Raw genomic sequence first — 72,089 nt, forward strand, 5'->3', positions numbered from 1 at the left:
GATCTGTCATGAAAACACGGTGGCTGATGTATGTAGATAGTTTCCTGTAAGTGGCTATGGAGAAAATCATTTTTCACATCCAGTTGGTGAACCGGCCAGTGGTGTGAAATAGCCAAGCCAAGGACTATCCGGATAGGGGCCGGTTTGACAACCGAGTTGAACATGCCTTATACCAAGTTAGAGAACCATCTGCATTATGTTTCTTTTTAAATAGCCAAATGCAATTAACAACATTTGCAGTTGGGGGCTGAGGTACAAGCACCCAAGTCCCATTAGAAATAAGAGCATTAAATTCTTCAGTCATAACATTATACCAATTTGGATCCTGAAAGGCTTGAGAATAGTTTTTGGGAAGAGGGGATGGAGATGAATTGACGTGAAGGTTTAACTTTTGGATAGGCTTGTGAATGCCATGACTAGCACGAGTGGTAATAGGATGAGTTCGAGAGATGGTGGGAACTATGGGATGAGTATTTGATGGAGAGGAAGAAGTCGGCATGGAATTAGAAGACGAGGGAGGGGTGTTAGAGGCATCAATAGTATCGAAATGGCTGTCGGAGGGGCTGGAAGTGTGATCAGAAGAGTTGTCAACGGTGTTGTTGTGTTGTTGGACATTGGTAGTGTCGAGGGTTGTATTATGCTGAGGATGTGGAATGGAGGGTTGAGAGGGAATGGTTGGATCATTAAAGCAGTTTCGTTGATCTTCAATGTTAAGGAGATCATAATTAGGAGATCGATGATGTATCATGGAACTGAAAGGAAAGACAGATTCATTGCATACAACATGACGGGAAATGATTATTTCTTTATTGTGGTGGTTGAGACACTGATACCCTTTGTGATTGGAAAGGTAGTCGAGGAAGATACATGTAACAGATCAGGGTTGAAGTTCGATGAGGTGTCATGGAACTGAAAGGAAAGACAAATTTATTGAATATAACATGATAGGAAATAATTATTTGTTTAGTGTGGAGGTTGAGACACTGATACCCCTTGTGATTGGAAAGGTAGCCGAGGAAGATGCACGGAACAGATCGGGGTTGAAGTTTATTGGTGTTAACCAAAAACACGAAGGTGAGAGTATGATGGGTGTTTGAGGAAGCGTTTGTGAAAGGGGGTGTCATGTTGGAAAGTAGAAGATGGGATAATATTTAAGAGGTGAGCGGCCATGTGTAGGGCTTCCACCTAATAAGTAGGTTGAAGGTGAGCTTGAAACAAAAGAGTTCGAATGGTGTTGTTTAGAGTCCGAATTATACGTTCAGATTTACCATTTTGTTGGGACGTGTATGGGCAAGAGAAACAGATGTGAATACCATTAGTGTCACAAAGATGATGAAATTGTTTGTTATCGAATTCTTTGCCATTATCGCATTGGAAAATTTGGATATCGGATTTGAATTGGTTATGAACATAAGCACGAAAATGGTGAAATTTAGAAAAAATATCAGATTAATTTCGCAACGGATATACCCACACAAAATGAGAATATTGATCTAGAAAGATAACATAATATTTTATTCCACTATGGCTTATGATTGGTGATGTCAAAACATCAGAATGAATGACATGAAAAGGAAAAGTAGCAGCAGTTCCAGACAAGTTAAATGACAAACGGACATGCTTGCCTAGTTGACATGCATGCCATAAGATACTAGGATATTTTTTTTTACACGAGATAAATTTTTTGGATAGTAAATGATGGAGGACTTGAGAGCCTGGGTGACCAAGACGTTGATGCCATGTGGATGAACTAACACTCATAAATGCTTGAGGGAGTTGTTTTGTGAAGGGATAGAGCTCGCCCATGTTGTCACATCGGATGAGAGTTTGTTTGGTGAGGTAGTCCTTCACAGAAAAACCAAATTCGTCAAAATCAATAGAACATTTATTGTCACGAGTGACTTTTCGAACGGAAATAAGATTTATAATAATTTGAGGGGTAATAAGGACATTTTTAAGACATAAGGGACGAAAAGGTGTTGAGAAATAGAAGTGTTACTAACATGAGAAACCGGAATACGAGATTCATCACCTACTAAGACTGAAAAATTATTGAAATTATTTTTAATGGAATTTAGAATACCTGAGTCGGCATGAAATTGAGCAGTTGCCCCGGTATCCATGTACCAATCTGCAATGTCGGGGTCCTGAAGATTCATAGTGCTGAAAGCTTGAGGAAGAGTTGTGGGTTGATCCGCATAAAATTGGGCATATTGCCAATTAAAAGGCCGAAATTGTTGAGGTCCAACAAGAAACGACTGATGGGATAACTGCTGATTGGGCCAAGTTGGTTGCTGGCGAGAAGGGGGATGAGGAGTATTGGGCCATCGCATCTGATTTGGAGGAGGAAGCAGCCCAACAACTTCTTTATCGGTTGGGATAAAAACCCAGCGACCACTAGGGTTGTTTGCTGTCGGCGAGAAGGAAGACACGCCACCATTATTTCGGTGGCTATTTCGCCCTCTGCCACTGTTTCGCCCCCTGCCACCTCCCCGATTCCGAGCACCACGATGGCTGCCATGGGAATTTCCAGAAAAAGAAGATTGAGGCTGATGATGAACATTCAGAACTTGATGAGAAGAGGAAGAATCTGTGTGAGAGGCTTGAGGTACACGGTGCTGTTGAGTTTGCAATGTTTGTTCTTCTATCGAGAGCATAGAACACATCTCTAGGAGAGTAGGAAACGAAGTTTTGAGGAGAATTATAGTAGCAAAGTGATCAAACTTTGATGACAGACCATTGAGGGCGTAGGTGACTAGCGTGCGTTCCGGAACTTTGGAGCCAATATTGGCTAGAATATCTGATATGGTTTTCATACGAGTGTAGTATTCCATGACAGTGGAATCACCGATAGTAATGTTTCTGAGTTGATTTTCGAGTTCAATTGCGTTGGCTTCTTTGTTGTCACGGAACAGATCTTTGATGGCTTTCCACAGTTGAGCGGCTGTTGCATCAGGTATCAAAATGGTTTGAATGAGAGGTTAGGAGAGAGTGCCGAAAAACCATTGTTTGACGATTGAATTAGCAGTACACCAATCCTGATCAGTTGGTTTGTGATCTGTGCCATCAAGGTGACCGAAGACCTTATATGCAATACAGTGGTTCTTGAAAAATTCACGCCAAGCATCATAGTTTAGCCTGTCAAGATCCAAAATTAGCGGAACATAGGATTTGATGTTGGTGATTCCGTACATTTTATCAAGTGAAGTGGCCATTGAAGAGAAGAATTAAGAGAGAAAGTAAGAGATGAGAAGAAGATGTCGACACAGAGAAGTCTACTGTAAAAGAGGGGATCGATAATAGGGAGAAAGAGACGGCAAGGGTAGGTTATTGGCCTGATACCATGTTGACAAATAATTTTTCCCGTAACATTCAATATAGCATTCCACCAATATATAATACAAACTATGGTAAGAGCTATGATTGTGGGCAAAATATGGAAGGGCCAGACAAATACCAAAAATACAAAGATAATTACAATCACAAATAAATATACAGCTAACACTCTCGATCTTATAGAGTGAAGACACATATCATGTTAGGCCACATGGTTTCTAGTTAATTAATGAAAAATATTACATATTATGTATTATAATATTTAATCATTTTTCTAATATCCGTTTATATGATATTATATTTTGAAGCTAGTTCAGATAGCTTTTACTCGATATCATTTTTTACTGGTTAGTTTTTTCTCATAAGCTAACTTTTTCGCAAGTTTGTTAAATATAAGTTAGACAACTACATAAAGATTTTTATTGTCCACACTTGAAGTGTTGAAAATTAAAAACCCTATAATATTCCAACTTATTCACATGTATAAGTGTAAAAGGTTCGGTCAACACTTTTATGTAGGGATGGATATTTGACCACGTGGAGCGGAAAATACCGTTTTTTCAGTTTTCCGTTCGACGCGGTTCGGTTCTGGCCCGATGCTCTTCCTTAGTTTCATGTATGGCGATTTAGTTAACTAGTGGTTTGAAATTTGCAAACGTAAGTGCTGAAATCCTAAGTCGAGTAGGACTTGGTGACCAAGTAAACTTGGAGCTTAAGCAAGTTGGTTTAAGTTTCCTAATCTTATTCGAAAAGTTGGTAGTCTAGGAATATATATATATATATATATATATATATATATATATATATATATATATATATATATATATATATATATATATATATATATATATATAGGGGCTAGGTTATAGTATGGATGGTAAGTATTGTCTGGATGTAGGAATGAATATAGACCAAGAGTTTAAAATACATATTCTAATAGAATACATATTCTGATTGAATACAAATTCTGACAGAATACATATTCTGATTGAATGAACATTTTGAAGAATAACAAATTTTTGAACCATAAGTTGAAGAATAACAACATTCTTAAAGAATAATCATCAATTATTAACATTAATGAAGAATCTAAGGTCCAAAAAAAAAAACAAAAAAAAAACAACTTTTACTGTCACATTCTACAAAAATACAATGTTATTTTTTGAATTATTTCCACATTCTATTAGAATACAAGCTTTATAGTGAGTCATTCTTGAAAAAAATCTTCATTCTATAAGAATACAGTGTCATTCATGAAAGAATCTTCATTCTCATTTTTGTTTCATGTTGTTATATTTTGACATTTTGGTGTGGTGAATCTCAATTGTCAGGAAATTGTCTCTTAATTCCCATCCACTATTGTTGTTCCAAACAACTTTGCTACATTCTGAGTGGCCCTGAAACAAAACACATACAAAAAATAAAGTTCAAGAATATAAATACATACAACTTGTGGCCTCATGGACCAATTGTCCATTTATTCAAATACTTTGTATATTGAAAATTGGAAGAGTTTAGCAATTTACTTGTTTAGGTGATTTAGTTATATGATTTTGTAATTGCATCATCCGTGAAAACACAACAAAAAGTGACCAAATATTGTAAAATTATCTATAATAAACCTAAACCCAATATGATTTTGTACTAAACCACTAAACAATAAGTAAAATTAAGAACATTGTAAAATTATTTATACTAAACCTAAACCCAATTGATAGTTTCATTTTATTTACTTATTTTTATAGTTTATTTTAGCATATTTCATTCATAATTTAGTTAATTTCCATGCATATTTTCCTTTTTTTTCTGCTATTTCGGGTACTTTCTAGTTTCGTGAGCATAATTGCAGATTTTAAGGAGACTAGCGGAGCGGGATCTTTCGGAAGCAATTGGACTTGGAGGAAGAAAAGAATTTCGGTCTTGGTGATAATGGAGTTAATGCTTGGAGTGGGCTTGCTTATTAGTTGAAGGCTTGGAAGAAATAAACTTTAAAATTGCAAGATGCGAGAGAATAATCGAGCATGCGGAGATTGATGATTGGGAGAATACGGAAGCTATGCATCATTTGGAGAAGCCAAATTGGGCTTAAAATGAAGTGAACTTAAAGAAAAATGGGCTAGAAGTTGTTTGGACTCGAACTGGGCCAAGTGGGCTAAGCTGTGGAGGCCCAATACTCAAAGAGCCCACTATGTGATACAACCCACGCAACACACCCGGGCAAGGCTGCGCGGCCACGCATGACACAACCAGGGTAGTTTCAGAATTTCAGTTAGAAGGCTATATGGGGAAGGTTGGTGTGCATATTTTTCACACTCTGGCACATCCAAAAATACAACAATTCTCTAAAGAATTTGGAGCACTTGGAAGACCAAGAACACCTCTAGAACTTCATCTTTTTGCTCTTGATTCTTGATAATGTTTGGTACAATCTTTTCTAACTTTGTTCTCGTGTGTTTAGCCATGTTAGGCTAAACCAAATTTGGTTGATTTTGGGGAAATCCTTTGACTAGTTGTTGAATGTTGAAGAATCCATGAACTTGTTCTTTAATCTTTATGGGAATATTTTATGTTTTAACATATTATCACTACTTGTATGTTTTTATTCATGAGTTTAAATGTGTTTGTGGTGATTAGTTGGCTAATTTCTTGATTAAGTAAAAGATCTTCAAATGAGCATGCAACAAATGATTTTTGTGTTAGTTTTGTATCATACAATCATAAAAACATTTTCTCCAACATGGTAGTGAAAGCATTTAACTCCTTTTGGATTTGGTGACTTTTTGGTTCTTAATGCTAGTTGACTTTCATTAATTACATGCTTAATGAAAATTGTGACTTTGACTAAGGAAATTGTTATGAGCTTCTCTAACCATTTTAATAACTAAGAAAAGTCTAGGTAATCTGAAGCTTCTTGGATTACTATGGCCAATCTAAGGATTTAAAACAAGTATTGCACCATTGGATTCTAATGATATGTTCATCAAAAGTCAAAGTGAGGAAACCTTAAGTCAACCATCCTTCCCTTATTGATTTTACATCAAACTCTTGTTTTTTTGAAATTGTCTATTTAAATATTAGTTTAATTCTAGTTTATTTCAAGTATTTCAAAAGACCAAACTCCCCCCCCCCCCCCCATTTTTAATTTATTGTCATTTCACAAGTATTTTTACAAAGAGATTTTTATAGTTATAAAATTGAACCAATCTCCGTGGATACGACCCCTTTACCACTATACACTATTTTAGTGTGTAATATTTAGGGTATTTATTTTGTTGGCCTCGACAACCACCACCAATATAAATTATGTTTAATAGTCAGATGGACGAAAATCACATGACTGTAACGTTCTTAAAAATTACCTGAGAAAGCCTCAAAACCGTAACATATGATGAATATGAACTTGCCGTTTGACAAACCAATTAAAGTCTCGATTCTTTAAAAGCATCAAACCGAAAGATAACAATGAATTCTATACAGATCGGAGGTCGACGATGTTCTTGATTTCAAGATGGTGGTACTTGGAAGCAAAGAGCCTCACACAAATAGTAAAGAATAACAAGCATTTGAGAAGATTAATTTCTGATTTAAGTAAAGAATAACAAGCACTTTCAATTTGATTGAATATTAAACATAAATAGATTTAGAGTAACCTTGTTACCAAGATGATTGTTACTAGGATGACTAGAGTTGAGCTCTTCGCCATATGTGAAGGATGATATGGTGGGGAAACCGCCTTTTCCTTCACCTCTCCAAGTTCTGAGAAGATATGACGGAGGTTCGATTGCTGGATGCACCACCCTTTGACTCTTCCCCGCTCAGTCATCTATCTTCCACATTTTCCACTCATATATACATTCGACAGTCATTCTCAACAAACAAACATTGTGAACGGTCAGTTTTTCGATGGAAGCAAAGAGCCAGCACCAGTTTGCAACTGATCGCGAGAGATAAGAGATAATATGGTGGTGGCGTGCGGTCGTCTGATGGGGCCGCAGGTCGATAGAGGTGGGATGTATATGGTTTTGTGGGTGTCGATGGAAGAGGCAATAGGATTTTAAATAAAGTAATTTGCCTTAATTAGAGGGTAGATGATTTAATTACTTATTTATTAAAATTAAATAATACTTCGTCCATATTAATCCCTACATCCACATAATATTTGTTCATCCACATTTGAACCTATCTATCTCTCTCTGTGTGTGTGTGTGTGTATATATATATATATATATATATATATATATATATATATATATATACACACACACACCAAGGCATGAGACTATGTAGAAAACGTTATTGAGTTTTGAGTTATATTTTCTCAATAAAATTGGAGACTTATTCCACTTCGTTTTGTGTTATCTTATTAGAATTGGTATCATAGATTTGCTTTGAAATCAAAAAGAAACTTAACTGTTAAACAGAGGTGGTCGACATGGCAGGAGGTGAAGGGGCTTCAGGCGGTACTTCGGTAAGGGAGAAGGAGATTGGAGCCACTTTGGTACAATCCCACATGCTCAATTCAACCAACTACACCATATGGGCACTAAGAATGAAGGTAGTGTTACAGATTTACAAGGCATGGATAGTAATCGATCCAGGAACAGAGAAGAATGAAGAGAAGGATTACCCTGCAATGGGTTTGATTTATCAGGCAATTCCAGAATCTCTAATTATGCAAATTGGAGATGTTGAATCCACAAAGGCACTCTGGGATGCGATTAAAGCTCGTCACGTTGGGGCTGAACGGGCCAAGGAAGAAAGGATGCAAACCCTAACAGCCGAATTTGACCGACTCAAGATGTCGGAGTCAGAGTCAATTGACGCATACGCCGGAAAGCTGTCCAGTATCGCCTCGAAATCAATAGCTTTAGGAGAGGTTATTGACGAATCGAAGTTAGTTAAGAAATCAATAGCTTTAGTGATGATCGCATACCTCTCCTGCCTCGCACTTTGGTGATACCTTTCAACCAAGTCCTTATGCATTTCGTAGGGATAGAAGTCCTCGTAGGACTTTTGGAGTTCAGCAGTCATGGTCGCCAACATGATGCAATGGACTTTCACGCTCATGGGCCTCAAAGGCAGCGATCTCCTCGGGAGTAGCAGTGTTCATATCCACCTCTTTCAGCTCCTTGTCGAGGACATATTCCTTTTCCTCGTAGCGGGTGACCATCCTTATGTTATGGATCCAATCGTTGTAATTGTTTCCGTCAAAGATCACCCTCCCACACAAATTCATGAGTGAGAATGAGCCTGAGGCGTTTGAGCCGGAAGCGTTGTTGTTCAAGTTCGACATCTGAAAAAGAAAAGAGATAAAGTTTTATTAGATAAGAATCCCTAATTAAACACCCAAATGAGAAATTGGGGCTAGGATCCAACAACATTATTTACAACTTAAAAGGGGGATGCCGTAATTTAAATTGCAAATAATTTGAAGGTAAGTGAATGACGATTCACTAATTTCCACCATGAAAAACAAAAGAGAATTAAGTTTTAAATGTATTGAAAACTCCTAGGTCTTTTGAGATTCATTGAACTTTTCAATGACATGTTTAAATCTCGATATGCCCCACAAGTTTGTGACTGGGATGCTGAAGATCACAAACCGGGTGTGAATAACCATGCAAATGTACATGGTGCCCCCAAATGTTACAGTCACCTAATCGACGTGCCGGTTAACCACACACGCTCCATCAATCTATGACAAACATCGAGTCACCCTTTGCTACCTTTGCTTAGAGCCAATTAGTGTGCCGGTTAACCACACACGCTCCACTAACGCCTTAGCAATGGTACAAAGTGTAATTTTATGGAATTGCATCAAATTCACTTTTGCCTAAAGTAACTAAGATTGGGAATTTTTGTAAAAATATTTAGTTACTTTATAAATTCATTATACTTTTAATGAGGAAAGGTTTGCCCTATCCTACCTGTTCGGCTAACGACCCTCCACCAATCAAGGAAGTGGTGGGTGAGAGTGGACACCCATTAAACGACCATTTTATAGGCCATAACCTTATACCCCCCTTATAGATTGGCTTTGTGAATGAGGCCTACTAACGGTAAGACTAGCATTTAAGTTATACATATATAATAATTATTCTTAAAATATTATAATAGTATAGGGTGAATTTTAAACTTGTAAAATTCTAGGGTTTGGAATTTAATTATTTCAAAATTAAACTTTTAATCCAAAAATTTAAATTTCAAAACTTGAGGGCAAGTTTTGAAACATTTCAAAACAATCTAGATCAAAATTCAAATAAATAAATAATTAAACAATTAATTATGGTGATTTTATAATTTTGACCTAATCAAACTTTATGCAAGATAATGATCAAATAAATTCAATTAATTAACATTTATCGTATAAGGAATTAATTATTCAATTAATTTGAAAATATCTTTTATTTTGGCAAAGATAATCATCCAATATTAATAAAATCCGTATTTTATCAGTTAAAAACGATTTGGTAATTATCCCACAGCAAAATAGGCATAAAATCCCAAAAATCCCTCTGTCTGAAGGCCCGACTCGCCGAGTCCCCTAATGGACTCGTCGAGTTTATCCTACTCGTCGAGCCCACTTTGGGACTCGCCGAGTCTGTCATTCAGGGGGCCAAAAAATCGATTTTCAAGCAAGAATGAAAACACAAAGCATCAAATACAACAGAAGCCAATCAAGGCTCTGATACCACTGATAGGTTTTATACAATACAACTATCCTATGTGCTCATACAAAACCCTAAAGCTTGGATCTAGGCTTCTCTATTGTACATGCAATTCATCCAAGACTTGAAACCCTAATCTAGCATACATTGAAATCGAAATCTATGATGAACTAGTTTAGATGATACCTTTCAATGATAGCAAGAATCCTTTGATCTTCAAGAAGCTTAGTGTCACAAGTGTAACACCTCTAATGACTCACAAACACCACAAGCAAGAGAATGATGTAAAGGAGAGAGGATGAGAGGCAAAAATCGGCTCCAAGCTTCCAAGGGATCAAGTGGCCGATTGTGCTAGCCCTAAGGGTCCTTATATACTTGAGCTTTCTAGGGTTTCAGTCAAAACCCTAATTGGATGATTAGGCCCTAAGTAACTTGAGAACCTTCTGGAATGAGGCCTCCTTGGACGAAATTAAGATGGACTTCTCCTTAATTTCGTCCATGCCCTAATCCATAAGGATTCTCAGCCCAATATCAACTATCACACAATTGACAATTCTAGTCCCGTTTAATTAATTAATGTCTTTTAGCCACATAATTAATTCTTAATTAGTTCTTGTCTAATATTAATTAAAGTATATGATTTCTCTTTTAATATATTATTCATATAATATATTAATAAACCATAATAACCTCTCTTTCTCCATAAATCATCCTATGAAGTTGCTTTGGTGAAGGCAGCCCAAAAGGACCATGCAGAACCGGGTCAAATACATACCAAATATAGTTACAGGCTTAGACACTAATCCAACAGCAACAATCAAGGAAACGAGGTAAACAATGACCCAATGTAACTGATTGAATTGGATCATGAGATTAGTGATGGAGCGGAAGTACAAGATAATGAACAACCAAGTACGGTCAATAATAATGTTCAATAAGGAGCTGCACACCAAAGGCCCTCGAGAATAAGAATACCTCCAAGACGATTTCAAGATTATGAGCTTGATCTTGATAATCTCGAAAAACTTCTTCTAACAAGCAATAACGAGCCGGTATCGGTTGAAGAAGAGAAGAAAGAACTAGAGTGGGTCAAAGCCATGAATGCGTGAGTCAATTCGATAAACAAAAATAATATTTGGAAACTCGTGAACAAGCCTATGGGGGTGAAGCCAATTGGACTCAAGTGGGTGCTCAAATTGAAGAAAGATGCAGACAACACCATTAATATATACAAGGCAAGGTTGGTTGCTAAAGGTTACGTGCAACAACCAGGTATTGATTTTCAAGAAGTATTTACCCCAATAGCTCGAATCGAAACCATCCAGTTTTTTATAGCCTTAGCTTCTACAAATGGGTGGGAGCTACACCACTTAGATGTTAAAACGACGTTCTTACATGGAGTATTGAAAGAAACCGTTTACGTAGCGCAGCCGGAAGGCTATATAAAGAAAGGTAACGAGCATAAAGTGTATCGCCTTACAAAAGCACTATATGCCCTAAGACAAGCACCTCGGGCATGGAACACGAAGCTTGATAGGATTTTGAAGAGTAAAAAGTGCATGAAAGAACAATCGGTGTACCGGAAAAGTGAAGGATATAATTAACTTACTAATTTTAGCAATTTATGTTGATGTTCTATTTGTCACATGTACAAATTTGAGCATGATCAAGAGGTTCAAATTAGAGATATCCAGGAACTTTGAGATGTCGGATCTTGGAAGATTGACTTATTACTTGGGCATCGAAGTTAAACAAGAGGAATTGGGGATTACTATAACCAAGAAGCATATGCTCAACGCATTCTAAAAGAAGTCCGTTTACATGATTGTAATCCGACCCACATTCCAATGGAACCAGGAAATAAATTGTCAAAGGCCAAAGATGAACCCGAAATTGACCCGACACAATATTGAAAGGTGGTGGGATGCCTTAGATATCTCTTACAAACAAGACCCGATATGGCATATGCGGTTGGAGTTGTTAGCCGATACATGCAAAGTCCAAGAGAATCATATGGCGGTGCAATCAAACATATCCTAAGGTACTTATGGGGAACAACGGGATACATAATCAAGTACGAGAGGATGAGACAAAACCGACTCATTGATTATAGTGATAGTAGTCACAATGTTGACCCGTATGACAGAAAAAACACAACCGGTCACATTTTCTACTACGAGTCATCTCCGATAACATGGTGTTCGCAAAAGCAAGATATTGTTGCTTTATCATCTTGTGAGGCAGAGTTCATGGTAGCCACGACGACCACATGTCAAGCAGTATGGCTTCAAGATTTGCTTGGAGAAATCATGAACAAAGTGCAAGAGAAAGTGGTTCTTAGAGTTGATAACAAGTCGGCTATCGAACTAACAAAGAATCCTATTTTTCATGGAAGAAATAAACACATTCACACGAGGTTTCACTTTATTCGTCATTGTATTGGAAACAAACAAGTGGAGGTGGAGTTCATTCCCGGTGAAGAAGAAAAGGCAAGCATTCTTACGAAACCGCTAGCTCAAACCATGTTCAAGGAAATGCGGAGCTTGATCGGGATCGAAGAAGTCTCTAGGACTTAGAGATTCGGGGGTGATTGTTGGAATCCTAAGTTGAGTAAGACTTGGAGACCAAGTAAACTTGGGGCTTAAGCAAGTTGGTTTAAGTTTCGTAATCTTATTCTACAAGTTGGTAGTCTAGCAATATATATATATATATATATATATATATATATATATATATATATATATATATATATATATATATATATAGACACACACACCGAGGCATGAGACTATGCACAAAACATTATTGAGTTTTAAGTTATATTTTCTCAATAAAATTGGAGAGTTGTTCCACTTTGTTTTGTGTTATCTGATTAGAGTAAGTATTTGGAATTAGGTGCAAAAAATTTCATTCAAATTGCTAGCTAGCTAACTTTACATACTTTCAAGTGTATGAATATATCCAAAAAAATATATAAATTTAACTGATTTTTTTATTAGTTTATGGGAATTTCTGTTTGAGAAAATCTGTAGCTAGTTGATTATTCTCATGAACACTCACTTAAGTTGCGAAAACTATTATCTAGTCAAGTTTAATTCCGCGTTTTCATTTTAGCAAATTAATATATATACTTGTTAAACCAAAGATCACCTAGTACCTATTCACTCATACTACCATCTACAATCAATTAGAAGAAAACATGTATTTCAATACATTAGCCTCTATGTATACCTCTTTATGTCTTCACCAGATAGGAGCATTAATCTAAGATTGTGGAAGCTCATTGGAATAAAAAAGGAGCTGTGTATATGCTTGGCCTCCAGATCGACTTTCGACCACTGATTATTCCCTCTTGATTATTTGTAAACGTTGAATTAACTTCCCAATGTAGTGATTTCAGTAATTTCTCGATTTCCATTATCATGCTGGACTCATCCCGAGCGATCAAATTTCCTCCTGGTCTTAAAATTCTATCAATTTCTGCCATTACAGATTTAATCTTGCACCTGCATACACATATCAGAGTTCATGTTATAATCAGTTAAGTTACCTATGCAAAATTTATTAACTCAAATCACCTGTTTTTCAGGTTGGAAAACAGATTGTCTGCATGGAGAAGATCATAAGTCCGAGGATATGTGCTAAAAGACTCACACCAGTCATGATAAATGCCAAAGAGACCTCTCTCAAATATTACTGGGAGCGTATCAGGAGAATCTATGTTCACCACATTTAGTACCCATAATTTTAGGTCCTTAAGTGCTGCAGCGAACCTGTAAACATTGGTTAAATGCTTAGGGATTCATCGATCACAGGAAGGCCAGTTTCAAAGACGAGTGTTTGGTCTTAACACTTACCCACCATACGTAGCTCTCATGTCCATAACATTTCGTAAACTGGACCAGTTAATCCCAAGCTTACTCATATATGATTTGCTAATCACCTGTTTCCAATGCTCATAATCAGCTATAAAGTCGTTTGCTGTTGGTTTTCCATAAACTGCGATCTGGGATTTATTTAACCAGTACGGAGGCTTTTGAACTCGGTCTGGCCATTCCTCAGGCCAATGTGAACCTCTGTATGTCTCCCCCATCGGCACCTCGTGGATGCATGCCTGTAGAGGTTCGTACCTAAGAAACATAACATAATTCCAGATCATGTAAGTTTACGTTTGAGTCTGTTTGACATTACTCCGTTTGATTTTCCAAATTAAAATGCATTAACTTCAAAAGTCAAGTCATACCAGGCAGCATCGGGATCATCATTGAGTTCACACATGGGAGGTTGCTGCTTCTTTCTTACATGATAGCATTCATTTGAGTCAGGTTTGTGGTAGACCGCGACACTAATTGCATTTAGTTTGTCCTTCTTGATGGTGACAAGCTTCCAGCACATTGCGACCGTTAAAGCAGACATCCCTAAGTGTAGGATATTTATTAAAGTTATTTCAGGATTGGAACTTTTCTCTTTATTGCATATTCGATAAATAAGTAGAAATTTCAAACATTATATAGATATTACAACATCATATAATTACATGGCAATGTTAGAGTGTTATTTGGAATTGACAATCTGAGTGAGTTTACAATCCGACCCGATCAAATTAAGAAATTTTTTTGAATGATGAAATCGAAGGTATAAGTGTTTGGGATTGGTCCAATAGTTGCTAGGTTTTAATTTATTTATTTATTTATTTTTGTTTTTCATTATAAATATTCATAGCTAGGATTCCTAGTGTATCATTTTTAAAACAGTTCAATAATAAAAGTGATATTTGGTTCTTCCCGTGGATGTATGTTGCTATAGGAATCAAAATTTTAAGTGTAATTATCGTATTGAATTGATACCTCTTAAATAATACAAAACAAAGGGAACATATGAAATAAAGATAACCCTAAGTAAATATACAATTTTTACAATAAATTAGAATAACATAAAATGTGAACCCGTATCTCAAATATCCCCTCAAGCGAACAGGTGGTAGGCTAACACAAAGCTTGTTTCGAAATGACTCAAAGAGTCGTCTCAAAAGCTGTTTGGTGAAGATGTCACCTACTTGCAGCTTAGTAGGCACAAACTTTGTGGAAGTTTTTCAGAAGATATGAACTCACATACAAAGTGATAATCTATATGAATGTTTTTGGTTCTGCGTGTAATCAGATTTTGACAAAGAAAAATGGAACTTTGATTTTCACATAATAAAATGTGACGATCCGCATGTCAATACATTGTGGTCACAAAGCAGATGGGTTAGCCAGATAATTTGTACAATCTCGTTTGCCATTGCACGGTATTCAGATTCACAGCTAGATTGTGATAATGTAGGTTGATAGAATAACCGTAGGTAAAGCGACGAGTCTCGATGCAACAACCCAGTCGGCATTACATTAGACGACAAACGATGACTTTGTTGGATAAGAGAAGTGTAAGTCGTGACTGACACTGCTCTTAACATAACATAAAATTCGTTTAACCAATTGAAAACGACCAACCGTTGGAGAATGAAGGAATTGATTGGCTTATTTGACAACATAAGACATATCTAGGCGAGCGACAGTGAGATATTTAAGAGCTTCAACCAAAGACTCGTAATAAGTATGATCTAAGAATGCTATACATGTACTCCAGAAAACATTATTCATACTAAGAAGAGTAGAAATTGGTTTAAGTGCTGTTTGTTTTTTCAGAAAAAGCCACTTCTGAAAACTTTTTGCTATGCCGACGCAGCACTTGACCTTTCGCAGCTGTTTGTTTTTTGGAAGACTTGTAACTTAAAAACTATTGTGCGTGTGCTGCGTGACGCATCACTGGACCATCTTCTTCAAACCACTTCCCACTTACTTTATGTTATATTATTCAACTTAGATTTGTTTTAAATGTTTTTTCAAAAACATGTTTATTATTTTAATAATATTTAAAGAATATTATAAACAATTTGAATATATTTTACATAATTTCAAAACTGTTTGATAAATTTCATATAAATATTTTTTGTGTTATATTGTTTATAACCAAATATTAATAAATTATAAAGTTAATTATTAAAATTACCAGATTTATTGTATAGTTAATTTCAGTTAATTGCAGTAGTCTGCAGAGGTTAAAAAACAAACATATTTTTTCTTACGGGCCGCAACCGTTTGATCAACCTCTTCTACTGCAGAGGGTTGCAGATGTGGTCCGCATACTTCAACCATTTTCGCTTCGAAAAAACAAACAACACCTTAGTATCAAGAAGACCAACCTGGATTAATATATCATGACCATATATGGTTTGGCTCAATAACACAGAATCATCCGTATAAGTAACTTCAAGTCTCAATAGATATGTTAATTTTCCTAAATCTCTAATAATGAATTCTTGATGTAGACGATCAATGAAGCGATGTATAGAGGACTCATTATTATAGGTAAGTATGATATCATCGACATATACTAATAAGTAAAGTTTACAACATCCACATTGAAGATGAATAAGGAGGTATCGGAACGAGTACACACAATACCTTATTGCACCAAAAAATACTAAGACGTTGAAACCATGCATCAGGGGCTTTTTTGAGGCCATACAAAGCCTTATTCGAACGAAAAACATAATCAGGATGCGAAGAATCCTTGAAACCTGGTGGTTGCTCTAGAAAAACAATATCCGTCAGATGCCCATTTTAAAAAGCATATTTTTTACGTCAAACTGATGAATAGTCCATCAATTTTAACAAATAAGAGGACCATTCGAACAGTTGTGTCTTTGACAACTGGACTAAAGGTGTGTGAGAAAATCAAAATCTGGAATATGAGAAAATCCTTGTGCAACAAGACGTGCTTTATATCAATCAACTGAGCCATTTGACTTATATTTGGTTCTAAAAAGTCATTTGGAGCCAACAACATTAGAGTGCTTTGGACATGGAACTATAGTACATGTTTTGTTTTAATATATCACCTTTAATTCCTCATGTATTGCATCACACGAATGTTGATTCCTAGAGGCATATTTAAAACCTTTAGGATTAAGGGATGCAAGTAGAGCGTGGAGAAGACTAGTAGGATCAATTGCTAAAAGATTCATTACATGTTTAGGCTTGATGATACCTGCACGAAAACGAGTAACCATGATAAGAGACGAAGTGTCAGGAGTGACCGAAGGTGCTGTTGGTAAAATAGCTACTAGTGGAGGGGTATTTGGAATGATTAAGTCATTTTTAGATAGAGGACCCATCCTAGTCAGTTGTGGTGACAATATCATCAGAGGGTGATAGGGGGTAATCGTCGTATGCCATATACGACGACACAAGGGGAACTTTTGACGAGAATCGGAACAGAAGTCGTAGTTGGTGGAGCAGGCATTAGAGTGCGACCATCATCATAGATCTTAGAAGAAAATCATCCATGTCAGGAGATGAAGTGTCACATGAAAAGGAAAATGACAGTTCATCAAACCATACGCGCTTGGTGATGTTGATGTTAGGGGTGATCGGATCCAAACATTTGTAGCCTTTGTGCTGGGTGCTCTAACCACTGAAAATACACAAAAAAAACTCCTAGGGGAAATCTTGTGAAGTGAGTAGGCTTGTAAGTGGGGAAACACTCTACAACCAATCTTTTTGAAATCGTTGTAGGTGAGAGTAGAGGGAAACATGAGTTCAAAAGGGGTCTTTCCATCCAATATTTTTATAGGAAGTTGTTTGCTAATAGTAGTCGAAGAGAATGCATCGACCCAAAGAGTTGCAAGATGATTGGTACCAAAGAGCATGGCTAAACCAGTCTTGGTTAAAATAAAGAGATTATGTTCAACACATATATTTTTTTTAGGAATATATGGACATGATATTTGATGATGAGTGTTTTTGGATGTGAAGAATTGCTTGAAGTGATGATTTATGAGCTCAGTACTGCCATCACTTTGCAATACTTTAGCTTTGTTGAAAATTAAGTATTACAAGACCAAGAAAGGATTGAAGCACTGAAAAGAAATCAAATTTGGCCCGTAATGGATAGAACCATGTAAACTGTGAGAAGTCGTCAGTAAAAATGAAATAGAAACGATAACCATAAGCTGAAGTAATAGGAGTTAGTCCCCATAGGTCACAATGTACTACATCAAGAACATGTTTAGATTGTTTTTCATTTGAAGTAAAAGTTAACTCATATGCTTTTGAAAGATGAAAAGGTGAACACAAACTAGGTTTAGGCAAAATAGATGTAAGTTTTAAATAACCAACTTTATTCAAACTAGTAATAACATCAAAACCAACATGACCTAAACGTTTATGCCATAATTCCATTGAAGCCTTAGAAAGCGAAATTAAAGATGCAATATGCGCTTGAAAAAAAACCCATAATGTAAAGTCCATCTTCATGTTTCTCTTTTGCTAGAATTTAATTGGTAAATGGATCCTGATTAGCAAAATAAGACTGGAAAAATAAAACATCAACCGGGTTATCACTAGTAAGATTACTGACCAATAGTAAATTCTTCCTTAGATTAGGCACAATAAGAACATCACTAAATGTCAATTTAGGTCAAATAGAGGTCCTACCAATGTGGGAAATAGGTACAATATTACTTTTCCAAAAGTGACCTTATCTTTGCCATAATACAAAGTGGAAGAATCAAGATGAGCCGGGGAAGGGGCCATAAATGTGATGGTGCCAGAACCAACATATGAATCTATAGATGAATATTACACGTAGAAACTATGTAACGATTGAGCTAGATTAGCTACCAAGTTAGAAAATAATCAATCATAAGTGGCTAATTCGGGGAATTGATTTTCATTATGGCCATTATTTATACATAACTGAAAATATGGAGGAGGACGTCCCCGACCACCACTCGGACAAGATGAGGCTCATCCACGGTTGGAACATCCACGACCACGACCACAAGAAGAATGCAACAAAGAAGATGATCTATGGGTGGTGTTAAAGGTAACTGTTTTACGATAAGGCTCATGTAGTGATGCCATGAATAATTTGTGATTTTCTTCTAGAGAAAGTAAATCACGAAAAAGGGTTTGAGCTGCGATGCATGGTGGGAAGTAGAGAAGGCATGGAAAGTTGGTCCCAGACCATAAAGAAACCAATGAGACTTGTTCAAATCTGACACCGGTTGTTCAATAGTAGCCAACTGATCACAATACGATTTAAATTATTTACCAATGTCGGAAAAAAAATATTACCTTTCTTGAGATTATGAAGAAAGGCCTATTGATTTTGAGCACGTTCAACTATACGCAGTCTCGAGAGCATTCCAAACATAAGAAACAGTAGAATGACCAAGTGCTTCAGCCATAACTTATTATCTAAGAGAGTAATCAAGAAGAAAAAGAAGCATTCGTTGATCAGTTTCCAACGAAGATGTATAGGTTGGGTTGGGAAATTCGTTGGCATCATTGATAATGGTTTGCAATTGAGCTGGGGAGGGAACCATGAACAAACATGAGCCACTTTTGCTAAGAAAGAAGTGGAGTGATTTGATTGCATTAAAGTAGGTATTTGGAAGAGGACAATTTAATTTTCATATTGTGAATACGAGTAATCCTTGGGATCTCATTAGAGGAAGACATGGATGGGTACAACCCAATAGGAAAAAGAGGGAGCCGATAATGATTTTAGGTTTGAGGAGGAAAAGAGATCAAAACTTGGTTGATATCATATAAGAATCAAAATTTCACTATAATTATCATATTCAATTGATTCCACTTAAATAATACAAAATATAAGGGAGACATGGAAATACAAATAACCCTAACCAAATATACGATTTTCACAATAATTGAGAATAATATAAATTGTTAACCTATATCTCGAATAGTTACATCGACCAAATCACGTTAATTTATCCCTATTCTTTTATTTATTTTCCTATATAACAAGCGGTATCAGAGACATGATTATTCGAGCGGTCGAATATGATGATTAAAGGGATGTTGTTTTACAAGTTTAATTTGGATAAGTTCAACGAATCGAATGACTTCACATTGTAGAAGGTGAAGATGAAGGTTCTTCTGGTTCAATATGGTTATGAGGAAACATTAGAAGGAGAGGCGAAACATCCGAAGAAGATGTCTATAAATACGTAGAGGTATATTATGGAGAAATGGCATAACATATAATTCTATTATGTTTGGCTGATGAAGTGCAATAGGAGGTTGTGGGTCAAACGACTGTTGTTGAGCTATGGGATAAAAATTGTGACAAGTATAAAAAAACACTATCATAGATATGTTGTATCTGAAGAAAAATTTGTATACCCTCCATATAGATATCAGTAAGTACTAAAGTAAAAGATCATTTAGGCTCTTTTAATTCTATTATTCTAGATTTACAAAGTGTTGAGGTTAAAATTGAAGATGAATATCAAGCTCTTACTTGTGATGTGTAGGATCTTTGTTGTCCGTGGAACTAAAATCTAATTAAGGTTTTTTTTATAGAAAAGCGGGGTTTAGTTAGGGTTTAGATGTGTTTGTAAGTAGGGGTAAAGAACAAGATACAAAGGGTATAAATAGAAAGAAATCATGTTCCAGGTCAAAAGATTCCACTAAGTTTAAATGCTATCAGTTTATAGAAAGAGGACACATAAAAGGAGATTATTCATATAGAAAAAGGGGAAACACTAAGGTAGAATCAAATAGCAGTAGTAGTGTTGTTGTTGTTCAAGACAGTTTTAATGAGGGAGACATAAGTGACATTTTTATGAAATATACACTGGTTCTATAGATACTTGGATCTTGGACACAAGTACATATCATAATATGATTTTCGTACACGATTTATTTGTGTCTTTTAAGGAATGGAATGGTACGACAATGTTCGGAGATGATAGGATGTGTTGTATTAGAAAAATATACTACTGGTATGTCCCTGACCTTTAGAGGAATCTTATTTACCTTGGAAGTTTAGTCAAACAAGGACTCAAGTACTAAGGTGAAAATGATTGGTTAAAGGTGTTAATGGGTGCTCTTGTGGTAATAAAATGGAAATTACAACATGTGATCTATTTCATACATGGTAGTTTGACGACAAAAACCGTGGTTGTACCCTATTTTTAGAGCAGATTAATGAAAAAATAAAATTGTGAGAGCGTCGATTGGTTCATAGGTAAAATAGTATGTCATTGTTGAGTAAACATGGCTTAATAGGGTAGATAAGTAGCTAATAAGTTGAAATTATGTGATATGCTAGAGTTAAACAAAAGCAACATATGGTGAAGTTTTATTTTGGAAAGCATACAGCCAAATAAATCCATGAGTATATTAACTCAGATTTATATGGCTTCTTCTCAAGTGAATTCACATAGTGGATTCACATATTTAGTGAATTTTATTGATGACTACCATAAAAGATTTGACTGCATTTTATGAAAACAAAATATGAAGTGTTTGTGCAATTCAAAGAGTTGAAGATTATGGTTGAAAAACAGACATGTATATAGGTCAATACATTCATAATATATAATGGGTTAGAGTTCTATAATACATTATTTGATAAATTCTATAAAAAGGAGGTATAGTGTGGCACCTTACTATGAGACACACACTGCAACAAAATGGGGTTTCATATTGGATGAACCAACATTGATGCAACATGTAAGATGTATGTGTATATACGATGGTCTATCGAACCAACTCTTAGCCGAAGTAGTGAATATTGTTTGCTATATAGTAAATATATTTCCATTAACGAGAATTGATTTGAAGAGTTATCAAGAGTTTAGTCCGGTAGACCCTATGATTATATTGGTCTATGTATATTTGGTTTCTTTACTTTTGCTCTTGTTAGTGATGCTAAATTAGAGCCAAGATAGCTGGAGTGAAAGGTTATCGGATATTGTATACAGAAGAAGGTAAAACTCAACATTTATTGTAAGTAGATATGTTACATTTGATTAATATTCTATGTGTGGCCAAAGTGGAGAAAATACAAATTTTATAGGAAAAGTGATCATGGTGCTACGTAGAAGGTGGAGTTTGAAACACAAAATTGAAATAGAGTTGTGACATATGATGACTAACAACTTCAAAATGAACGTATTGATAAAGAAGAGTCTCAAGAAGAATCCATAGAGGAAGATCCTAGTCGTGGCGGTTCTAATAATGAAGAAAGTGAGTCATAATAAATACAAAAAAGGAAGAAAAGGAGGAACACTCAGAACCCCATCAAATATGCAATTTGTGCTAATACTTGTCATATTGTTTCACTTGCATATGAATTAACAAATAGAGATGATACTAGTTCTGATGAGCCAAAATCATATAAAAAGGCTATTCGATAAAGAGGTGTTAAATTTGCTAGAAACAATAAATAAAGAAATGAAATCACTATAGAAGAAAGAAAAATATGATCTATTATTGCTATCAAAGAGAGAAAAACTAGTAGGAAACAAATATGTCTTTAAAAGGAAAGAAGAAACTCATAGAGTTGAATCAAAAAGGTTGAAAGCAAGGTGGAAAAGGGGTTATCACAGATGGAGCTAATCAACTATAATTAAGTTTTTTCTCTTGCTGTGAAGCACAAAATAATAATGTTTTTATTATCCATGGGGAGTGCATGCTTACATGATAATTTTGAGGAGAAAACTTATATGTATAAGCCAAAGGAAATCCTTGATGTTGATAAATATCATGCATGCTTGTTGAAGAAATCTATTTATGGTTTGGAATAGTACCTAAGGCAACGATACAAATGTGTAACACCCTGTTTATTTAAATAAATAAATAAACGAATAAAATAAATAATAATAGTCGTAAAACCTCGAGATGTATTTTATATCATTTTAATTTAGCTCTAAGGTGATAGTAAGTTGATAGGAGTGGTTGTTATCGGGACTCGAATGTATTAAAATCTGGAAATGGGGATTAAAATGTAACTTCCGGACCAATTATGAATAGAATTCTGATGCTAGGGGCTGTTTGACAATTTCTTTGGACTTGTGTTGAAAGGAATTTTAGAGTTAGGGGCTGGAGTGTAAACATTGGACTACAAATGAAAATATTAGAGATGCGAGGGGCGGGAAGTGACAATCCTCACGAATTTTGTATGGGACACGGGTAGTAACCCTCCCAGCCGCCACCTTACTCCTTACCTTCAACCGCCGCCATGAGAGATCTTCCAGCCATCGTTGAAGCCAGTCGCCGGAGTCCATCCTCCCCACGTAAGAGCGAGAGCACGTTGATTACCGCTGTGAGACGCCGGACCTCAGTCGCCATCTCCCTCTTCTTCTTGTTCGTTTTCCGATCAGGTGAGGCCGCCAGCGACCACCTCGCCACTGGAACGCCACCAGAACGCTGTCGCCGACCGGAGACGCCATGGGCCGCTTAGAGAGACATTGAGATCGAAATTGAAGTTGGTTCGTTATGCTTGGGTTAGCCGCCTTCTCCTTTCCGTCCCTTCTTCTTGTCGTTCGCTGCTGCCATTATCAGGTTTGATTGCTACTGCCTTGTGTCGTTGTTGTTGAAGCCGAAGACCACCGAGAAGACGAAGCCACCATCTTCAGCCACTTGGTGGTCGTGTGGGTGGGTATTTTCTTAAGGCCCGACCTCTTGTTTGGAGTATGTGTGCATGTTTGGGTGTTTTTCCGGAGTTCACGGAAGAACCATCGCCGCCACCGTGAGGTGGTGGCTGTCACCATGGGTGGGTGTATTTTAGTGTGGGTGTGTGCGGTTACTTTTGGGATATTCATTGTAATTTGTAACAAAAGATGGAATAATGAAAAGAAATTGAAAACCACCATCTTAGGGTGGTGGCTGCCGCCTCCTGCCGCCACCAGCCGCCGTGTCGGGTGGCGGTGTGCTTGCCTTGTTGAGTTTGATTCGTTTGGGATGCTTGAAACCCTAATGGGCCCAATGAAGCCCTAATGGGCCCAGTGAAACCCTAATGGGCCTGGTGAAAACCCTAATGCGTCTATTGGACCCTAGTTGACCTAAAATGCCCAAACATGTGTCTAATGGGCTTAATGGACCCTAATGGATCTAAGGAATTAGCTATTGGGCCTATTGGGCTAAGATGGGTTGGAAACCCTAATTAGGGTTTGGAAAACCCTAATGCCATGAAACCCTAAATTGGGACTTATCGGGACCGCATCAGAATTATTTAATGAACTTAAAGTAGTAATTAAGAACCATTTGCAATTAGCCTAAGGCCACGTGGGACGTAATGGATTAAGTCCTTAATGGGTTAAGTAGGGACACTTAACCCTAATCATCATTTTATGTGAAACCCTAATTTTCACTTGGGTTTATTGTTGGGCTTTTCTATTGGGCCTTGATGATTGGATTATTAATGGGCTATCCAAGATCAAGCAAATAGATTAGAATAATTAATGGGCTTTGAGGTAAGGCCCATATGAGGAGTTGGGCCCAATTTGGAAAATTGGGCCATAGATGGGCCATAGTTTGGGCCTTTATGATTATGTGATATTGGGCCATTAGAATGTCGAATGTTGTACTGGACTAAATTGTTGGGCCTTATGGTAAGACCTTGTAAAGGTTTGGGCCTAATTTGGAAAATTGGGCCATATGTTGGGCTTTGACTCATAGTTGACTTTTGGGCCTTTGGATTGGGCCTTGGGCTTGAATAAAGCTGAGTTAGGGGTAAAGTAGTATTTACCCCAAGTACGTATTTATGGTTATGTGTCTTTGTAATAATTATCTGGTATGTTGCTATTTGTTATGATTATGTGCTAGTATGCTATGATGTTATATGTTATGTGCTAGTATGCTATTTGTTGTAATTAGTCGAAGTATGTTTTGGACTCTTCGAATGTTTTGTAATGTATTTTACTAGGGCGCTTTTATTCGAAGCTTCAGAGTCAATGTCTTAGTATATTTTTTGTATGCTTTCAGTTCCCTATAAATAGGGTTATTTACTAGAGTTAGATAAGAACTTTTACAGACTTGTCTACTATACTCTGTAAAGAATTCGAAAGCATAATAGAGCATAACAAGATCATATTTACATCCTGTGTTCAAATCTCATATTCTTACTTGAATTCATACTCTGATTAATTCATTACTCGATTAATTGGTTCATCAATTGGTATCAGAGCAGGAATCATATCTCTGATCTGATTTTCACGCTGTTCAAAAAGTTTTTGAATCAACTTTTTGATTCAAAAGTTTCCGCACTTTTTGAAAGTGAAAAATTGTCAAGATCTTAGTATGTGATTCGATTCTGCATTTGAATTGTTGAATCGAGTGTTATTCTCATCAATTCGATTTGATTCATCTAATTTGTTTTCAAATTCTCAAATCTTTTCAAACTTCTCAAAATCTTCTTCCGTACAACAATGGCGAGTTTCAATCTCAATTCGATGACCTCGTTTTCTCATCTGCTAGGTTCATCAACCAAAATTCCAATGCTAATCCCTGAATACTATGATCAGTGGGCTGATCGTATGTAGGATTATCTGAATGGTCTGGATGAAGAATTATGGTCATGTATCACTGGAAATGTCAATGTTCCAGTGAATGTTCAACCAATTGGATCATCTTCTACAAATTCCGGAGTTGATAATCAAACTGATCGTCTGAAGAAACTGGAGAAGAGGTGTATGAGGGAACTGCGAGGTGCATTACCTCCAGTTGTGTACAATTACGTTAGGAGTTGTACAACTGCAAAGGAAATCTGGAACAATCTGAAAGATAAATTTCAAGGAAGTGAGAAGACAAAAATCAATTCATTTAAACAGTGTTTGGTTGAGTTGAAAGATTTCAAACAAAAAGAAGGAGAAACAATTGAAGTTTACTATGATCATCTGAACGAGTTAATCTATCGGTGCAATCGCTATGGAATTACCAGGACTTCAATGGAATTCAATCTCATCTTTGTAATGGGACTTCGAAAAGAATGGAGAAGTGTGAGTATGATGGTGAAGAATCAGCAAAGTTTTGATACATCAACTCTCAATGATTTGTACAATCAGTTGAAAACACACGAAATTAGGGTAAATGAAATTGCTGAGGAATCGAAGTTGAATTTGGGAGGTCCATTAGCTCTTGTGTCAAAGATTTCTAAGAAAGAAGCTGAAAATGGTGATTCTGAGGAAGAAGAAGGATTCATCATGAATTCGGATGATGAAGCAATAGCATTTTACTCGAATAATCGTGTCAAGAAATTTTTCAAAAAGTCGTTCAATTCGAAGACTAAGCTTGCTGAGGTGAAAGGAAATTCTGTGAGTAAAAATGTTGTTGAGGAGAAAAAGAAAGTTGAGAAGCAAGATTCGAAGATTGCTGATAGAAAGGGTGAGAAGAAGCTGAAAGGTGATGCTGGAATAGATTGTCATTATTGCAACGGTGCGAATCATCTTGCAAATGACTGTATGCTTCGAAAGAAGGATGAGAGGAAGAATAAAGTCAAAGATGAGGCATACTACGCAGAGAAACTTGAGGTGGTTCGTGCTAAAGCAAAGAATTTGTCATTGGTTGCAAAGGGTGAGCATGAGGATGAAGATGGAACTTATCAAATCTGGTCATCCGGGTAAGACGATGAAGAAATGAGGAATCCAACGCATGGAGCGTTGTATGCAAAAATGGAGGAGGACTCAGATGATGGGGAATTCGAAGTGAGGGGACGATGCTTCGTATCCAAAGCAGCTGACAAATCTCCAATGACAACAAAGGTACGTAAAATTCTCGAATATTTTAATATTCCTACACATGCTTATGACTCTGAACTAATTTCTTTTGATGAGACGGTTACTTATTTTGATTTAATTGTTGTGTCTGCTAGCAATGAGGCCAACAAGTTGTCAATGGAGTTGTTAGAGGTCAAAAAGAGATTAGACATGAAAATAAGCAAAATTGAATGTTTGGAATTACAAATGACAAATATAATGTGTGATAGGGATAGGTTATCGAGTGATGTTAAACTTTTGCTAGCTCAAAGAAACATCTATTGTAATTCTGCTAAACGACTTTATAGCAAATTAACTGATTTACATCATTCATGTGATATAAGTAAAGAGCAACATAGAAAATTACTACCTTTCCTAGCATTCGAAAGAGCCAAGGTAGATAATATTTCGTATGATTGTGAGCAAATAATAGCTGATTTTGACAGAGTTCCTGATGATAGATATAAATATGGAATCGTCAAAATTGATGAATGTCTTGATGCGAATGAATTAGTTAACATAGTGAATGATACTTTGACTAAATCTGAACAAATTCAAATTTTGAAAAAGACTGAGAATTCAACATCTGATTCTCAATCTAATTTTGCTGATATTGAAGATAATTCTGACAATATTAGTGAAATTAGTGAACTTGAAGATGTTGATTGTTCTCAGTTGTCTGTTGTTAATGTTGCTTCAACATCTAAAGGAAAAGAAAAAGTTAAGGATTTGATGGTTGAAAATGAAACTGATATACCCTCAACTTCGAAAGTTTATGATATGAACTTCGTGGATCTCAAAGACAACCAAACTGATGATAGTGATGATGAAGATGAAGTGAACATTTCGAAGGAAAAGAAATCTTCAAAGGAAGAAGAAACTCTTCGTATTGTGGTTGATCGGGTGTATGGTGATACACAAAAGTTCGAAAAAGTGATGAATGAAAAAGGTGAACACTATCTTGAAACGAATTCAGTGGTTTATCCAAATTTCAAATGTACAGATAATGTCATTTTTCCAAATCAAGTTTTCGTAACTACTGGAAATGTTGAGAAAATCAAACCAGAATTAAAGAAGTTAGTTGAAGAGGATAATTCAAAAACAACTGATGAAGGTTTTTTCGCAAATCAAAGCACAGTTGAAAACAACTTAACAAAGAATTCGTATGTTTTCCAACGTCAAAAACCACAAAGAAAATGGGTTGAAAAATCAGAAATTGAAAAAGAGAATTCAAAACAAGTTGAAAAGGAATGTGAAAAAGTTGTCAAATTAAACTCCAAGGAATTCAAAGATCAAATTGACAAATTTTCGAAGGAAAACAACATTTCAAAAAGACAAGCAAAAAAGAAAATATTTTGGCAAAATGTTGAGTCCCAAAAGATGTCTGAATCACAATCACCCAAAAATGTTTTCAAAGCTAAAAATTCATCTTTTTCAACAAAACCTCAACACTCATCTCAATCAAATCATTCAAAGTCTAAAGTGAATAAACAACCAAGGTTTTCGAAAGTTTCAGAAACTAATATTCCAAGAAAATTTTCAAATAACTCAAAACCAAATCAAAACTTCTTTCAACGTAAACATTTTAAATCAACAGTTGATACATCATATGCTAAATCTTTTATAACAAATCCAAAAGTTAATTTTGTTCCTCAAAAGCCAAATTTTCCAAATCAAACGAAGAAAGAAACTATGAAAACTTCACGAGAAAAAGGAATAACGTCAAGGAAGAACATTGATCATTGGCTTGAAGGAAAAGGAAAGATGTATCAGTCAAATACATTTTCAAAGGAGCAAATTCACGAAGCATATGAAAAGTATGTGAATAATTCATCAAATGGCAGTTCATCGTCTAAGGATTCGAACATTTCAGTCAAAGCATGGAAACCAGTAATAAAAGCAAAGAATGTTCATTCACAAACTCAGAATTCGAAGGGTAATGTCAGTGAACATTCGAAACCATCAAAAATTTATGTTTCGGTTCCTTTAAATGAAGATGTAAACTTAATTGATAGTCTCAAAACAAAAGTTTATGATTGGGTTAAAAGTTCTTCATTACATTCGAAATTGAAATCTAATTTCCAAGGACCCAAAAAGCCATGGGTACCTAAAATTTTCCATTAAATGTAGGTACTATGTGATGAGCAATATGATAACAAGTGGTACATCGATAGTGGTTGCTCTCGTCACATGACTGGGAAGAAGGAGAATTTACGTGATTTTCGAAGTCTCAAAAATGCTGGAGTAGTGAAGTTTGGGAACAATCAAAAATGTCAAGTCAAAGGATATGGGAAGATCACGAATGGTCAATTCACAGTGAATCGGGTGGCATATGTTGAAGGTCTTCAACATAACTTGATAAGTGTTTCTCAACTTGTTGTGGGCACTGGAAATCAAGTTCTTTTTAACGAAGAAGGAAGTATTATTTCGAATGTCACAACAAAAGAGGTGTTACTGAAATCCAAAAGGAAAGGTGACATGTTCACTTTGGACATCAATCCGATAGTAGGGAAACCTGCTATATGTCTTCTTTCGAAGGCAACATCAGACTTAAGTTGGCTTTGGCATCGAAGAGTTTCTCATCTCAATTTTCGAAACATCAATAAACTTGTGGTACAAGATCTGGTAAGAGGTTTACCTGTACTTAAATTTGACAATGATTCTTTATGTGCAGCTTGTGAAGTTGGCAAGCAACATAAACAAGGTCATCCAATTACGATTGATTCGAAAATAGTTGCACCTCTGGAGCTCTTACATATTGATTTGTGTGGTCCTTCGACAGTTTCAACTCTCAACAAGAAACGATACATTTTAGTGATTGTTGATGATTTTTCCAGATTTACATAGGTTTATTTTCTCAGGCTTAAATCTGAAGTTGCACAAATCATGATTGACTTTATCAAAAAGATGGAAACAACATTGAAGAAGATTGTTCGAAAAATTAAGAGTGATCATGGAACTGAATTTAAGAACAATGTTCTTGATTCATTTTTGGTGGACAAAGGGATTTCGCATAATTTTCATCTACATACACACCACAACAAAATGGTGTTGTTGAACGAAGAAATAGGTCTCTATGCGAAGCGGCAAGGACTATGTTGGCATATGCGAATCTTCCACAATATCTTTGGGCTGAAGCAGTATCAACCGCATGTTTCACTCAAAACAGATCGTTGATTCATCGTCGTTTTAACATTACTCCATATGAAATTCTCAACAATCGAAAACCTAATGTCAAATTTTTCCATGTTTTCGGATGCAGGTGCTTCATTATGAATCTCAAGGATAATCTTACGAAATTTCAAGCAAAAGCAGATGAAGGGATTTTCTTGGGATATTCGCATAATTCAGTTGCATATCGTGTGTTGAATAAAAGAACACAAAAATTTGAAGAAACTTTTAATCTTACATTTGATGATTACTACATTAAACAAACAACATCTCAGTTTGAAAATCATCCAATTCTGAAAAACATATAAGATGAATCTGAATCCTCACAAACATTAGATATTGATTATGATTTAATTTTTGGAATTTCAGATCATGCTGTTGCTGCTGAAATAAATGCAAATGATAACTATCTCTCTGAACTAACAAAGCTTACTGATGATTCAACATCAAACTTTCCAGAGAAAGGCGAAAGTATGCAAAACAATCCAGTGGAGGAGGAACACTTGGATTCGAATACATTAGATGACGAACAACATTCTTTCGAGGTGGAGAAAGAAAGGATGAATGATGATGTTGAGCGGGAGCATAATGTTGAGGGGGAGCATAATGTTGAGAGGGAGAATTTAGAAAACATTGAGAATAATAATGATTTTGATGATGTTTGTTCGATTGTAGGCTCAGAATACGATGATATATACGAAGATGCACCTTTGGAATTTGATCCAGCATATCCACCAATGGAAAAGTGGACAAAAGATCATCCGAAGGATCAAGTAATTGGGAATCCACAAGAGGGAGTTTTAACAAGAGCTCAAATTCATGCAAAGAATGAGGTATCGAATACTCATCAATAATTTTGCATGTTCAATGTTTTCATCTCTAAAATTGAACCAAAAACAGTTAAGATTGCAATGGAACACTCAGATTGGGTTGTTGCAATGCAATCTGAATTGTCTGAATTTGAACGAAACAAGGTTTGGAGGTTAATACCTAAACCTGAAAATGTTTCGATTGTCGGGTTAAAATAAATTTTCAAAAATAAAACCGACAAAGATGGAAATATTGTTCGAAACAAAGCCAGACTTGTTGTTAAAGGATATTCACAACAAGAAGGAATCGACTATGAAGAAAGTTTTGCCCCTGTCGCAAGACTCGAGGCGGTTCGTATATTTCTGGCTTATACAGCTCACAAAGATTTTGATGTTTATCAAATGGAGGTGAAGTGTGCATTTCTAAATGGAGAGCTTGAAGAAACTGTTTACGTGGAACAACCCCCAGGTTTTATTAACGAAGAATTTCCAAATCATGTTTATATTTTAGATAAGGCAGTTTATGGTTTGAAACAAGCACCACGAGCATGGTATGCAACTCTTACCTCATTTTTGAAACAATCTAAATTTAAACAAGGATCAGTTGATCCCACATTATTTCGAAAGAAAGTGGGGAATCATCTAATGCTTGTTCAAATTTATGTTGATGATATTATTTTTGGCTTAACTGACCCTGCTTTGTCTAGAGAATTCGAAGATTTGATGAAGAGTAAGTTCGAAATGAGCATGATGGGAAAAATCAATAATTTTCTTGGTTTGAATATTCGTCAAAACAGAAAAGGAATTTTTATTAATCAAGAAAAATATACGAAGAATCTGTTGGAAAAGTTTGGATTGACGAATAGCACGAAGTTACGAGTTCCAATGGCAACGGGCATAAAGCTTACACCTTCGTTAGATAAACCTGCTGTTGACATAACTTTATATAGGAGCATGATTGGTTCATTACTTTATCTTACAGCTAGTAGACTTGATATCATGTTTTCTGTGTGTAATTGTGCTAGGTATCAGTCTAATCCACGAGAACCACATCTCACTGTTGTAAAGAATGTCTTTCGTTATCTTAAAGGAACAATTTCGTTAGGATTGTGGTATCCTTCGAAAACTGGGTTCTTTGTACAAGCGTATTCGGATGCAGACTTGGGTGGTTGTAATATTGATCGAAAAAGCACAAGTGGTGGATGTCAATTTCTTGATGGAAAATTGGTAAGCTGGCAGTCGAAAAAGCAAATATGCGTATCAATTTCAACAGCTGAAGCAGAATATGTGGCTGCTGCTATTTGCACTTCACAAATAATATGGATCCAAAGTCAATTGCGTGATTATGCAATAAATATGAAAAAGATTCCATTATATTGTTATTCTCAAAGTGCAATAAGAATTTGTCATAATCCTATGCAGCATTCGAAGACTAAATATATAGCTCTTCGTTATCATTTTATCAAAGATCACGTGGAGGATGGAAATATTGAAGTACATTTCGTGAAAGCAACTGATCAGTTAGCTGATATTTTCACAAAACCTTTAGATGAAAAATCTCTTGTGAGAATTATAGAGGGACTTGGAATGATCGATGGAAATTCTGTTCCATGCGAAAAAGAAGAATGATGCACGATAAGGAATGAATCAGAGGCGCTTAATAAAAGACAAGGCAAAGTCATTCAACATTAAGAGATTACTGTTCATAGTCAACGCTTCGACCCCTTCGAATTCGCACATTTGTTACTTATTTTAAGGGTTGATTCAACTGTTACTGTTCATAGTCAACGCTTCGACCCCTTCGAATTCGCACATTTGTTACTTATTTTAAGGGTTGATTCAGTTGTTACTGTTCATAGTTAACGCTTCGACCTCTTCGAATTCGTACATTTGTTACTTATAAGGGGATGATAAAATTTTGCATATTTGCATCAAGTACTATTTCAATTTTCGAAAATTCAAAAATCCAAAAAGATTTTCGTTTGTTTTGTCATTTAATTTTCGGAAAATTCAAAAATCCAGAAAGATTTTCGTTTATTTTGTCATTTAATTTTCGAAAAATTCAAAATTTCAAAAAGATTTTCGTTTGTTTTGTCATTTAATTTTCGGAAAATTCAAAAATCCAAAAAGATTTTCGTTTATTTTGTCATTTAATTTTCGAAAAATTTAAAAAATTCAAAAAGATTTTTGTTTGTTCTGTCTTTATTTTCGAAAAATCAAAACATCAAAAATATTTTGATTCATATTTCTTTTTAGTATTTTGTTGCAGATTCTCATGAAGATACAGAGGAGATTATGCTTGCAGTACTCGGGTAGGGTACATTTTTCGTATGAATCGATAAATTTTTCATCATTCGAACTAGTTAGGATGTCCCTAGAAGCATGCTGCTGTATGTTGACCAAATCCTCCATGACTCAATGTGTGTGTACGAAATCCTTAATGAAATTATTCATACGAAGATTTCTTCCCAATCAGGCTTATATTCACATTAGTCTCTGAGCTACCTTACTCTTCTCAAAATGAGTTAAGAGTTTACTGTTTGGTCCAAACATAACAGAGGTACTTTTCGTGTCTTACATCAATCTTTTTCATCCATAAAGTTCTTACACGATCACACACGAAGACATATGTCTGAGAGGTCTCTGATCAAACCCATCGAGACTTAGATATATCAAAACTCTGTGTTTATGATCTGACATCATGAGACCGTGATGAAAGTGAAACCCAATTTTCATTATTTTTTTTAAGGAATCGACGGGGAACTAAGTTCCAGATTTTCACGAAACTTTTGTTTCTGTACCAAAATTCGAAACTCCAAATCATATTCATTTCGAATGAGTGGTCTTGATCAAACATTTGAAACCCACGATGTTTGTTACCCAACAAGATCCAGAACACAAATTTTTTTCTTGAATATGATTTTCGTGTGAGTTTCATTCGAATGTCCTAGTCATTTTAAAAATTTTCAACGCCAACTTGTCACTGACTACACTGGTCAAACCAGTAATTTCTGTTACAATTTCTCACCTTATGTTTAGGATGACATGTGACGAAATTTTGAACTATCCACGAAGCATTATAAAAGAAGCCCTTTGATACTTATCAACAAGTATTCGATTGTAATTCACGGGAACCCACACAAGCTATTGATCATTTTTCTTAATGATTAATGAAGTAATCTTTGCCCGGGATTTCATCTGCTTTTGTGTCAATGGTTTGACATCACAATATCCCATATTTTTCTTATATTTGTTTCACGTCTCTATTCTTTGGAACACAGCACTCACGAAATCCTTGAGGTTCTGAGTAATACCAACTCAGGCTGATGATTTCGAACTTCTGGCGTATGACTTCGCTTTTCATCCCAAAAGTGAAAGAGCCTTACTTCCATTCGAAGGGTTCTGACGGTTACAATTTTCTTGGGGATTACAAGACAGGCTGTTTATAAATGACGTATGGTATTCTGTCCGTTTTTCAAGGCGATGTGACAGCTAGTTTTTGACGCATGGCTACTTTTACGCAGTAATGGGCCGATTTTCAAGGTGCCACGTCGGATATCATTAAATACATATCCCGCTTCAAATTCAAATTTAAGGGTTACATATAAAAGGGAATTCCAGGGGTTCATTGTCAGTTTACGCGATCAAAAAGCAAATTTCCCAAAATTCTCTGTTCATCATCATCTTCAAACCCTAACAATGGCGACTTCTGCTTATGTTGATTCTCATACCATTGAAGATGCCTCTTCATTACCAATAATGAAGATTCAAGCAACAAACTACTACTTGGAGGGTGAAGTTTCTCAGTACCCGGAAGAATTAAAGATGCTCATAGTTGCTTTGAAGAACTCGGTTTTGGCTAAAGCGATGTTCAACTCTTTCTCTGTTCCATTGTCCTGGCTTTCTCAAGCAGGATCAACTGCGACATACAACAAAGCATCTAATACGATTACTTTTCATCTGGTGAACGACAAAAAGGTCAGGCTAACGAAGAAACTATTTTGCCAAATTCTTGATATTCCGAATTCACCTCCATATGTTTCATTTACTTTTCCACAAATCGTTCACATGTTTAATGAGATGGGATATCAGCCACCATTGTCCAAGATTAGTGATTTTAAGAAATCTGGACTTCCACGAATCTGGAATTTCTTATTTGGTATTTTTTACGATGTTTGACTGGGAGATCAGCTGGCCTTGATAAAGGAAGAATGGAGGTTTATGCCATGGTTGCTGGCATCTACTATGATCTTCAAGTAGATTATTCTACACAGTTGTGGAAGGAATTCCAAAAGGGTGTAGAACACATGAATGCTATTCATGGTATTTCGTGTGCAAGATACTGGAGTTTGATTTTGCAACACTTTTACAATAAGGAAGGGATTTTGGTACCCAATGATGAAGACAAAGCAGTTTTTCAATCATACCACTATCCGAAGGATGTCACAGATAGTGCTGAAGTTTTTCCATCAGTTGCTCGTATTCCAGATGCTATGCTTAAAAGAGTTGATCCTTCGAACTCTGTATTGGTGGCATATTTGAAGACTATTGATTCTTCAATCAAAACTGGCATATTCTTGGATAGAGATGATACGAAATCCAAGAAGACGAAGAAGAATGAAACTGAGTCAAAATCTTCAAAATCTCCAAAGAAGAAGCCTGAAACTGATGTAGTGTCTGTTGCTGAGACTCAAGTGATTGAGCCTATTCTTGAAGAAACCCAAGAAAATGTTATCATTCCTTCGAAGACTGGAATGTTTCGAAGAATTAAAATGAAGTCAACCCATAAACGCAAGTCTCTCACACAACAAGTGATTCGAAAACCTCAAATCACTCATCAAGGCGTTTTAATTAGGGAAGTGCCCGCACCTGTTTCACCGGTGTCCAAGAAACGAGGGCTGAAGATATGGAAAAGCATTTGTCAAAGAAAAAGAAGAAGTAGACTCGAAAACTTGTAATCTCTACTGAGTCAACAGAAGATGATAGTGAAAGAATTCCAGAAACTCCAGAGTTTACTCTTATCACAGAAAGTTTCACTCCTGAGAAGACAGTTGTCATACCACCCGAAGATTCGATTGCCAAATCAGTTCCTGAGGCGGTTCGAACTTCAGGCATCCCTGCACATGTATCTGATACAGATGTAAATGTCAATATGGGTGAAGGAGGTCCGAAAAATGAAGCTACAGGTCCATCTACTTTTGCTCCTTTTGCAAGTATTGTTTCTTTACCATTATCTTCTACTCCTCTAACTTCAACAACAGATTACCCAACATTCGAACACATTCTTGATCAACCCTTTACTTCTATTTTTTCTTCTCAATCTACTGAGCCACCCAAAACCACTTCACCTGTTCAAGAAACCGTTTTTGTGGAGACAGGGAGTGATAATGAGGTGTTTGGTGGTATGTTTGATGAATTGGAATTTCATGAAGACGAAGAACAGTTTCCTGATCATATGCTGATGACCATGAAACAATTTAAAATCCTGAATCAGAAGTTGAATTCGATACTTCAATCCCAAGCTGATCTGGGGGGTGGTTCATCTGTTTCAAGTCTGGAGATTGATTCGATGTTGAAGATGTTCGAAGCCAGAGTTGTGAGCAAAAGTCTCTGGAATGCTTACAGACTCTGAATCACGAATTTTGGAGAAAGTTGATCTCAATGATCAAAACAATGAAATTCGAATCAATTCTCAAAATTCGAAATTTGCGGGTGATCTAAGAGAGTTGAAGAATGTTGCAAAGGAAAGACATGTTCTTTTTATTCAAGATGTGAAGAAAGTTCGAGAGGATGTAAACTTGCAAATTCACGAACTTCGTGAAGATATGAAAAGAGAAATAGCTACTGTTCAACACGACTATGCATCATTGCATCAAAAGGTTGATATAATTTGTGACGCTGTCACCAAATTTGTCAAATTATATGAAAGTTTGAGTCCACAACTTACTCAAATTTCATCAACTGAAAGTACAAACTTTGAGGAAGTGATAAGTTTACTCAAGGAGTTAAAAGAAATTTCTGGCAGGCCGGTGTCTTCTTCCTTGATTACACCTGAATTTTTGTCACAAAAGTTTGTCCACTTCAAAGCAATTCTCAACAAACAACTTGCTCATCTCTTTCGCATATCAAGTCTTCTTCCAACAACGTTTGCCCCGCCTGTTTTCACAGGGGTGCAAGGGGGAGAAAGAAAAACTAGTGAGTCGAAGACTAGTGGAGAAGATGCGAAAGTTGTGGGAAAAGTCTTTTCTTCGAAAATCCCAACAACAAAACCAGTAATAGTTTCTGCTGAACTTGTTGTTGGATTAGGTGTCTAAGCCCATAACTATAATTGGTATGTACTTGAATTGACAGCAGCACAGTCCTTTTGGGTTGCCCTCAACCTAGCAACTGGACAAGGAAATTATGAAAGGAGAGATATTAATTTATAAGATTAATAAATTAATATATATATAAATGATTTATTAATATGTTAATGGATTAACATATTAATTAGAAATCATTATGTTTAATTAATTGTTAGCCAGAAATTAATCAGAATTGATTTTGGGGTTAAAAGAATTAATTATAAGGTACAGGGACTAGTTTGCAATTATCTAATAGTTGAGTGGAAGGCTCTAGAACCCCCTTGGAAGAGGGTGGACGAAATCTTTAGGGGAAACCCTAATAATTTCGTCCATAGGGGCTTGGATAAGGCCCTTGGGTTTGCTTAGGCCCTAAGCAAAGGATAACTAGGGTTTCCCTTAAACCCTAGATCCCTCAGCTATATAAGGAGCCTCCTGGTTCATGTTTTTGGTACTCTTTCTTTGGAAGAAACCCTAAGGCCGAGATTTTGCATACTCCATCCTCTCTCTCTTCTTCTACTTTCCTTCTTGCTAGTTTGGGTGTGATTCCATTAGAGGCATTACACTTGTGGTGCTAAAGCTTCCAAGAAGATCAAGATCAAGATCAAGGGAATATCAATTGTTTGCTATAACAATTGAAAGGTATGTAAACCCTAAACCCTAGTTTGTTAATTTCGAAATTAGCCTCTTTCCTCTAGGGTTCTTGTTTTGCAATTCAAAGTTGTATGTTCAATAGTTAAAACATAGATCCAAAGTAGGTTGCATGTGAACTTAGGAATTGTTTCTAGTTTATTTGTTGTACCTAAAACCCATCAGTGGTATCAGAGCCATTGTTGTTTTAAATTGAATTGCTACAATTGTTGAATTGCAAATTAGGGTTTATAGCTATTAAACCCTAAAGGCCAATCTTTCGATTTCTAGGGTTTTGGATCAAAGGGTTTTTTCGAAAACCCTAGCCTCCAAAGAACCCTAATCGAAATTAGGGTTAGGGTTTTGAAAACCCTAGCCTCCTCCCTTATGAATTTCGAAATATGCTAAGAGGATAACTAGGGTTTCTTGTTTTTGGATAATTGTTACTTAATTAGATTAATTGGATAATTATCCTTACCCTATTTTTCGAAATTAGAGGGATAAGGATTAGGATTAAATTAATTGATTAATTTAATTAGATAATCCTTACAAGATTTAATAATTTGATTAATAGTTAATTAATAGATAAATATTAAATCTAGTTAATTGGTTTATTTAAATTTGAAATTAATAGCTTAAATTTCGAAATTTATATAAACCCTTGAAGTTTTAAAAAGTTTTAAAACACACCTTATATATATTATAATTAAAGGTTTAATATTATATGTATAAGAATATGGTCAGTCAAATCGCTAGTATGCCTCATTCACGAAGCTAATCTATAAGGGGGGTATAAGGAAACTGCCTATAAAATGGTAGTTGAATGGGTGTCCACTCTCACCCACCGCTTCCTTGATTAGTGGAGGGTCGTTAGCAGAATGGATTTGATAGGACAACTACTTCTCATTAAAAGTATAATGATATTAAAAGTACTAGAACATTGTTTTCAAAATCCCAACTCTAGTTACTTTAGGAAAAATGTGAAAAGTATGCTAATCCATGAAATTGCACATTATGCTTTATTGGTCGTTAGTGGAGCGTGTGTGGTTAACCAGCACACTAAAAGGCACCAATAAAGAGTAGTAATGGGTATCTCATAATTTTCATTTTGATGGAGCGTGTGTGGTTTACCAGCACATCAATAGTTAAAGACAATGAGGTTACCAAGCACATTTGCATGGTTATTCACATCTTGTTTGTGATCCTCGGCATCCCAGTCACAAATAGAAGAGCATAATCTGAGATTAAAACATGCCATTGAATAGTTTCAATGTATCTCAAAAGAATTAGGAATTTCACTTCGTTTGTTTCGTCTAATGGTGGAATTGGTGAATCGTCATTCACCTACCTTTATGAAATTTGCACTTGGATCTCGGCATCCCATTTCTGAGTTGTGAATCTTCATAGTTGGATCCTAACCTTGATATTATATCTTTGGGTTATTCTATTAAGGTATCTTGAAATCTAACTAAAACTTTCTTTCTTTTCAGATGTCTACTCCTGGAAACACTTCTACTTCATCCTCCTCCAACCAGAACTTCTCCTTGCTCAATATATGCTCCAAAGTCGTTATGGATGGCTCAAACTATAACGATTGGATGCGCAACATCAAGATGGCTCTTCGTTTCGAGAACAAAGAATATGTTCTTGAAAAGGAGCTCAAAGAGCTTGATGAGAATGAAGCTACTCCTGAAGATCTTGCTGCCTACAAGAAACATTACGATGATGCTACCAAAGTGGCATGCATCATGGTGGCAACTATGTCCCCAGAACTGCAGAGGTACTATGAGGACTACTGGCCTTTCGAGATGAACAAGGACCTTATGGAAAAGTACCATAAGCGAGCTCGTCAAGAAAAGTTCGAAGTAGTCAAGTCACTCATGGCTTGCAAGATGAAAGATGGGGAGTCGGTTGTGTCACATGTGCAAAGAATGCAACGCTACATAGAGCGTTTGGTCAAGCTCAATATTCACTTTGATGAGGAATTGGCCATTGACATGGTCTTGAACTCACTTCCTGAATGTTATGGTCAGTTTATTCTAACTTACCATTTGAACAATACTGAGCAGACCTTGGCCCAATTGCACAACTTGTTGCAGACAGCTGAGGCAGGGATGAAGGGTAAAAGTATACCCTCCACACCTGCTAGTGCCCCTGTTTTGGCTATTGGACAGGGAAAGGGGAAAAAGAGGAAAGGTCCTCCCAAGCAAAACTGGAAGAGCAAGGCTCAAGCTGGGTCATCTAGTAATGGCCCAAAGGCTAAGCCCAATGGTTCCACTCCCCATGTTTCTGATCCAAAAGAGGCAGTTTGCTTTTACTGCAACCAAAAGGGGCATTGGAAGAGATCTTGCCCACAATATCTGCAAGATATCAAGGATGGCAAAGTGAAGCCATCTTCGGCAGGTATTTACACTATTTCTGCTAATAACTCATTATCTTCTCGTTCATGGGTCCTTGACACAGGATGTGGTTTTCATATCTGTTCTGATTTGCAGGGTCTAAAGGAAAGTGAGGAGATAGAACGAGGAAGGATAAACCTGATCATGGGAAACAGAAAGTCTTCACCAGTAACCAAGATCGGAGTTTATCAGCTTCTGCTTAGTAATGATGTTAGATTAGATTTAATAAATTGTTGCTATTCGTCTGAGATGACGAGAAACATTATTTCATTTCATGCATTGTTCAGACAAGGTTTTACATATTCTTTTAATGATTTGAATGGTTCAATTTCTGTTTATAAGAATGGTGTTTTTATGTTTGAAGCTTTGCCTTGTAATGGTGTATATGAAACAGTGACTTGTGTTGATAGCTTAGGAAATAGTGTACTTAATATTGACTTGTCTAATAGTGTAGACAAGGCATGCTTGTGGCATTGTCGTCTTGGACACATTAACAAGAAACGCATAGCCCAACTCCAAAAGGATGGAGTGTTGGAATCATTTGACCTAAAGTCAGATGATATGTGTGAATCTTGTCTTTTGGGAAAGATGACAAAATCACCATTCACAGGGTCTTGTGAAAGAGGTGAAGGTCTGTTGGATCTCATACACACAGATGTGTGTGGGCCCTTCAGATCAACTACAAGAGATGCTAATCGATTCTATGTGACTTTCACTGACGATTATAGCAGATATGGATATATCTACTTGATCAAGCATAAGTCAGAAACTTTTGAAAAGTTCAAAGAGTTTAAACATGAAGTCGAAAATCAATTGGGCAGAAAGATAAAGATACTTAGATCCGATAGAGGCGGGGAGTATCTTAGTATCGAGTTTAACGACTATCTGAAAGAATGTGGGATAGTCTCACAATTGACTCCTCCTAGGACACCACAGTTAAATGGTGTAGCTGAGAGGCGCAATCGAACCTTGTTAGACATGGTTCGTTCTATGATGAGTCGGGCTTCGCTTCCTATTCACTTCTGGGGGTATGCCTTAGAGACAGCCGCCCACATCCTCAATCTTGTCCCTACAAAGAAGGTTGCCAAAACACCTCACGAAATGTGGACAGGGAAAGTTCCCTCGTTAGCACATATTAAAGTCTGGGGTTGTGAAGCTTTCGTAAGACGAGAGACTCACGACAAGCTAGCAGCTAGAAGTGAGAAATGTGTTTTCATTGGTTACCCAAAGCAGTCTTTTGGATATTTGTTCTACAGGCCTAGTGAAAACGTGGTCTTTGTAGCACGAAGAGGAGTCTTTCTTGAAAGAGAGCTCATATTCAAAGAGGACAGTGGGAGCACTATTGACCTTGAAGAAATTCAAGATTCAGCCAATGAAGGAACCTTAGATGACACTAGCACTCAACCAGAGGAAACAGTTCCTGTTGAACCAATCGATAACTCATTACCTCTTAGAAGATCCACTAGGGTGAGTGTGCCACCTGAGTTGTATGGTTTCCATATTACTTCAGATGGTGACACATTCATAAGTGACAGAACACTGGTAAACTTAGATGAACCAGTCACTTATAAGGAAGCAATGGAAGGTCCAGAGGCTTCCAAGTGGAAAGAGGCAATGGACAGCGAGATTAAGTCCATGTATGACAACCAAGTTTGGAATTTGGTTGATAGTGCACCAGGTCGTAAGACAGTTGGGTGCAAATGGATCTTCAAGAAGAAGACAGACATGGATGGAAATGTGCACACATTCAAGGCTCGACTGGTTGCAAAAGGTTTCACTCAAACCCTAGGGGTTGACTATGATGAAACCTTCTCGCCAGTGGCTAAGATTAAATCTATTAGGATATTGCTCGCCATAGCTGCCTTTCATGATTATGAAATCTGGCAGATGGATGTCAAAACTGCTTTCCTTAATAGGAAGTTGGCTGAAGATGTTTACATGAGTCAGCCAGAGGGTTTTGTTGATGCAAAGTTCCCTAATAGAGTGTGCAAGCTTGAGAAATCCATTTATGGATTGAAACAAGCATCTCGCAGTTGGAATCTTTGCTTCCATGAGAAAGTCAAAGAATTTGGTTTCTCTAGAAGTGAAGATGAGTTCTGTGTGTATATCAAAGCTAGTGGGAGTATAGTAACTTTTCTGGTGTTGTATGTCGATGACATATTACTCATTGGTAACGACGTTCCAACCTTGAAAGAAGTTAAGTCTTGGCTTGGAAAGTGTTTTGCCATGAAAGACCTTGGAGAAGCTGCCTATATTCTTGGGATTAGAATATTGAGAGATAGAAAGAAGAGACTAATTGGACTTAGTCAGAGCACATACTTGGATAAGGTACTAAAGAGGTTTAGTATGGAAAATTCCAAGAAGGGAGAGCTACCTATCCAGAGCAATACCAAATTGAGTAAGACTCAATGCCCAAGTACAGATGTTGAAATAGATGACATGAGTCATGTACCTTATGCTTCCGCTGTCGGATCGATCATGTACGCTATGACATGTACTCGCCCTGATGTGGCATTTGCTTTGAGCATGGTCAGTCGCTATCAGGGAAACCCAGGTAGAGCTCATTGGATAGCAGTTAAGAATATACTCAAGTATTTGCGAAGGACAAAGGACTGGGTCCTTGTGCTTGGTGGCAGTGATACTTTGAGAGTAGATGGTTACAGTGATGCCAGCTTTCAGACGGATAGAGATAACTTCCGTTCTCAGTCGGGCTGGGTGTTTTTACTGAATGGAGGAGCAGTTACTTGGAAGAGTTCCAAGCAAAATACGGTGGCTGATTCTACTTGTGAATCAGAGTACATTGCAGCAAGTGAAGCGTCGAAAGAAGCAGCTTGGTTGAGGAACTTCATCGGGGATCTCGGAGTTGTTCCAACCATCCAGGAGCCTATGGAACTGTTCTGCGATAATGAAGGAGCGGTTGCCTTGACAAAGGAACCGAGAGATCATGGTAAGACCAGACATATCGACAGAAAGTACCATTTCATCAGACATAGAGTTGAAGAAGGCCATCTTATAGTAAAGAGGGTGTCATCTGAAGATAACCCAGCAGATCCCCTCACAAAGGGTCTGAGTAGGGCTAAGCATATTCAGCATGCTCGGAGCATAGGACTGAAAGATGATATTAGTTTTAGTAGTTAGATTAGTTTTTGAAACTTGTAACAAAGTAAATGTAATTGACTTTTGGTGATTAAATAATAAAGTATTATTTATAAGTTTGGCTACTACCTTTTGTCAATTGTTTATTATTGTGTTTCATTTTTGCATGTTTTACTTCCTGAATAATGAGATTATTCAAACTCCACAGTCGCTCGTACTCTTGGAAGTAAGTACTGAATTAAGACTGTCATGAATTGGATTGCAGATTGTCTAAGGATAGACATGGCAATAGAATTGCTGCAATGTTCATGAGTACTCAGAAATTGAGATTTGAGTATTGGATAAACCCACGCTCAGAGTATTACTTCATGGAATTCATCACGAGTAATACTGAGACGATAATATCTTATAATCTTGAAACGAAGATATATGAGTTGTAATTTACAAGTCGGTTGTGCATTGGTGATACGAAAACGCATCAGTAACTTGGTGTTATAAAACGTATTGTCATGCATAATTTGATGAGTAAAAGATACAAGCATATGAGTCAACGTTTATTCGTTCCTTTTGCCCTAACAGGAAAAGCGATATCTGTGGGCCCCTCGATGATTTGGTGTTGACTTATGTGCTGGGCCCAGCCAGGACTAAATTGATGTGTTCAATTAGAAGTCCTACATCATCACAAATCAGGAATCGGGAAACATAGATTCTGGACAAAGAGATTGATTATATTCCATGTCTTTTGTCTGGGGATATCAAGCAGAACGAAGGGTTATATGATCACTTATCTTAGGACACATAACTGACTGGGTCAGAGTTCGGCAGCAGCTTTTTGGAAGCTACAATTTGCTGGTCAAATTTAGAAGGCATACTAGCAATTATAGTTACAGACTTATCCAAGTGGGAGACTGTTGGATTAGGTGTCTAAGCCCATAACTATAATTGGTATGTACTTGAATTGACAGCAGCACAGTCCTTTTGGGTTGCCCTCAACCTAGCAACTGGACAAGGAAATTATGAAAGGAGAGATATTAATTTATAAGATTAATAAATTAATATATATATATAAATGATTTATTAATATGTTAATGGATTAACATAATAATTAGAAATCATTATGTTTAATTAATTGTTAGCCAGAAATTAATCAGAATTGATTTTGGGGTTAAAAGAATTAATTATAAGGTACAGGGACTAGTTTGCAATTATCTAATAGTTGAGTGGAAGGCTCTAGAACCCCCTTGGAAGAGGGTGGACGAAATCTTTAGGGGAAACCCTAATAATTTCGTCCATAGGGGCTTGGATAAGGCCCTTGGGTTTGCTTAGGCCCTAAGCAAAGGATAACTAGGGTTTCCCTTAAACCCTAGATCCCTCAGCTATATAAGGAGCCTCCTGGTTCATGTTTTTGGTACTCTTTCTTTGGAAGAAACCCTAAGGCCGAGATTTTGCATACTCCATCCTCTCTCTCTTCTTCTACTTTCCTTCTTGCTAGTTTGGGTGTGATTCCATTAGAGGCATTACACTTGTGGTGCTAAAGCTTCCAAGAAGATCAAGATCAAGATCAAGGGAATATTAATTGTTTGCTATAACAATTGAAAGGTATGTAAACCCTAAACCCTAGTTTGTTAATTTCGAAATTAGCCTCTCTCCTCTAGGGTTCTTGTTTTGCAATTCAAAGTTGTATGTTCAATAGTTAAAACATAGATCCAAAGTAGGTTGCATGTGAACTTAGGAATTGTTTCTAGTTTATTTGTTGTACCTAAAACCCATCGCTTGTTACTTCAACTGTTGTAACAACAATGCCAATTGCAAGACCAATTTCGAAAGGAATTGTGATTGGTAAATCTTTGGAGACTGGTGGGAGTGGTTCAAAACCAAAAGAGACAACTGAAAATCAAGCCTTGAAAGATAAAGGCAAATCAATTGTAGTGGAAAAATCGAAAGAGGAAAAGAAGGCTGAAGTAGAAGCTGAACTTGAAAAACTGAGGATTATTCAAAGTATTATGACTCAGCGTGCTAGTGATCCGAAGGGAATGGATAAAGGTGATCCAGCCAAACATTATAATTACGAAACAATTGAGGCCAAGGTTGCTTTTAATCACATGTATACATTCGAGAAGAAACCAAAGCAGAGTTATTTGGTCACAAATACTGATGCAAGCCAGCTGGATTTTCCCATAAACGAAATGATGTTTATCATGCCTCAGTTCAAAGCAGAAGGGAATTTTAAAAATAAAGATGAAGGTACACACATGAAAATTCGTTTTCATGCTGTTCTTGGAAAATCCCCTGAGGAAGTTTGGTCTTTAATAAAAATCAAGAAGGTTATAAGTATGAAAAAGGATGTGGTTTTCGAAAACACAGTCCAAAATGTTAAGTATGTGGTTGCCAGGGCAAATGGAAATATTTGCGAATTCACTGTTGCAGATTTTCCATTAATGAACTTGTATAATCTTATACAAGTTGCATTACTTTTGAAAGACAAATCATTCTCATACCTTCAAAACACAGAACCAGATGAATTCAAGCTTGGAGTAGCTCACATCAAGATTTTTATCGAAAACTATTATGAGTGCTTGGCATTAACAGATGTTGAATTAGCTACTGCCAAAGGAATGGAAATTAAAGCTCCGATGGCTCCTACGAAGACTCAGGCGGAATTGAAGAAGTATGCTGATGGTGAAATTTTCCTGAAGCCTTTTGGAATTGTCTTCGCAGGAAAAGACAAAGCTGGAAAGTCTAAACGGTTCTTATTCCAAGCAAGTGAAGTCGAGAGATATTCAACATCTAAATATACGAACTTGATTGTTCGTATGAATCATTGCAAGAAGAACAATGAAGGTGACAAGAAAGAGCTGAAGAAGATTATCTCCTGGTACACAGAGATTCGAAGAGTATTACTGTATTCCATCACACTTCTTACAAATTGAAGACTTCGACTATGATTACAAAGGAGGAGATTGTAAGGGTCGAATTGTTGTAATTAGTCGAAGTATGTTTTGGACTCTTCGAATGTTTTGTAATGTATTTTACTAGGGCGCTTTTATTCGAAGCTTTAGAGTTAATGCCTTAGTATATTTTTTGTATGCTTTCAGTTCCCTATAAATAGGGTTATTTACTAGAGTTAGATAAGAACTTTTACAGACTTGTCTACTATACTCTGTAAAGAATTCGAAAGCATAATAGAGCATAACAAGATCATATTTACATCCTGTGTTCAAATCTCATATTCTTACTTGAATTCATACTCTGATTAATTCATTACTCGATTCATTGGTTCATCAGGAGGCCATCACCCAGATATGCTAGGCAGTTACCGGTTGAAAGATACTAAAGGGGAGGCCATCACCCAGATATGCTAGGCAGTTACCAGTTGAAAGATACCGAAGGGGAGGCCAGCACCCAGATATGCTAGGCATTATGTGTTTATATGGTATGTGGTATGATGGGGGAACTCACTAAGCTTCGTGCTTACGGTTTACAGTTTTGGTTTCAGGTACTCGTATTTAAAGGACAGGAGCCGGCTGGATCGCAGCACATCACACTATGGTTTTCCGCACATGAGATCTTTGGGATTACACTCTGATATTGTTTTATGATAACATGTTTTGATTATTTCTACTTTGATTTTGACATGACACAATATCATGGATGTTTTATTATACTGTTGGTTTTATAATAACGTATTTAAAAATGCAATTTTTGGGCTGTATGTTTGGGACGTTACTAAATGGTTGATCCATTTATGATTTTTCATGTTTATATTCACAACCTTTTTGATGATTGTGTCTACTCGAAGTAAATGCCTGATGGTTCCGACATATATTTATTACTATATTTGGATAAAATGTTAACTAAAGCTAAGAATATGGATGAATATAATGACTTGAAAGCTTTACTAAAAAGTAAGTTCGAGATAAATGATTTAGATACAACATAGAAGATACTGTGCATGGAGATTTGAAGGAATAAAAGAGCGAGGATGCTATATGCATCTCAACAAATATATATTTAGAAAATATGTGGATCATTATATATCGATCAAAAAAAATGGTTACCATCACATTATAAACTTCATTGTAGGACTATCCTGACTATAGCTGAGGTAAAGGATTGCATTAGCAGTGTTGCATATTTGAGTGTTGTTGAAGTCTTAGTTATGCTACGATATATTATAGACTTTATTTAGCTAATGTAGTTAGTTTGGTAAGCAAGTTTATAAGTAATATGGGGAATGATTAATAGGAAGCAGCCAAGTATATGCAATACTTGAAAGGAAAGTCTAATATTCTTCTAGTTTATGATACTATCAATTTTTGATTGGTATGTTTGGCTATGTCTACTCGAATCATGGTGTTGACTAAGTGAAAAGAAGATCATTGACATACTATATTTTTACTTTATTTAGATGTGTTATCTGTTGGAAGGAAATATTATAACCTGCAGTTTCCTTATGAATAATAAAACACATATCAATGAATGAAGGGATAAATGAGTGTGTATGGCTACATGGTTTTGTTCAAAGTCTTGTATAGAAGGTGGGGAAGCCTACTTTGTATTGTAAGATTCAAAGTGAGTTAAGTCTAGAAAAGAATCTAATCTATCATGAGAAGGTGAAGACTATTGCTATCAAACTAAACATAGAAGATAGATACCAAAGAGAACTTAACCAATATGTTAACAAATACGCTACCAGTAGAGAACATAAAAAATTACTTGGACTTGCTTAATGTTCATAGGAGGTAAGTCCCTTCGTGGAAAACTGGCGGGAAGGAGATGATTCTTGGGAATCCTTGATGCTTGAAGACAACTCAAGTCATGGTTTAGAATTGTTAGCATGTGACTTCGAATTTAGTGATCCCAATGAATTTATGATCCAACCGGATGAAAGTGAAAAAACTTGAAATGAGAGATCTAAGCGATAAGTGTTTGGAGTAGGCAGATGGTCGTTTGTGGACCTATTTTCTTATGACCCACAACGGGTGCTTGGGGTACAACCCCTATGGTATGGACCCATTTTATTTTGTTGAATTTAGTTGTTTAAGGTCTACGCTATATAGTTGTTATGGGTTTTACGATTACAAATATTTATAGCTAGGGTTGCTACTGTATCAAATTTGAAACAAGTGAATAATAGAAGAAATATACAATTACATCACGTGGACGTCCCTTATATCGCCTAAAAACGTTAATTCTCTATTCCATTTCCTTGGTTTTGTTTTCTTGATTTCAGAAAAGGCGACCTACACATAAACTCTAACCTAAAGGCTTGAATACACAATATGATCAAACGAAACGTATTCAATTTGATATGCCTCCGTCAGCAAAGGGTAGGCGTGAACCTAAATGTTCGAATATAGAAATAAATCTCATGAAATGGGCATTTGTTTGGTGAATATGTTAACAATTTGTGCTTCTTTAGAGGTAAATAGAACTTATAAATATTTGTAAGCAACTTCTCTTGCTCACAATGGAAGTCGTGTTATGTATGATGCATGCAAGCATGAAACACTGGGTTGGTAGAGAGATAAAAGGGGAAAAATAACTATGTTTGAAGCTATTTATACCAAATCTAATCAGTTGTTTCACAAAGGCACTAATATTTTGTATAAGGGTGAGAAAATGTCTTATGCTTCAGACAAGAACATGCAACAAATTTTCGTCAAGGAATATTGCAAAACATCTACTATGATATTGTTTATTTGTGGAAGATGTTAGTATATATCTATTTATAACTCAAGAAGAGTTAGATAGATTAGTTCGCACGACAAGAAGAATCTGTGAGGGCGTTTGAAGAAAGAAGAGAGTCAAGACACATAAAGAGCTTGTAACAATTAGTGCCTCAAGTTTTTTCTTTCTATGAAAAAGTAAATATAGGTTAGAGTTAGTTTTGCATATTGAGTCCCCAAACAATATGATGATATAAGTATCATCAATAAGTGGCTCGATGGACTTATATGAGATTATGGTGTAGATCGAGAGAGAAGATATGGCAATGGGTTCGCATAAGATGATATAGGTCCGACTATGGTGACTATGGTATGGTATGGGAGTGAGAAGACATTGCAAAGGTGTTGTTGAATATTCTATAAAGAGTTGCTTTAATCACAAAATATAATTGCACTTTTGAAAACATTTGGAGAAAAAGTGTAATGACATTTTCACAATATCATATCCAAATGAGATAATTCATATAAAATAAACATCAGTTCTATTGATGAACCAAAAAGGTGATTTGGAAGCATCCTAATATATATAGTTTCCTTGTCCCAATAATAAGAATTTGACTAATGTGGATCATTGAGTTTTGAAGAAGTTTATCATCTATGATACTAAATCCGTAAAAACACATTTGGGGATTCAGCTGAAGCTCTCAAAGAGACATTTACAACAAAAAATGAAGCAAAGGAATAGATGAATATAGTTGCTATGTATCATTAATGGGTAGTTTGACGTATTTTATGATATTTATAAGAATAAACACATTGAGTTTTTGAGGAAAATCCTTTGTAATAAGAATCCAATATATATGTCTACCAAGATGGTGAGAACGGAGAAGTTGAAGCTATACTGAAATTCAAATGGTCTTCCTAAATATTGGTGACAAGGCGGAAAACTAGAGAGTGAAGGTTACACATATAACATCCGCATAATGGGCCTAGAATTTTAGTCCTTTTTATTACAACTTAGTTTTCAAAGAATAAAATAAAATTTAAATAGTTAAATTAAATATTTATTAATTAAAAAAAGAATCGAAATAAATTAATATTAATTAAATTAAAAGTTTAAAGAGTATCATGAAGTTAAATTGGGTGCAAATATAAAATTAAGGTAACGGGGACTAAAACTATCAATTCTATGAAACTTAGATTTGACCAAACATAGGTTGAAAATGTCAAGATGTTGATTTTCCATATTCTTACTGGAAAAAAATATAACTTGCTAAGACTTGTTAAGGTTAGGTGGTCTTATTTGTGTAGAACTTAAAAGTAAATGGCCATACTTGTTAAGGTTAGGTGGTCTTATTAGTGTAAAACTTAAAAGTAAATGGCCATAAATGTAAGTTGTCAAAGATTAGAATAAAGTCTTGATTTAGGAAGGATGAGGAATAGCGATTTTCTTCTAGATGGACTATTCAAATTAATTTAGAAGTGCCTATAAAGGATTAGAGTTAAAATCCTACTTCGAAAGCCTTAAAGGTATAATTCCTTCCTGTTCTTCCTCTTAAATCAATCTAGGGTTTGGGGATTTACCGCAATCTAAAATTTATGTTGATTAAAAGCATAGGAATGAGTTGATAACTTTTTTTAACCACGTGTTCATGAATCTACACTCAAATCACCTTTACATTTTTTAATTTGGAGCTTGAATGCCATTTGGAAGTTCCAAACCCAACCAATGATAAATTGAAGTATAAGTGATCTAATGAAACTATCATTAGGAGACATGATCATTAATGGAGTTAGTTTGAGATTTTAAACTTGCTTGATAGCTTCAAGAGAGTTTTAGTTTTATATCATGACATGAACTAGCAAACTAACTGTCAGAACTTCATGTCATAAATCTAAACATGCAAAGTCCATTGTATTCCCGTGTGTTGATGATTTTGAGATTATATCCCATTTTGAAGTTCATGTGACAATTATTCATCATAATGAAGTTTTTTGGGAGTTCTAAGATGTCATTGAATCCTTAACCCTTGTGTAAATAATGTATTATAAACGTTTTAATTTTTTTTTTAAGATGTTAGTACACATTTAGGATCATTGGAAGTAGTTTAGGAGGTGTTGGAAGAGGTTTGAACAACTTTAAATAAAATCTAGACAAAACTATATGTTATTGTTCAGGGTATAAATGTCTGCAGTATCGATATAAATGTCTGATATATGGCCATGTCTACAATATGGATATTCATATATGCAATATGAATATCTATGTCAGCAATATGGATGTGATATCTGTAATATGGATATCTCAACTTTGGCAAATTCATTTTAAAATGATTGCATAACTTCCTTATTATTTCTAATAGGTTATACATTGGTTAAATTAAGATAGGTTGGAAGTAAGGTTTAAACTAGATTTACGCAATTAGTCATTGTTAATAATAGTTGACCATTAAGGTTTTTGTTCGTGCTTAGAAGTGAAGTGATATTAAGGACTAATGTAGATAAATACCAGAAGAACATGTTCTTATAAACAGTTATAGACGGTTTTGAAATTACTTTCTATATAATACAACTCTTAAATGCTATGTGGATATTATATATACCTGGTGCATTCATGAAAACTATTCTCAAAATGGTATTCCTATGGGGAAAATGTATGATTTAAAATGAACATATTTGAGCATAATATATGTCCATATCACCTAGCATGTGTTGACTTAAGTCTTTCCCTGCCACTTTTTGGATAATCCCATATGCGATACTATTTGCCGCATCTTGCTATTAGTTACCGGATTTCGGTATGAGTTACCACATAAGCTAATATGCTTATGGGATATGCGTTACAAACCTATTCAATATTTCATGTGGGATGATTATATGCTTACAAAATATCAGGATTTATTTTTGGGCATCTAAACAGGTTTTAGGTGTGATGTCACCAGGGCCGGCCCATGGGCCTGGGCAAGCTGGGCGACCGCCCCGGGCCCCCAAATGCCAAAGGGCCCCCATTTTATACTTCTTATATTAGTTATACAGTAACAGCCCACTAGTTTTAAGCATATTGGGCTGATTATTCGAAGCCCAAACCCCCAGTACTCGCCCAGTCCAAAAGTGGAAGCGAAGAGGAAGCGGGATAACTGGCGTGTGCTGTTCGACTTCCAAGGTGCCATAACTCTTCAAAAATCCATTTCTATGGAAAATCCAAACGTCTTCTCCAGATTCCAAAAGCAATGGTTAATCGATTTCTTCTATTTCTTATTTAAATTTCAAGTTAATCGATTTCTCCTCATCTTTTCTGATTTTCTGATTTTGTCAACAACAAGTTGGTTCTCCTTTTTTTTTTTTTTTTTTTTTTTTTTTTTCAGATTTCACCGTATCATACTACAGATATCAATATCAATAGTAAATCGAGAGTCTTATTGCTATTTACTTCTTTTTTTTTTTCACGATTTCTGAGCACTGAAAGTCTGAAACTCGATTCTTTGCCATTGTTATTTCAATTTGAAGTTTCCTTTTTTCTGGAATAGCAAAATAGCACCAGACCACTGCTGTGATTGAGAATCGAGAGTCAAAGTCTTCTACTCTTATCGAAAATGAGAAGAAATCGCAAGTAGAGTTTGAGTATCGCACCTTCTGATTGTGAATATCTATAAGTTCTACTTTCTAACCTTTTTAAAAAAAATTATTTTTCTGTTTTATTAAATTTTTATATGAATCTTTTCTAAACTTAATTTTATATTGTGTTACTTTGTAGAATCTTAGAATCTGAGTTCCCTTATGATTGTCAATCTCAGCCATCCCTTGAATTTTTGTAAGTCATTCTTGATATTTTTTAGAGATGATTTCTTATTCATTGTCTTAATTTCAATTTTTAAATGTTGATCTTCTTAGTTTTGATTTCCCTGTTATTCTGGACTTCAGAAATTTATGCTTGTGATGGGCTTTTTCAATTGCTATGCTCTTCTACTCTTGGTTGGATTCCCACATCTATTGATCACATTATTCAATTTCTTAGAGGTTATTCACAGCATCACATGCATCCAACAGTAGGTACATATATGCATTGAAAAAGATTTGTTGGATAATATTGAACCTGATGCTATTACTGATGACTTTGTATCCAAAAAAGCTCGAAAAACATAACTTTCTTTAGTTTTATGTTTGATATGTATATATCTTGGAGTTCAGATAATGTGCATTTTTATTTTGTTGTTTTGTATTACTAGTTGTTAGGTTGTTTGGCTTCCGGGTCTCTAGAAAGCTTTTTCCTTTCAATAATTTGGGAGTCCATTGTATTGTTTTTTCTAATTAATAAAATTCTATAAAGGTGCCACCTTTTTTAATGAAAAAAAAACTATATATATATTACGAAGGGCCCCATTTTTTTATTTTGCCACGGACCTAAAATTGTTTTGGACCGGCCCTGGATGTCACTATCTTATTTATGACATTCCTACAATGTTGGCCCTTAGTATGAAAGGGCTTTGTTGAGAGAGGAAACTTGGGTTAGGAAATCTGGAAGCGTATGTATTGCATTTATGTTGTGATAAAAGTTTTATTCTTGTTTGACATGCTTAACTCTAAATACTTTTGTCCCAAATTCTATAATAAACACTTTTCATGTTTTTTTTTTTAAATATTTTGGGGGTCGAGTGTTGCCATTATCCAATTCCCTTCAAGAGTTTATGTCATGATTTATTTACTAGGCCCCAACCATAATGTTATACTTTTTACATATACTCAAAATAGAAGATAAAGTAGATGATTATTTGAAGATTGCTTGGCCATTTAGAACGCCAAACCCTATGTAATGGTTAAAACTTAACTTTTTTTTTTTGATATGGATTGATCACACTCACATACTTATCTTAGATACTAAAACGGTTTAAATTTGAACTTTTGGGACCTAAATTCCCCAACTAAGATTTAAAATGCTTAAATGTTTTCAAAAGCAATATTAATTATTTATTCTACCTTACACACATTGGAAGACTTTTAGGTTGTTCATAAGTCTCCAAGTGCGATATTGTTGAGTTGTAGAATATGATTGCTTATTGACCTTATTGCTGCTACTAGGACCTAGTACTGGTTCCTGCACTATATGTAGATCTCATTGTAATTGTAAACATTATTACAAAGTAATAAAACTCTCTAACCACGTGTGGACCTAGCACGATTACCTAATCATGTGAATCACATAATTCTTCTTCCCTCTATCATTTTTCTCTTTTTGTCTTTATTTGTATGTTTTTGGTTCTGAATTCTAACAGACAGGTGGGTAGAACAAATGATCCATGAGGCTGAAATGCAGTGCCAGTTAGACTGGTTAGAGATAAAAGGTGTGGCGGTGTCTCTTAATCTCTCTTAATCGCCAAGGAAGGCAATGGTGACCGATGTCAGAAGGAACGGCAAATATTGGTAGAAAGTGCAATGGTGGGAGGAGAATAGAAGGCTAAATTTTATAGGTTTGGCTCTTATATCCCAAACACAATATAATCATTAAGTACGAAATTGATATGAAAACATCGAATAATACCTTTCCATATTTGAATATCCTCTTCATGTGTTCTGTAAACTGGTGTTGCTGACCAAACGAAGTAACCTCCGGGGCGAAGCATACGGTTAACCTCCAAAAGAAGGATGCCACCTTAAAAGAAACCAAAGCAACATATACTTCAAACGGTTTGAAAGATTGTAACACCTGTGTTTAAGGTAATATATAATCAAAGAGGTGAGATGAGAACGGAGAACCTTCTTTGTGCCAAGGTACTCTGCAATGAGCACAATGCACCAGATCAAAAACGTTACTAGGAAATGGAAGGCGTTGAGTGCCCATGATGGCAGAAATCGCAGGTATCCCTCTTTCCAAAGCGAATTGGATTTGAGCTTGATGGTCATCTCTAGGGGCGAATGACATTGCTAGAACGTCTTTATCGAAGAGATATCCTCCAAAATTCGCTACACCACATCCTACATCAAGAATTACTCTTGTGTGCTTCCCCCATGCAATCTCAGGCACTGCCTATATTGATTTTCGAAATATTTTATAAGTTCTATATAAATACTTTTTCAAACTAGCGAATACTTTTGTACATGAGTTCTCTCACCTCTTCTAAGAAGCCAATATAATGACCCGCACCATGTAGAAATCGAGTTCCAGCACTAGGGAAAGTGATGATTTCTCCTGTTACCTTCACCGAGTTTTGGCGCCCATTTAGATCTGACAAGGCCTTGCTGGGCACATTATGGAGCCATATCTGCCATTTATATCCTAATATTCGTTAAATAAATCTGATTGATTGTCCAAATAGTAGAACTTATAAAGAATCACCAACACCAAGAAAGAAGCGCTTTATAAGTAAGAGTATTCGTACTTTATCTCGACTTTGAGGCCATGGAATAGGTGTCTTATAGTCCCTTGGGAGAGGGACAAGACAATCGGGAGTCTCCTTTGGGCAATGTCTCTCCTTATGTTCGTTGTGTTGCCAATGATGCAAATTTCTTATTGCTATCTCGTTATCCAAACAAGGTATGTAGTTTGTCCCATCCTTGACGTTGCATAACTTCCAATGGTACCCGTACATGTCAATGTTATCCGCCATCTTAGTGGTCTCACTAGTACCATTAATATCTTCTTCTCGTCTCTCCTTTTGGTCTTCTGGTTGATAAACCTGATCAGTTTCTGACTTATGTGGTATCTGAGAAGAACGCTCTTTAACTGCAGCTAATTCGGTTGTGTTGGTTTCGATTTTAGCTTGTTCCATTTTCTGTCTAACATCTAATTCTTCTCGATTTTCAGCTTGGGCTCTTGTCTCGGATGCTATTGAGTGAGATTTTATTGGTTCATCATCATCTTCTTGCACTTGATCATCACTCATTACCCCTTGTTGAGATTCTCCTTCTTTTTCTTTTTCTTCTTCTTCTTCTTCTTGTTCTTCTTTTTCTTCTGGATTCTGCATCCTTTTTTCTTTTCCTTCATTGACACTTTCTTGTTCCTTGTTGTCCTCCAATTCCTGCGTGTCATCTTCACCACCAGGTTCTGTTTGTTTATCAACTTGGTTCCCCATATCACTTTGTTGATCATATTCATTTCCACTATCTTGATCACCCCTCGTCATGGTATTTTCTTTAATCTTTTGAGCTATTTGCTTCTGTTCCTCTTCTGCCGATGCTTCCCCTTCCATTTCATTCAGGCTATCTTTGACTACTGTAGTCGATATTTCCATTTCTTGTTTTTCTATAGCTTCCTCTTGGAGTTGCTCAGCCTCTTGTTTTCCCGCATCACTATCATTCAGACTCTCGGCCTCATCATCCACATCATTGCCCATGCTTTCTTGTTTAGGTTCAACTTCGATATTAGAAAACCGAACCTCACCCGAGCTTTCATCCACCTGGAGCTTGTAATCTTTGCCCTTTTCTTGAATGTTTTCCAGATCATTGTGTGATTTCGATTCATCTTCATTTTGCATAGCATCCAGAAGAAAATCGCTATGATTGTCTTCAGAAAGACTAGCATTAGTGGTGTGATCAAGACGTTTATCTTTACTAGCGTCATGGGGGATTTTTCGATGGTACTTTACAAAACGACGTTTGATATCCGACAAGGTATCATCACGCAAGTTATTGATCTGAGTGGTGGTCGATGGATAAACAGCTGAACTGGAGGTTAGCATCCAGACACCTAAAACACACACCGTAACAAGAACCGCCATTGTCACGGCCGAAGAACATGAAATACCGGAAGATCTCTTGTTAGCACGAGGTTTTCCAATCGCCATTGTTGTTTCATGGAGGGAAGAGGGACTAAAGTTGAAAAGGTGAAAAAAGACCTGAAGAAATGTCAAGGAGAAGATTCAGCAACGTTTGTGGAGTTGAAATGTCTTAAGATCCAAAATAAATGGGCCGGGAAAAATTTTCTTCATTACTTTAGCACTACTTTAGCACATCTCCTATTTTGTTAGCTTCCTTTTGCTTATTTTCCTTGTAGGTTCCGTCAACTTTATGACTATATAATTACTTATACATAATTTTCAACATTCTATGGAAGTAGTGTAATTCTTAGACAATTAGACATCAATTCAATAGATATAATATAATTTATTATGTTATAAGAATATACCGATCAAACCTCCCCAACTTTATTCCAAACTTGTTCGAGATTGACCGAAAATAATCAGTGTAGTATTACTCTCTAGTTCTAAGAAAAAATCAATGGAATCACGAATTAAGTACATTTTATCACCACATCCTCAAGAAGCAAGATATATCAATTTTGTGTCTAAATAGTTGTTCATCCGAAAGTTTTGAACAAATAATAAATGTTATGGTTGTTTCACTTTGGTATATGAAACCCTTGACTTTTTGAACCCTTTCCAACAATCAACCTTCTGACTAATCAGTTGAACTTATTGTCAAAGTCCATTTTCAAAGGTCACTAACATAGTTGGCACGGTTAGTAACACTTAGACCCTGTTTGATATGCATCTGACCGAGTCAGGTCAGACATTTTTGGTTGACTCGGTCAGACGAAAGGTGTTTGATAGACAAAATCTTGACGTCTGACTCGGAAAGCAAGGTCTGACCGAGAAAGAAGTTGGGAGATGGCTGACCCAGAAAGAAAGCGAGAGTTTCCAATAGTATCCTTGGCTTGGATAAAAATTCGCAGCTAATGAAGGTTACGGGATTAGAACTTAGGTCCCCTTTGTAGAAGGGATGGTGTTTACCAACAAGCTGAATGACTTTTTGTGTTTTAATTCTAAAATAATATATTTAATGTCTATTATGCTGGAAGTTTTGTATACATTATTATTATTATTATTATTATTATTATTATTAATGTCTATTATTATTATTATTATTATTATTATTATTGTTGTTGTTGTTGTTGTTTTTGTTATTATTATTATTATTATTATTATTATTATTATTATTATTATTATTATTATTATTATCATCATCATCATCTTCATATTGCATAGAAACGTGTAGATCATCGGGGTAAAATGGTCATTTTGCACCAGTCAGCACATTCAGTTAGATTTTCAATCAAACAACATGATTTCTTACTCAGTCAGAATTTCTTACTCAGACAAACCTTTCTCAGTCAGCACTTTCTCGGTCAGCAACTATCAAACGGGGCCTTAATGGACCAACTCATATATTCTCGCTATCGAGGGGTCACATATTGTTTCATACAATGTGTTCTTAGTGAACTTTCTTCATATTTGTCTTGATTGTGCATTCTTCGAGTTCATAATGGCTTCATCAGATTTGATCATATTCGTATATGACATGGGCTTGAATATTGAAACTTAGAAGTTCATCAATGCCTTCTGATAATATTTGGTTGTGTGAAACTGTAATAGTCCCCTTCTAAACCCAAAGGCACATGAATAAGTAAGAGCAAGTACTAAGATCATGATAGCGCATATTGTTCGGTTGAATCCTCGACTGAAAGATCGTAAGCTCAATTCAGAAGCCTTCATCTTTCAAACACTTGAGTATTTCACATAACAATATATATATATATATATATATATATATATATATATATATATATATATATATATATATATATATATATATATATATTAGAATATTTTTTTTTGAATTCAACCGACTTAGCAACGCACAAAATCAACATTACAAAAATAGTGATGACACGATGTGTGAAATTCCTATCATTTCCCATCTTAATGAATTACATTCAAGATATAGAGAGACTACTAACTCATAATAGATTTCATGGTAAACAACTCGAGGACATAAGAAAACAGCAATACATTCATCCAAAATAAAAACATAAAAAGAGAAATGTCTTAATGACACAACCATAAAAACCAAAATTAAAAGGAGGATCTCACCAAGGTCTATTATAAAGGCGGCTACGGAGGATAGTGGGTATGGTGTGGGATACCCAAAGATCCATCCAATTAAATCATAATATCAATTGGAGTCTTGTGTAGTTGGTGGTGGTTGATAATGCTTGTACTCTGATGGTGGTGGACACTCGCTTGGGTTTCCTAATTGGTAGAATACCTGTTCTAAAGCTTGTGATCATTGTTGTGGTTGATCAACGTCTATCGACTCCTGTTGCTGATGAATCTGTCTGTAAGCAACATACATATAGTACTCCTGCTAGTACAGTTGGTGAGTAGCAACACTATAAGTCTTGTTAGCTGTAATGCCAACCTGTCATATCTTCTCAATAAGATCAGCTAGCGTCATGTCGACACCCTCCATCCAACTCTGTACCTCCTGATTATGTTTTCATCCCTCCCTGTGAACTCTTCCCATGCTCCCTGCATATTCTAGCTTAGACTTGCTGTATGTTCGTGCTGTTGTGGTTGGTTTTTCTGAAAATCATCAAAAAACGACTCCTTTTCATCCCCTACTCCATGTGGGGGTGTGTAGGTCATATGTATGGCAGATTCTAGTAGACTACATCTCATACTTAAAGTATGAAATGAAATATGTCTAAAAGAAGTAGCAACATACCAAAAAATATGCTGGTATGATGGAGCTCGTGGGATGTTGATCCTATTCCCCAACTCCTTAGTTACACATGTCGATATGAGTGTAACATGAGGGGTGGTGACTATGTTCTAGATAGCAAATGAGTACCATATGTTGCACATGGCATTATATGCATAATAAACAAAGATGGATCCCGTCATCAATCCGTACAATACATATAAATCACGTGTCCTCACCGCCTTTGGATCGTTATTCCTCGGGTCCACATTATCTATGGCAACCCTCTGCAATGCCTTTGCTAAAGGAACCAAATCACGAAACCTATCGTATGATCGTATACCCTCATGAAATACTGTTCGGTACAAATCTGCGATGACAATCTTGGGGTTATGTCCCCTCGTATCCACACGTCTATTGTCGGTCTGTTGGTTCATAGGATCATGTAGATGATATCTAGTATCTACATGAAACGTATCTCGAATGTGTTATACGGTCATCACTATATCATGCGTTCGAAATGTACCAATCATATGTAGCTCCTACAGCCTACCAGGCACCTCGATACGCAAAGCGTCCTCATCCACTCCCACATGATATCAACATAAACCTGTGTGGGGTTGAAGTCTAGAGCTCCAACCCATCCTTAATGTTCAAATGTCTCCATAATATTGTACCCAACAAAGCTTTGTCACTCTACCAGTACTGCACTATCAGTCTAGTAATTGGGTTAGTGGCCTCATAAATTGTTTGACGAATATCATCAGATCAAAAGCCACATGTAAATTTGGCTCCGGTTGTTTGACGGATTGTCTAGCTGGCCTTGTAGGTCTAGCTGGTTGTCTGTTTCCCGTTGAATCGCGTGTTGGTTCCACTCTCGATCTCTTTGATGACATCTACAAAATCACAAAAAACCTCAAAACAAAACTTTCCATTAAGCATCCTAAGTGTCACATAAAAGAAAGCATTAAATCAGATGGCAAGTTGTTCCACACACAATTAAAATAAACTCGGTCTAAATAAACAAAAAATTGCATCAAGTCATTTTATGTTTTCAGTAACTGCATATTTTCCAAAAATTTAGCTAGTCAGTAAAAACATAGACAATCGTAGAACTGGCTGCAACTAACAAGTTCCAATTAAAAACAGATAAACAACTACAACAAATTAATATTCAGATTGACAATATAGTGTCAAATTTTAGTATCATTCTGAAAACTTCTAAAAACATGAACTTTTGATCTAAGAACATATATAAACATCATCAATAATTTTCCGAACATTAAACGTGCAATTCTGATGTGTCACAGTTAACGAACAAAAGTTCACTTTTCAGAAAATTCAATTTTTAGCAATTGCCCTAAAACACCAACTAAAATCAGCTTGACGCTTTGACGTCCTACATGACATCATTCACGTCGCCAAGGACGCCTCACACTTAGAGGGTTATCTTTGTAATTTACGAAAGGTTTTAACCGTACAAAAAACAGAAGCAGCCCGTCGGCATCCTTCACGACGTCATTGATGTCGTTAATAACTCATGTAGCAACTAATTTTTTATAAGTGTCATTTTTCGCGTTTTTTACTGTTAGAAAATGTTTTTCGGGTATTGTTCAAGATATTTTTGAAAGAAAAAATTAAATACACCCTCCCCAAATTAAAACCTTTGATCGTCCTCAATACAAAAATAATTAAAAACACACAAAATGAATAATATAAACCTAAAACACACCAAAACGCATAGGTTGCATCCCGGAAAGCATTAGGTTTTACGTCTTCATCCGGGTGGTTTACCTCGACTAAGTTGTTTATGAATATTGAGCTACCTCGAGTGTTGTTTTCGCAACGAGTTTCGGTTCGCCATCTACATTCAAATGTATGGTTTGAGTGTTTGTTCGTTTACCTTGAATGATTCACCACCTTTAGTGTCTTTGATTTCAATGGCACCGTGATCTGCCACATTTTTCACCACAAAATTTCCATTCCATTTACTCTGAAGGTTCCCACGGAAGAGTCTCAGTTGAGAGTTAAATAGGCACACAAATTTTCCGTCAACAAATTTTTTCGGACAATATGTTGGTCGTGAAATGCCTTCGTCTTTTCCTTCTAGATCCTTTACATTTTGTAAGATTCCCTTCGAATCTCTTCCAATTCAACAAGTTGAAGTTTTCTTTCTGTACCTGCATTACTTAATTCAAACTTAGCATTTGTATGTCCCATATGGCACAATGTTCTAACTCCACCGGCAGATGACATGGCTTTCCATAAACAAGTCGGCACACATACATTACAATGGGTGTCATATAGGTTGCCCAATATGCCCATAATGCATCATCTAACGTCAAGGACCAAGCTTTTTAGTCGGAGTCAAAGAGTATAGGTGAGTCATCATTATACTCTCTCGGCTAAAAATGAGACGCCACAAATGGTTGATTAAGGGAATTGGTTACCTTCATTGTAGTACCCTCCATTTGCATGGTTGAATCCACCATTTGGATTCCTGCGGTATTGATTTCAAAAGTCGTGATTCCCGAATCCGTCACTATAATCATTGTTGCCACCATTATGGAAATTCTAGTTGTTCTAGTTGTTGGTGTAGTTCCTGTTTCCACCCTAATTGCCTTGGTTCCGCCTACTACCATTTTTGTGGTTCTGATTCGAACCATGATCACCTTTACCGAATTCAGGACCAATATTTCCAGGATTATGATTATGATTTCTACCATTAACACTGTTGTGTCTTCCTCTATTTTCTCCCATAATTTGTGTCCAATTTCCTCCATTTCTACCATTGTGGCCACAGTGGTTTTTGTTTGGTTGTTATTGTACTGATGCGATGATTGGTACACCAACATTGTTGTTGTTTCCATTGTTCCCATTGTTGTTATTTGGGAATTAAGGAGGTAATGGTGTAACTATTGGTAGACGATTGGTTAATGCATCCTCTTGCTCATCTATCACATCTTCCTTGAACATATTATTTACACCTATAGTGTTGATGTTCCTGCATGCGACCTGATTTGAGAGATTCGTTCGTTTAGTTTCGAGATCAAATGTAGGCAGTGAAGTACGTTTGTTATGTCTTGTATTCATGCATCGATATGCCTGCACAACAAAAATAAAACAAACGTGAACCGCAAAAACTAACTAAAAATGAAATAAAAGATTACGACTAATTAAACACAATAGCTTAAGCACATAATCTCCCCAGTAACGACGCTAAATTTTGATCGAAGTTGTTGTCTTAATAAAAAATAACCTTAAAATCCACTAGATAGATATGGTAAGTAAGGGTTGAATGCACGAGGAGTGGCCAAAATTTGGGTTATAGTAATCAATGAAAACTAACTAAAAACTGCAATTATCATGAAAAATATTTAAACAAAGATTAAACCACCAAGCTTGGAAATTTATTAAATATAATGAAACTTTCAATGAGAAAAGTAAGGTACTCCAGGTTTAGTTATCGGACAGTTCAGATTCATACACTTTCTGCACTGAAATCCTAGTTCAATTAATTAAATGCTATTGGAGTTTATTATCTTGTAACATATAATTTTGGATACACAATATGTTCATTCAACTAGTTGTCTTACTCTTTAGGTCTAATTGGATTAGGAACAATAAGTGAATTAGCAATAAAATGTTTTACAACTACTTATTACAATATTAAGATTCAATATCACAAGTTGGAATAATACATGTAGATTCAACCAATCATATTTGTTCCTAAACTTCCTAAATTTGGAACAATCGGTGAATTGACAATGTACTAATTTAATTATGAAATCAAACAAATTCATACAACCCATTTTAAATCATTAGCACTAAAAGATCCATCGTATGAAACAAAAAACAATAAATAAAATTAACTAGAACCAAGTAATGATTGAGTGTATTGATCAAACTTCCATAGACATCCACTATATGATTTGCTCCTAAACTACCTAAACTAGGAACAATCGGTGAATTGATAATGTACTATTTTAATTTAGAAATCAAACAGATTCATACAACCCATTTTAGATCATTATCACTAAAAGATCAATCATATGAAACAAAAAAAAATAACTAAAATTAACTAGAACCAAGTAATGATCGAGTGTATTCATCAAACTTCCATAAACATCCACTAAAGGATCGTAATGGTTTACCCTTCCATCTAGTTCATAAAAACAATGACTTTAATGAAATTGATAAATTGTGTACTAAAATTCATTGACAAACTTATTACTTTCCATTTGTCTCTCATTTTTTCCGGCGACAATCAGGAAGCGTTTTATGGCGAATTTCGGTGCATCCCACTTCTTCCGCGGAGGGATTTGCAGCTTCTCACCGGCGTTCCAGTTGCTCCACCGACGACTATCATCACTTCAGCTCGCCACCGTCTCCGACGAACTTCTCCACCGGTGAAGGTGCGTTTCCCTTTCTCATTTCCACCGTCTTTTCTCTTTCACTTTATGTTTCTTTTCTTTCTTTTCTAATTTTGTTGATTTTGGTGGTTTTAAGGAGATTTCTCTAATCTCTGACTTTTAGAACCACCACATCACTGCCACTGTGTCGGCTGCCGCTTGTCTCCGGCGACGATCACCACCGCAAGTCCACTGTTTTAAGCTCTACAACCACATGTGCGTTCAACTTTTGTGTATATGTGTATGCATGAATTTGATATATGTTTGTATGTGTATTTTGTATAAGGAATTTGATATATGTGTATGTCTATTTGAAAATGTGTTTCAAGAAAATGTGTTTGAATATATGTTAATTTAGTATAATCAAAAGTATGTATATGTGTATTTGTATATGTATAATTGGTATTTTGTATATGTATATATATATATATATATATATATATATATATATATATATATATATGTGTGTGTGTGTGTGTATTTGTTCTATGTGTTTGTATTTGGTATCGAATTTGTATATTTATGTGTGTATATGTTGATGTTGTAAATATGTCAATGTATAAATCTGCAAAAATGTATTCCGGATTGGTTTTAAGATAAGTAATAGCTTAGTTGCTTAATATATGTGTGTATATATGTATTTGGTATTTGGTATGTGTATATGTATAGAATATATGTGTGTATATGTGTATTTGGTATGTCTATATGTATAAAATATATGTGTGTATAGAATATATGTGTGTATATGTGTATTTGGTATGTCTATATGTATAAAATATATGTGTATATATGTATAGAATATACTTGTGTTAAGACATGTGTACTCACAACAAAAATATAACGTTTAGGGACGACATTATTTGCTTGTGTATATGTGTATTTTTATGTAAAATGTTATGATTAACAATGTTAATTCATATTGTTATATATATATATATATATATATATATATATATATATATATATATATATATATATATATATATATATATATATATATATATATAGTGATCTGAAATTCATTGATTGGATAACCTTATATTATTACTTTGTAGGATGTGAATGTTAACGCTTTTCTCCAAAACCCGACGTTTGTGACGGCAATTGGAAATATTATCCGTTCATTTAGCAAGCAAGTCGACAATGCGACCAACAACGATGAGTAAAACGACGATGGGGAAGACGATTAATATATATTGTTTTATGTTATGGATGATGTTATTATGGATTTATTAGAGTATGGACTAGATCGACTACTATTTCATGTTTCGACTATTATTTGATGTATGTTAGATTGCTTATGTAATGTTATATACTTTGTGTAAGTTATTTGATGTTTTATGCTATGCAAATGTAACATCCCAAATTCAGGAATATAAGTTCGAGGTGCTATGTGTAAATAAAGGAGTAGACTCGACGAGTAGGTATCTTAACTCGTCGAGTCGGAGCGGGTTTTGGCCACGTGTTAAGTGACCAACTCGCCGAGTCGGCGGCGGGACTCGACGAGTCGGTGCTGGGAAGAGAAAACCCTAATTTTAGGGTTTGCATCCTATTTAAAGGACCTTATGTCCTCACTCTAGCCTCTTTGTTACCCCTTGAGAGTCAGTAAGCCCTAAATTGTGTAAACCTCCATTGTTGAGTGATTGGAAGCTTTGGAAGAGGATTATAGTGAAGGAAACTTGTAGATCAATAGGCTAGCATCAAGGAGTTCGTGTAGATCCAGAATCTACTTCATCTTGGGCACATTTCTAAGGTAACAAGTCGTTACTTTGAGCTTTTCCCTTCTAGATATATTCTTGGATGATGATTTGGGGCTATTTAGCATGTTTGGGATCCATTTCGGGTTTTGGGACTAGATCTGGGGTTGCAACTTTAGATCTAGACTTATCTTGGTCCAGGAAGGCATAAAGTATCAGCCCTTTAGCTTTTTTGTGAGCATTCTTGTCTTGAACCTTCTCTCTAGCTTGTATTTAGCCAAAATCACCTTGCATGCACGTAAAGTTGGAAACTTTACGTGTAAAAGTAGCCTTAGGAGTCCAGATCTATGAGTTGGAAGCAGTGGGATGGACTGAAATCGTCTGAATGGGGATGACTTAAATGAACTTGGCGAGTCTGTTCTTGGACTCGACGAGTCGGGTCGGAAAACCTAACCCATCTGGTTATAATGCGGATCAGTGAGTTGAGTGGACTCAGTGAGTTGGACAGGCTAGGACTCGGATTGAAGGGCTCGACGATTCATGGGGTGACTCGGCGAGTCGAGTCCCGAATTGTGGGGTTTCTGAGTTCATGAATTCGGCGAGTCACTAGGTTGACTCGGCGAGTAGGGTCAACCAGGAAGGTTGACTTTGACTTTGACCAAGAGTTGACCAGTTTGACTTCCAAGGGTATTCTGGTAAATTGGGCACTTATAGATATGGTTTCATCAAGTGTTAGGTGGTGGAGTTCGTGGTCGTGAGCAGAGGATTTGATCTTATCTCTCCAGTTCAGCATTTCAAGGTGAGTTATCCTCACTATACTCAAGGGTCTAAGGCACCAAGGCCGGCCCTTTGATTTGTTATTTGAGATAGTTACTATTACGATATGTTAGCTCGACACCCTGGTAGATAGGATGGTTATATGCTTATATGATCGGTTAGATCTGTATCCTGTTAGAGCGGGTGTGTTTATGCTTAGTGACCTATAGTGGTCTGACTGTCTGTATGCTGGTAGGAGATTACCTGTTATATGTGCACATGATTGAGCAGTAGTGGAGGGTATCCCATCCCGAGGATGATAGGGCCCTAGTATGTTGTCTGGTAGACTGTTATATGATTATCTGATATAGGTGCACATGTTTGATTGGTTATGTGGACAATCCAACCCGATGGTTGTGGGCCGCGAGTATTCCATCCCGAGGATGATTGGACTCATAGTATGTGGGCAATCGAACCCGATGGTTATAGGCCGAGAGTATTCCATCCCGAGGATGATTAGACTCATAGTAGGTTGGCACTCCAACCCGATGGTTAAGGGCCTGGGGTATCCCATCCTGATGGATGATTGGACCCATAGTAGTTGTTGTATGTGTAGGTGTGTGGGCATTCCAACCCAATGGTTGTGGGACGAGATTATTCCGTCCCGAGGATGATTGGACTCGTAGTATGTTGGCATTCCAACCCAATGGTTGAGGGCCGGGGGTATTCCAACCCGATGATTGAGGGCCAGGGGTATTCCAACCCGATGGTTAAGGGCCAGGGGTATTCCAACCTGACGGTTGACTGGACCCATAGTGTGCTGTTTGTTACTGTATGTGTATGGTTATGGATGTATGGGTATTTTGGGGGTAACTCACTAAGCTTTCGGGCTTACAGTTTCAATTTATTGTTTTAGGTACATCAGGAGATCGTGGCAAGGCAAAGGCGTGATCGTACCACTCCTCACTTTTTATGATTTTGTTTCTAGGATACTTTGATAATAAACCATTTGGAAACCTTTTTGTAATAACTAATGGAACTCGGGTTGTTTTTGAAAGTTTAAATTGGTTTGAAATTTATGGGTGTTACAGCAAAATTTTAGATTATAATCTTTATATATTTATAAATTTTGCATTTTTATAATATAAACTTATATAAAATATAAATTATATTTTAAAAAAAATCAGGCATTAGTGGCGACGCATTTAGGGACGATCTTGTGTATTAGAGACGACAACTTCCGCCGGAATATTTGGCCGGAGTAACACTGGCCGGTGGTCGGAATATTATTAGGGACGACACCTTTAAGGACGACGTCAGGTATTAGCGACGACAGTTATTAGGAGCGACGCCTTTAGGGACGACTAGTGAGTATTAGCTACGAGGTATTTGCGGCGACCCAATTGAGACGACATGTCGTCCCTAATACCTTTAGGGGCGACTTTCTTGAAAAAAATAATTAAAAACACACAAAATGAAAAATATAAACCTAAAACACACCAAAACGCATAGGTTGCATCCCGGAAAGCATTAGGTTTTACGTCTTCAGTCGGGTGGTTTACCTCGACTAAGTGGTTTATGAATATTGAGCTACCTCAAGTGTTGTTTTCGCAACGAGTTTCGGTTCGCCATCTACATTCAAATGTATGGTTTGAGTGTTTGTTCGTTTACCTTGAATGATTCACCACCTTTAGTGTCTTTGATTTCAATGGCACCGTGATCTGCCACATTTTTCACCACAAAATTTCCATTCCATTTACTCTGAAGGTTCCCACGAAAGAGTTTCAGATGAGAGTTAAATAGCCACACAAATTTTCCGTCAACAAATTTTTTTCGGACTATATGTTGGTCGTGAAATGCCTTCGTCTTTTCCTTCTAGATCCTTGACATTTTGTAACCTTCCCTTCGAATCTCTTCCAATTCAACAAGTTGAAGTTTTCTTTCTGTACCCGCATTACTTAATTCAAACTTAGCATTTATATGTCCCACATGGCACAATGTTCTAACTCCACCGGCAGATGACATGGCTTTCCATAAACAAGTCGGCACGCAGACATTACAATGGGTGTCATATAGGCTGTCCGATATGCCCATAATGCATCATCAAACCTCAAGGACCAAGCTTTTTAGTCGGAGTCAAAGGGTATAGGTGATTCATCAGTATACTCTCTCGGCTAAAAATAAGACGCCATAAATGGTTGATTAAGGGAATTGGTTACATTCATCGTAGTACCCTCCATTTGCATGGTTGAATCCACCATTTGGATTCCTGCGGTATTGATTTCCAAAGCCGTGATTCCCGAATCCGTCACTATAATCATTGTTGCCACCATTATGGAAATTCTAGTTGTTCTAGTTGTTGGTGTAGTTCCTGTTTCCACCCTGATTGCCTTGATTCCACCTACTACCATTTTTGTGGTTCTGATTCGAACCATTATCACCTTTACCGAATTCAGGACCAATATTTCCAGGATTATGCTTATGATTTATACCATTAACACTATTGTGTCTTCCTCTATTTTATCCCATAATTTGTGTCTAATTTCCTCCATTTCTACCATTGTGGCGACGGTGGTTTCTGTTTGGTTGTTATTGTACTGATGCAATGATTGGTACACCAACATTGTTGTTGTTTCCATTGTTCCCATTGTTGTTATTTGAGAATTAAGGAGCTAATGGTGTAACTACTGGTAGACGATTGGTTAATGCATCCTCTTGCTCATCTATCACATCTTCCTTGAACATATTATTTAGACCTATAGTGTTTATGTTCCTGTATGCGACCTGATTTGAGAGATTCGTTCGTTTAATTTCCAGATCAAATGTAAGCAGTGAAGTACGTTCGTTATGTCTTGTATTCATGCATCAATATGCCTGCACAACAAAAATAAAACAAACGTGAACTGCAAAAAATAACTAAAAATGAAATAAAAGATTATGACTAATTAAACACAATAGTTTAAGCACATAATCTCCCTAGTAACGACGCTAAATTTTGATCGAAGTTGTTGTCTTAATAAAAAATAACCTTAAAATTCACTAGATAGATATGGTAAGTAAGGGTTGAATGCACGAGGAGTGGCCAAAATTTGGGTTATAGTAATCAATGAAAACGAACTAAAAACTGCAATTATCATGAAAAAGATTTAAACAAAGATTAAACCACCAAGCTTGGAAATTTATTAAATATAATGAAACTCTCAATGATATTGGAGTTTATTATCTTGTAACATATAATTTTGGATACACAATATGTTCATTCAACTAGTTGTCTTACTCTCTAGGTCTAATTGGATTGGGAACAATAAGTGAATTAGCAATAAAGTGTTTTACAACTACTTATTACAATATTAAGATTCAATATCATAAGTTGGAATAATACATGTAGATTCAACCAATCATATTTGTCACACCCCAAAACCGGAACCGCGGAATCGTTCGGGGGTGGAGGACGTCATGTTTAGTATCACGAGATATGTATATGGTAAGCAAGTAATGAACAACCATTTCATTTCGAAAGAAAGTGTTTCCAATGTGTGTGTTCACAAAACATAGAATTCATAAACAAATAACAAAACAAGACTTGAAGCTATAATGCTCCATCTTCTGAATTCCCAACACGAGCACCTGTCTAATAGTCTCCTGAGAATACAAGTTATTTGAAAGAGTTGATCAGCAATTAAGCTGGTGAGTTCATAAGATTTTAGTGATGTAAGTAAGTTGTAAAGTGTTGTTAAAAATGTAGATGTAACATGTAGTTGTAAAATGTTGTAAGTTGTAAGTTCTGTTTTGAAAAGCTCGCCTGTTCCTCTAGAAAATCCTATATTTCCTACTTTGATGGAAGTTTAAGTAAAATGACACTACAACCCCGTCTATGGGTACTAAGTGGGTACAAGTTATATAAGACTCAGAGTAAACAAACAATCGATTATGCGCATCTGCCCTAAGCTCACAACCAAACAAGGAACAGAAATTTAGGCGGATAGCACACATCCCATTGGTTGCTAGATCATTGTCATATATAACCCAGGTGTATTCACTTGTTACTCATGGAGTTAATTGTAATGGTTCCTTTATATCTAATGAAAAGTTCTTTAAGAAAACCCTTATTTCTTATAATAAAATGGTGACCACAATGACTACTTTTATAATAGCTTAGTTTATACTGATATATATAATCTAATATCGGATAGAAAGTTAATTGAGTGAATCTGCCCTAAGCCCACAACCAAAAAAGGAACAGGAAGTAAGGCGGAAAGCACACATCCAACTACCTATTGGGTATTAGTTTTATATATAAACATGATGTATAAACTAAGGTATTATAGAGTTACTCACCTAAGGTCCTTTAAATTGTACTGGTTTAATAAAATGGATTAAACCCTTTACTGGGAAATTTCTAGTTTTGAATACCAAAAGTACTGTTTTTGGAAAGAATGTTTTGTACTAGAAAAACTGTGCTTTGACTCTATGTCCTAACCTGACCCATACCTGGTACCCTTATGATGTCTTAATGTATACTAAGCATATATATATATATCTAGAATCGGGTAGAAAATAGATTGGGTGAATTCGTTCCAAGCCCACAACCAAACAAGGAACAGGAAATGAAACGGAGAGCACACATCCTATTACCTGTCGGACTCTATTGGTATATATATATCCTGTGATGTATACATTAAGGAATCATAAGACTAGCATTATGGTCCTTTCTTTTAAACGTAGCCTTCTACCAAGGCATCTTCTGTTACGTATTAGACTCGACTGTTCCGTTTGTCGATTGTAAAAATGTATATTTTCCCTAGTTCATAACTATCTTGACGCGAAAATAGTTTGAGTTTGACTTTCAAGTGGTACTGTCAGTTTATGAAAGAAATGGGAAAATGGAATAGTACTGTAGTGTTGTATTAAGTAACTACTGCTGTACTAACTACCCTAAACCAGTTGTTATTCAAGGTACCATGTGATCGGCCTGTATCCTGCTACCGACTCATAGAAAAACGACGATGTAAGACGTCGTAAGAAATGACGTTTGGCACCCGTAGACTTGCAAGTCCCACTGTAGCGAGCAGCGAGGTGTAGGATAGTCAATCCAGTATAGATCTATACACAAACTCATATGCTCTCCACTTAAGGAGATTCTGGATACAAAACGGGTCATGACAGGTAGTGCCATGCCCCCGTTAAGTGGCTCACATAACTGTAAGTAATGTATATGTATATGTATAGGTATGTGCTAGCTGTATTGTGTGTTCTTTCTCTGTCTAGCCTGTATTGTTTGTTTCTCATCATAGTATCTATTGTTTGTTTCTCATCATAGTATCTATTGTTTGTTTCTCATCATAGTATCTATTGTTTGTTTCTCATCATAGTATCTATTGTTTGTTTCTGTACTTCATTGTACTAGAAGTAATGAAAAGTATTCTCCTAAACTATACCTATTATAGCTTACTAATGTTCTATTTAGACTGTTACTGAAAAGACTCGTTTATCTACCAAGTTATGTTTGTACTTTAAAAATGGAGTTTTGTATAACTATAAAGTAACATAACTTTAAAAGAGTTTTTGAAATGTTTTGACAACTTATAAATGACATAAGTAACATTTTGAAAGATGTTTATAACAAACATTTACATAATTATCATTGTGTTCAACTTGTATTCCTCCCTTAAAACAGTTAAAAGATTCATTACGGGGTATGAACTCACCCGATGTGGGTGATTGAAACGGGTATGCATGTAAGGATGAGAAGTTCCACGAATGAAGTCCCGAGACACAATAAGTCCTAAATGACATATATTGGCATATATTGACATCAATATAGTGTTTATAAGCAACCAAATGCAAGGAAACACCTTCCGGGACTAGGAAACACTTTGACCAAGTGTTGGAATCACATGTGATTCAAACTAAGGGAGTGTACGGCCATTTTGATGGGTGTGCGGCCAGGGGAGTATGCAGCCGCACACTCATGGTAAAGTGTTCTCAAAACGTTTTCCAAATGGTGGGGAGGCTTG

At 36.1% G+C, this 72,089-nt stretch overlaps 4 protein-coding genes across 4 annotated transcripts; 2 read left to right on the forward strand and 2 right to left on the reverse strand.

Moving 5' to 3' along the window:
• Positions 1-1,463: 1,463 nt before the first annotated feature.
• On the reverse strand, positions 1,464-3,427 carry LOC145108891 (uncharacterized). The gene is made up of 2 exons (XM_079045975.1): positions 2,084-3,427; positions 1,464-1,845 (listed from the first exon to the last, which is right to left on the reverse strand). Exons 1-2 carry the CDS (start codon positions 2,832-2,834, stop codon positions 1,811-1,813), a joined length of 786 nt encoding a protein of 261 aa, XP_078902101.1. The 5' UTR covers positions 2,835-3,427; the 3' UTR covers positions 1,464-1,810.
• Positions 3,428-7,768: 4,341 nt separating this feature from the next.
• LOC145106512 (uncharacterized) lies at positions 7,769-8,293 on the forward strand. Its single transcript, XM_079043472.1, has one exon. It carries the CDS (start codon positions 7,769-7,771, stop codon positions 8,291-8,293), a length of 525 nt encoding a protein of 174 aa, XP_078899598.1.
• A 3,669-nt stretch (positions 8,294-11,962) lies between these two features.
• On the forward strand, positions 11,963-12,580 carry LOC145106513 (secreted RxLR effector protein 161-like). Its single transcript, XM_079043473.1, has one exon. It carries the CDS (start codon positions 11,963-11,965, stop codon positions 12,578-12,580), a length of 618 nt encoding a protein of 205 aa, XP_078899599.1.
• A 555-nt stretch (positions 12,581-13,135) lies between these two features.
• Positions 13,136-56,585, reverse strand: LOC145108892 (putative methyltransferase PMT24). Its single transcript, XM_079045977.1, has 8 exons — positions 55,109-56,585; positions 54,842-54,991; positions 54,486-54,756; positions 54,271-54,381; positions 14,248-14,422; positions 13,862-14,134; positions 13,583-13,777; positions 13,136-13,510 (listed from the first exon to the last, which is right to left on the reverse strand). The coding sequence occupies exons 1-8, from the start codon at positions 56,510-56,512 to the stop codon at positions 13,285-13,287; spliced, it is 2,805 nt and encodes a 934-aa protein (XP_078902103.1). The 5' UTR covers positions 56,513-56,585; the 3' UTR covers positions 13,136-13,284.
• Between the last annotated feature and the right edge of the window lie 15,504 nt (positions 56,586-72,089).

This window comes from Lactuca virosa, chromosome 4, assembly GCF_052849685.1.
Source record: "Lactuca virosa cultivar CGN04683 chromosome 4, Lactuca_virosa_CGN04683_v6, whole genome shotgun sequence".
Classification (NCBI taxonomy): domain Eukaryota; kingdom Viridiplantae; phylum Streptophyta; class Magnoliopsida; order Asterales; family Asteraceae; genus Lactuca; species Lactuca virosa.

Excerpts from the sequence above, each read along its gene's own strand:
- LOC145106513 (XM_079043473.1), top strand. The coding sequence starts at position 11,963 with ATGGCATATGCGGTTGGAGTTGTTAGCCGATACATGCAAAGTCCAAGA.
- LOC145108892 (XM_079045977.1), bottom strand. The coding sequence starts at position 56,512 with ATGGCGATTGGAAAACCTCGTGCTAACAAGAGATCTTCCGGTATTTCA. Across the intron at positions 54,757-54,841 it reads ATATTGGCTTCTTAGAAGAG|GCAGTGCCTGAGATTGCATG; the intron begins GTGAGAGAACTC and ends AAATCAATATAG. Across the intron at positions 13,511-13,582 it reads TTTTCCAACCTGAAAAACAG|GTGCAAGATTAAATCTGTAA; the intron begins GTGATTTGAGTT and ends ATGTGTATGCAG.
- LOC145106512 (XM_079043472.1), top strand. The coding sequence starts at position 7,769 with ATGGCAGGAGGTGAAGGGGCTTCAGGCGGTACTTCGGTAAGGGAGAAG.
- LOC145108891 (XM_079045975.1), bottom strand. The coding sequence starts at position 2,834 with ATGGAATACTACACTCGTATGAAAACCATATCAGATATTCTAGCCAAT. Across the intron at positions 1,846-2,083 it reads TCAATTTCATGCCGACTCAG|GACTACCTCACCAAACAAAC; the intron begins GTATTCTAAATT and ends TTTTCTGTGAAG.